At 41.7% G+C, this 72,089-nt stretch overlaps 2 protein-coding genes and 1 non-coding gene across 3 annotated transcripts; 2 read left to right on the top strand and 1 right to left on the bottom strand.

The window, feature by feature from the left end:
• The first annotated feature begins 4,462 nt into the window (after positions 1 to 4,462).
• LOC122690942 lies at positions 4,463 to 4,569 on the top strand. The gene has a single exon (XR_006340196.1). It is a non-coding gene; the product is annotated as a U6 spliceosomal RNA (small nuclear RNA).
• Positions 4,570 to 24,705: 20,136 nt separating this feature from the next.
• LOC122690723 (synaptonemal complex protein 3-like) lies at positions 24,706 to 37,773 on the bottom strand. Its single transcript, XM_043897635.1, has 9 exons — positions 37,638 to 37,773; positions 36,615 to 36,781; positions 36,006 to 36,075; positions 35,799 to 35,833; positions 31,131 to 31,248; positions 30,205 to 30,304; positions 27,497 to 27,595; positions 25,140 to 25,244; positions 24,706 to 25,007 (listed from the first exon to the last, which is right to left on the bottom strand). Exons 2-9 carry the CDS (start codon positions 36,739 to 36,741, stop codon positions 24,927 to 24,929), a joined length of 735 nt encoding a protein of 244 aa, XP_043753570.1. The 5' UTR covers positions 36,742 to 36,781; positions 37,638 to 37,773; the 3' UTR covers positions 24,706 to 24,926.
• Positions 37,774 to 46,564: 8,791 nt separating this feature from the next.
• Positions 46,565 to 65,823, top strand: LOC122689426 (synaptonemal complex protein 3-like). The gene is made up of 5 exons (XM_043895835.1): positions 46,565 to 46,695; positions 47,522 to 47,621; positions 62,769 to 62,867; positions 65,255 to 65,356; positions 65,492 to 65,823. Exons 1-5 carry the CDS (start codon positions 46,565 to 46,567, stop codon positions 65,570 to 65,572), a joined length of 513 nt encoding a protein of 170 aa, XP_043751770.1. The 3' UTR covers positions 65,573 to 65,823.
• Positions 65,824 to 72,089: the final 6,266 nt, after the last annotated feature.

Here is a 72,089-nt window from a genome sequence, read left to right as displayed (position 1 = left end):
AATAAATATAATTTATACATCCAGAATCTATACACAATAAACAGATCACCAGGCAGCTCACAAAACAAGCACCTCCTCCCAATGAAACAGAGCAAATTATTCACAGCATACTTGCCTGTGATGGTGATCTCTATCAAATGGCCCCAAATGCTTTCCTAAATGTGCTGCCCTCTAACACAGATAGGGTAACTAGTATCTGACAGAACAGTATAAAACTTCCGAGTTTGGGGACCTGATTATACATCTCTCACTAGCTAGGAGAGTTGTCTCTAGTTTTCTCCAACACAGATTATAAATGGTTAAATAATGAAAATAGATTTCATTTCTGCTACTACACCAGAGAAAACAACATCAGAAAGTCATGAGAAGTAACTAAATAAAGACTATTTAAAATTGACCTGAAATTAAAAAAAAAATAAATGAAACTATACCAAGCTTCTTTTCTGATCACGATGCAGTAAGATTAGATGTCAACTACAGGAAAAACACTATTAAAAATTCTAACATATGGAGGTAAAACAACACACTTCTGAATAATGAACAAATCACAGAAGAAATCAAAAAAGAAGTCAAAATATGCATAGGAACAAATGAAAATGAAAATACAACAACCCAAAACCTATGGAACTCAGTAAAAGCACTGAAAACGGCAAGGTTCATAGAAATACAAGCTCACCTCCAGAAACAAGGAAAAAGTCAAATAAATAACCTAACTCTACAGCTAAAGCAACTAGAAAAGGAAGAAATGAAGAACCCCAGTGTTACTAGATGGAAAGAAATCATAAAAATTAGAGCAAAAATAAATGCAAAAGAAACAAAAGAGACCATAGCAGAAATCAACAAAGCCAAAAGCTGGTTCTTTGAGAAGATAAATAAAATTGACAAACCATTAGACAGACTCAACAAGAAACAAAGGGAGAGGAATTAAATCAACAAAATTAGAAATGAAAATGGAGAAATCACAGCAGACAGCACAGAAATACAAAGGATCATAAAAGACACTGTCAGCAACTTATATACCAATAAAATGGACAACGTGGAAGAAATGGAGAAATTCTTAGAAAAGTATAACTTTCCAAAACTAAACCAGGAAGAAATAGAAACTCTTAACAGACCCATCACAAGCACTGAAATTGAAACTGTAATCAGAAATCTTCCAGCAAACAAAAACCCAGGACCAGACGGCTTCACAGCTGAATTCTACAAAAAATTGAGAGAACAGCTAACACCGATCCTACTCAAACTCTTGCAGAAAATTGCAGAAGATGGTAAACTGCCAAACTCAGGCCCTATAGGGGCCCCCATCTATAGGCCCCCATCACCCTAATACCAAAACCAAACGAAGATGCCACAAAAAAAGAAAACTACAGGCCAATACCACTGATGAACATAGATTCAAAAATCCTTAAAAAAATCCTAGCAAAAAGAATCCAACAATATATTAAAAACATCACATATAATGACCAAGTGGGCTTTATTCCACGGATGCAAGAATTCTTCAATATCTGCAAATGAATCAAGGTAATACACCACATCAACAAATTGAAAGGTAAAAACCATATGATTATCTCAATAGATGCAGAGAAAGCCTTTGACAAAAGTCAACATCCATTTATGATAAAATCCCTCCAGAAAGCAGGAACAGAAAGAATATACCTCAACATAATAAAAGCTATATGTGACAAATCCACAGCAAACATTATCCTCAATGGTGAAAAATTGAAAGCATTTCCCCTAAAGTCAGGAACAAGACAAGGGTTCCCACTCTCACCACTACTATTCAACATAGTTTTAGAAGTTTTAGCCACATCAATCAGAGAAGAAAAAGAAAGAAAAGGAATCCACACTGGAAAAGAAGAAAATTCTCACTTTTTGCAGATGACATGATCCTCGACATAGAAAATCCTGAAGACTCCACCAGAAAATTACTAGAACTAATCAATGAATATAGTAAAGTTGCAGGATATAAAATTAACACACAGAAATCCCTTGCATTCCTATACATTAACAATGAGAAAACAGAAGGAGAAACTAAGGAAACAATTCCATTCACCATTGCAATAAAAAGAATAAAATATTTAGGAATAATTCTACCTAAAGAAACAAAAGACCTATATATAGAAAACTATAAAACACTGATGAAAGAAATCAAAGAGGACACAGATGGAGAAATATACCATGTTCATGGATTAGAAGAATGAATATTGTCAAAATAGCTATACTACCCAAAGCAATCTATAGGTTCAATGCAATCCCTATCAAGCTACTAACAGTATTCTTCACAGAACTAGAACAAATAATTTCACAATTTGTATGGAAATACAAAAAACCTCGAATAGCCAAAGCAATCTTGAGAAAGAAGAATGGAACTGGAGGAATCAATCTGCCTGACTTCAGACTCTACTACAAAGCCACAGTCATCAAGACAGTATGGTACTGGCACAAAGAAAGAAATATAGATCAATGGAACAGAATAGAAAGCCCAGAGATAAACCCACGAACCTATGGACACCTTATCTTCAACAAAGGAAACAAGAATATACAATAGAGAAAAGACAATCTCTTTAACAAGTGGTGCTGGGAAAATTTGTCAACCACTTGTAAAATAATGAAACTAGAACACTTTCTAACACCACACACAAAAATAAACTCAAAGTGGATTAAAGATCTAAATATAAGACCAGAAACTATAAAACTCCTAGAGGAGAACATAGGCAAAACACCTTATGACATAAATCACAGCAGGATCCTCTATGACCCACCTCCCAGAGTAATGGAAATAAAAGCAAACATAAACAAATGGTACCTAATTAAACTTAAAACCTTTTCCACAACGAAAAAGACTATAAGTAAGGTGAAAAGACAGCCTTTTTAATGGGAGAAAATAATAAAAAAAGAAGCAACAGACAAAGAATTAATCTCAAAAATATACAAGCAGCTCCTGCGGCTCAATTCCAGAAAAATAAACGACCCAATCAAAAAATGGGCCAAAGAACTAAACAGACATTTCTCCAAAGAAGACATACAGATGGCTAACAAACACATGAAAAGATGCTCAACATCACTCATTAGCAGAGAAATGCAAATCAAAACCACAATAAGGTACCATCTCATGACAGTCAGAATGGCTGCTCTCCTAAAGTCTAGAAACAATAAATGCTGGAGAGGGTGTGGAGAAAAGGGAACCCTCTTACACTGTTGGTGGGAATGCAAACTAGTACAACCCCTATGGAGAACAGTGGGGAGATTCCTTAAAAAACTGGGAATAGAACTACCATATGACACAGCACTCCCACTGCTGGGCATACAAACTGAGGAAACCAGAACTGAAAGAGACACATGTACCCCGATGTTCATCGCAGCACTGTTTATAGTAGCCAGGACATGGAAGCAAGCTAGATGTCCATCAGGAGGCAAATGGATAAGAAAGCTGTGGTACACAGCACAATGGAATATTACTCAGTCATTAAAAAGAATACATTTGAATCAGTTCTAATGAAGTCGATGAAACTGGAGCCCATTATACAGAGTGAAGTAAGCCAAAAAGATAAAGACCAATATAGTATAATAACACATATATATGGAATTTTAAAAGATGGTAATGATGACCTTATATGCAAGACAGCAAAAGAGGCACAGATGTATAGAACAGACTTTTGGACTCTGTGGGAGAAGGTGAGGGTGGGATGATTGGAGAGAATAGCATTGAAACATGTATATTATCAAGTGTGGAACAGATCACCAGCCCAGGTTGGATGCATGAGACAGGGTGCTCAGGGCTGGTGCACTGAGATGACCCTGAGGGATGGGATATGGAGGGAGGTGGGGGGGATTCAGGATGGGTAACAGATGTACACCCATGGCTGATACATGTCCATGTATTGCAAACTCCTCTACAATACTGTAAAGTAATTAGCCTCCAATTAAAATATATAAATTTTTAAAAAAATAATAAAATTGACCTGAAAAACTGAAATGTCCCTTTAGGTGTGCACACCAAAGGAGGTACAAACTATCTCATCCATTTCCTTACATGTTCCATTCAGGGTACACATGCACAAAATAAAAGCATCATTCTTGGTTCATCAACGATGTTAGTACCATTTTCACTTTCCACAAAATGTACAAAACCTATAAATCAAATCACACTGAATACTTGCATAAAATCCTGTATCTAAGAAGTCTTATAATCCACCGATTTAACATCTAAATTTATAAAAGGTTTAAAACAATTTTCATTAATTATAAATATCACTCAAACATACCTCTAAATTCTTCCAGCATCTTCTGTATTTCATTCCTGTGAAGAAGTTACATCAAAATTTATTCAGTAAAGATAACCTAAAAGACCATACTTGTTATGAAAGAAATCCCCCACTCAAGGATTTCACAGACAATACTTGTTACATGAGCTAAGCTGACTTTACCTAGCAGGTAAAAATTGCTATAAAACATTACTGCAGTGCTCGCTTCGGCAGCACATATACTAAAATTGGAACGATACAGAGAAGATTAGCATGGCCCCTGCGCAAGGATGACATGCAAATTCGTGAAGCATTCCATATTTTTAGAAACTATAAAACTCCTAGAGTAGAACATAGGCAAAACACTCTCCGACATAAATCACAGCAGGATCCTCTATGACCCACCTCCCAGAATATTGGAAATAAAAGCAAAAATACACAAATGGGACCTAATGAAACTTAAAAGCTTTTGCAAAACAAAGGAAACTATAAGCAAGGTGAAAAGACAGCCCTCTGATTGGGAGAAAATAATAGCAAATGAAGCAACAGACAAAGGATTAATCTCAAAAATATACAAGCAGCTCCTGAAGCTCAATTCCAGAAAAATAATCGACCCAATCAAAAAATGGGCCAAAGAACTAAACAGACATTTCTCCAAAGAAGACATACAGATGGCTAACAAACACATGATAAGATGCTCAACATCACTCATTAGCAGAGAAATGCAAATCAAAACCACAATGAGGTACCATTACACGCCAGTCAGGATGGCTGCTATCCAAAAGTCTACAAGCAATAAATGCTGGAGAGGGTGTGGAGAAAAGGGAACCCTCTTACACTGTTGGTGGCAATGCAAACTAGTACAGCCCCTATGGAGAACAGTGTTCAGATTCCTTAAAAAACTGGAAATAGAACTGCCATATGACCCAGCAATACCACTTCTGGGCATACACACTGAGGAAACCAGATCTGAAAGACACACGTGCACCCCAATGTTCATCACAGCACTGTTTATAATAGCCAGGACATGGAAGCAACCTAGATGCCCATCAGCAGACGAATGGATAAGGAAGCTGTGGTACATATACACAATGGAATGTTACTCAGCCGTTAGGAAGAATTCATTTGAATCAGTTCTAATGAGATGGATGAAACTGGAGCCCATTATACAGAGTGAAGTAAGCCAGAAAGATAAAGAACATTACAGCATACTAACACATATATATGGAATTTAGAAAGATGGTAATGATTACCCTATATGCAAAACAGAAAAAGAGACACAGATGTACGGAACAGACTTTTGGACTCTGTGGGAGAAGGTGAGGGTGGGATGTTTCGAGAGAACAGCATGTATATTATCTATAGTGAAACAGACCACCAGCCCAGGTGGGATGCATGAGACAAGTGCTCAGGGCCGGTGCACTGGGAAGACCCAGAGGAATCGGGTGGAGAGGGAGGTGGGAAGGGGGATCGGGATGGGGAATACATGTAACTCCATGGCTGATTCATGTCAATGTATGACAAAACCCACTACAATATTGTAAAGTAATTAGCCTCCAACTAATAAAAATAAATGAAAAAAAAGTTTACCTATCCTGCTGCAAATAAAATAAATAAAATGCATCAAGTTAAAAAAAAAAAAAAAACATTACCGCAAATCTTCCTGAAATGTTTCTGCAGAGGGCTGTTTCCCTCCGAGGGTTTCAATCACTGAGCTGTTTTCTGCACAGAAATAAAAATGGAAAACATTTATAACTGATGTATGACATTTTGGTCAAGTTTCCCAAAGAAACAGCCTCACTGTGTAAGGTTCCAGGATTTGCATCACCAAAAGCTTCTTATAGCAGACATCTCGAGGAATCATGTATGCGCAGGTCAGATGAAGTTAGGTCAGGGACCAGGACCACTTTTTGGAGACAGAATTACAAGCCTTTCAGGGTTTACCATTAGGGGAAAAAAAGAAAAAAAAACATGTAGCACCCCAGGAAATGATTTGGAAAGAAGGACGTGCAAGCAGTTATGAAGGAGAGCTGCTAGGAAGCTTACAGGGCAGTCCATCTGGGATATGAGGCTGAACTGGGCAGCCTTCGGTACATGACACAGCTTGGCACACACATGGCTTTCCCTGCTTACTATGTGGAGGACTGGGAAGCAGTGACCCAAGGGACAGGGTTACTGCCCGACCCCATACCCCCACCCTCGCCCATGCGCTGTGATCTGCAAAGATTTTGGACAGACCATACCTTGGCAAAAACTCTCTGGCTCACTCAACTCTCTTCTCTCCTGACTCCCAGAGTCACAGGCTGCCATAGCCTGAGCCTCCATCAGGGCATCCTCAGCCCTCCAGAGACGCTTCCTCCCACGCGTCTCCATCCACTCGTGTCTTCCAAGGTACAGACAATACACCTGCACCCTGCAAGCACAAACGTAAAGACACAGATGGCCCCAGGATCAAGGAGCGATGCCAGAACAGGGTGTGTACATTCTCCTGTCTCCTGTTGGACCAGGAGCTGTTGAACCATGTAGTGATCGTGACCCCTTCCCCCCAGCAATGCGATGGAGGACAGGCCGCTGCACTGCCCCTCCCAGCCCCGTGCTGCCCACGGACATCTCAGTGTCACGACCCTCTGGGGACAGAGTGTCAGGACCCCACGTGGGGACAGAGGCTGACCCCTGTGCCTCGTGTCACCAGGGATCCTGTGCCCGGCGGGGAGGCCCAACAACATGTAGGACGAAGCTGAGTATACCTCCATAGGGGTGGGGAATAAACCGTTCAGCACCTGTCCAGGCACAGTCGGGTTGGGGGCCTTCCCAACACACCATCTGGACCCCATGATGACCTCAGGGCACTGGCTCATCCTGCCCGGTGGCCGGGCAGGAAGGACAGGCCCGGGTGGATGATGCCTGCCCACCTTCTGAGACTCTCCTGGGTTGTGGGGACCGACAGCTCTCCCCAAACCCCGCCTGCTGGCCAGCCCTCAGGGTCCTCCTTCTGCCCGGCTGGAGGCCGAGGGGAAGCCTTGGGGACATCGCCTCAGAGGCCAGCCTGGCTGCCACAGCCCCACACTCTGGTTCCTTCAAGTCTGAGAAGATGGCGCCGCCCCTCCCCCAGCCCTGCTCACGGTCATGTGGTGCCGCCAGCCTCCCTGAGGGTCCCTCTGTCCCCCTCTTGGATCCCTCTGCCTGTCCCTCTCTCCCTCCATCCTTCATCCACACAGGGTGAGCTCCTCACCACAATCTCCAAACTGCGAACCTCACACCGCACACGGGACGCTCCTCTCAGGACCTCGGGACAGCACGGAAGTAACCGGCCTCTCCTGAGAGGGAGCAGCGCCGATTGGCTGGCACAGTGCGCATGCGGGAGGCGGGGCCTGGGCCGCACCCCGCCCCTTACAGAACAGCCCTCCGGGGGGGGGTGGGGGGTGCTCAGGCTGGGGACCCACGCTGCGGCTCTCCATGTTCTGTCTGCAGAGGACACTGCCCTTGCGGGCCATTTTCCTGGGAAATCACAGAAGGCCAGGGGAGTGAGGAACAGGTGCCCCAGCCTCCACCCGCCTGATGAAGGAGCATTTACCAACCCCTAGTCACTCTCCTCCTGATTTCCGTTCCACTCACTCCCTTCCGCTTGCAGATGAAGAGCCATCCTCCAGGGTGTCTTGTACAAACCACACCCCCCCATTTTCAGATTTGGATTTTCCTTTTTTTTTTTTTAAGTCAGTGTTACCTAATCCTTAAATAGCCTTGCTTACTTATGTTGTCTGCAAATCACCGTCAATTGTATCAGGTTCTCTGTGGTCTTCCGCCACTTCCTCTTTGCATCACTCGACATTGTGGCAGTATCAACCAGTATCTACAGTGTGACCTGTCTCCACCGGGCTTTCTCTTTCCCTGCCCTGTCATGTACCCTTGTGGAGCCACACCTCCCTTTGTCCCTCCATTTTTCTTCTTGTCCCTGGACATCTGCATGCTTTCCACTTGAGAGCCCTTCAGAGCACCGATGCAAGCAGTGTTCTGATGTCTAGCCCATGTGCAATACTCATTTCAGTGTTTAAGGGAGTGGGATGGCTAGGTCATAGGCTCACTGAGTGCAGGGAAACTGTCTCCATCTTTTGCCTCCACCAGCGGGTTGAGTCCCATTGTTTCGTATCCTCACTTGCTGGAATAGGGTTTCTTGCCTGTTGCCACTCTGCTGCTGCTGCTGCTAAGTCACTTCAGTCGTGTCCGACCTAGTGGGTATAAAATTACATCGTGGAGAATTACTCTTTTGCGTATCTCCAGTCACTCATAAGGTTGAGCTCCATTTTTATGCTAATTGGTCATTTCAAATTATTCTCCATGAAAAGTGTCACTGGGGGAGTTTTTTCAAGTTTTCCCTTTGGTAGAAGGTTTAGTTATAAATTCATAGAAGTTGCTGGTATGTTGGGATATTAGTCTTTATATGTGTGTTTTCCTGTGCCTATTAAAAGAACTTTATCTTTACTCTGGAGTCATAAAATCTTTCTCCTTTATTTTTTTATGTTTTTAAGGTTTACTTTTCATTTTTGAATCAGTGTTCCTGTGGAAACTGGTGTTTTCTGCTGACATTATGTAGAGATCCAACTGCTTTATTTCCCTTTATGTAGACATTCAAATTTGACGTATTCATTATTCAAATAGTATATAATTTCCTCAAAATCATATCATAAAGAAAAATATTCATCTTTGCCCACACTGATTGAAATACCACTTTATTCATACCATAAATTTCTGCATGTTATTTGGTCTAGTCTGTACTTTCTATTATGTTCCATTCGACAGTCTGTCTACTTGTGGTCCAAGACCACACTGTTTTAATTATAGAGCCTTTGGACTATCCTGTAATATCTAGTTGGCCAGTTCTCATGTAAAGCTCTTCCCTTTGGTTGTTTTTGAAGTTTTCTTGCTTTTTTTTCTATTCTATCATCTTGATATCTCTGGGAGGGGAGGGAAGAACTTGTCGGCATTTGTATGGGATTGCATTAAATCTGTAAGTTATCTCAGGGAGAACTAACATCTGGATGATGCTGAAAGGTCCTAAAAAGTGACAAGATGATACACAGCTAACCAATACTTTAACAAGTGTTCAATATAACAATCAAACTCATAATTTGCAAAGTTAATCTTCAAAGAAGACCTCTGAATCAGCCTTCCCATCTGTCTGTCTGTCAGTCACCTGTGTTCACTCACTCAGCACTTTGGAACTTGTTCTCACCCCAATTTCCGTGCATATTCTCTGGTGTCTTGGTTCCTTAAATGTCCTCATCTAAAATGACCTGCTCCTGCACTCTGTTTAAACTACATCAACTTCGAGGGCCTCACCTGAAGTTGCTCTGTCTTAAAAATCTGCCCTTCTTATATCGTGCACTTGAACCACTGTCTCCTATCCTTCAAGTTCCCCCACCGCATCCATTTACCAGCCTCATCAGAACACCCACTCCACTGGCACTTTTTCTTTCCTATGTCCACGAATCCTCCTAGCTTCTCATGAGTGAAGGTCCAGCATGTCAGTCAGTTCCTTCCCTAGAACCTCCTGGGATGCCCCTGTCTTTGTCGGGTGAAGTCCTATTTTTCTGAAAACCCAGCTCTCTTTCCTTTTGCTGGCCCCTGCCACAGTGGAGAAAATTACCTAAGATGGCCAAGAATTAGCACCTTGGATTGATGACTGACAGCCTCAACCAGGCCCACAAATTCCTCCCCACTTATCCCATTTGCATCTGGTCAACCCACTTTCTCCACTTGCCATTTTCGACGTTTTCCACTCTGCTCCACCTTTAATCCTGCTCCTTCCCCTCACAACTCCCCTGCCATGCTCAGCAACTCACTCTCTCCATATTTTTCTGAGAAAAAATGGTTCAGATGGAAACCCAGGCACCTATTGCCCTCAAACCTACAGGCCACCTGCACCTGTCCCAAACTGTCCCCTTGTCTGAGGAGAGAGGGCCTCACCCCTCTGTTCTAGGGCACATGGCCTCCTGTCTTCCAGGAACCTTGCAGTATCCACTCTTGTCCACGGTGTCTCTCCATCCTCTATCTCGAGCCTCTCTTTCTCTTTCCCACCACTCCCACTAACCTTTGCACGTATTCAAATCTCCTTCAACTCAAAGGAGAATCTCTTGGCTCTATTTTCAATCAACCCATCCCACCCCCACTCTCCTCTTAGCAGTCAAAGGTCTATCAAGACTTGTGTATGCTTGTTGCCTCAATTTCCTCCCCTCCCATGTGCTCTGTGAGCTACTGTAAGCCAGCACAACATGAACTCCCACAACTCTTCAAATGGCACTCACCTGAAAGCTGCCAGTGACCTCTGTGTGGCCAAATCGAGTGGATTTGGTCCTCATCTCTTTTGATTTGCAGCAGCATTCATCACCACAAACTGCCTCTTGCTTTTCTTTGCCCTCTTCCTGTGTTCCTTTGGCTTCCATAAGTACATATTCTCTGGTTATCCTCTTGTCCATCTGGCCACTTCTCAGTAACTTTGCTACCTCTGCCTTCCCTGACACTAGTGGGAAGTTACATGGTGGGCCTCTCCAGAACTTGCCCTCACTCTGCTCCCTTCTCGACTTATACCCTTTCTCTTAACATTTTCATACATGCCCACCCAGGGTACAATTACCATTTACATCAGAGTTTCTCAAGGTGTGGAGCATGCACCAGCCTGTCTCAGGATCACAGGTTAGTGGGTGTGTTAAAATCCAAACTCCCAGGGACTTCCCTGGTGGTCCAGTGGCTAAGACTCTAGGCTCCTAATGCAGCAGGCCCAGGTTCAATCCCTAATCAGGGAACTAGTTCTCATATGTCACAACTGAGAGCTCACATGCCCCAGTTAAGGATTTCACATGCCTCAAGGAATATTGCTGTAACAGAGGCCCGGCACAGTCAAATAAATAATCCAGTCTCCTTGGCCTAATGCAAGGCCCACAGAAACAACTCCGTGGGTGGGCACTGGGAAGCTACATTTTTTTATCATTCATTTTTATTAGTTGGAGGCTAATTACTTTACAATATTGTAGTGGTTTTTGCCATACATTGACATGAATCAGCCATGGAGTTACATGTGTTCCGAATCCCAATACCCCCTCCCGCCTCCCTCCCCATCCCATCCCTCTGGGTCTTCCCAGTGCACCGGCCCTGAGCACTTGTCTCATGCATCCCACCTGGGCTGGTGGTCTGTTTCACTATAGATAATATACATGCTGTTCTCTCGAAACATCCCACCCTCACCTTCTCCCACAGAGTCCAAAAGTCTGTTCCGTACATCTGTGTCTCTTTTTCTGTTTTGCATATAGGGTAATCATTACCATCTTTCTAAATTCCATATATATGTGTTAGTATGCTGTAATGTTCTTTATCTTTCTGGCTTACTTCACTCTGTATAATGGGCTCCAGTTTCATCCATCTCATTAGAACTGATTCAAATGAATTCTTCCTAACGGCTGAGTAACATTCCATTGTGTATATGTACCACAGCTTCCTTATCCATTCGTCTGCTGATGGGCATCTAGGTTGCTTCCATGTCCTGGCTATTATAAACAGTGCTGTGATGAACATTGGGGTGCACGTGTGTCTTTCAGATCTGGTTTCCTCAGTGTGTATGCCCAGAAGTGGTATTGCTGGGTCATATGGCAGTTCTATTTCCAGTTTTTTAAGGAATCTGAACACTGTTCTCCATAGGGGCTGTACTAGTTTGCATTGCCACCAACAGTGTAAGAGGGTTCCCTTTTCTCCACACCCTCTCCAGCATTTATTGCTTGTAGACTTTTGGATAGCAGCCATCCTGACTGGCGTGTAATGGTACCTCATTGTGGTTTTGATTTGCATTTCTCTGCTAATGAGTGATGTTGAGCATCTTATCATGTGTTTGTTAGCCATCTGTATGTCTTCTTTGGAGAAATGTCTGTTTAGTTCTTTGGCCCATTTTTTGATTGGGTCGATTATTTTTCTGGAATTGAGCTTCAGGAGCTGCTTGTATATTTTTGAGATTAATCCTTTGTCTGTTGCTTCATTTGCTATTATTTTCTCCCAATCAGAGGGCTGTCTTTTCACCTTGCTTATAGTTTCCTTTGTTTTGCAAAAGCTTTTAAGTTTCATTAGGTTCCATTTGTGTATTTTTGCTTTTATTTCCAATATTCTGGGAGGTGGGTCATAGAGGATCCTGCTGTGATTTATGTCGGAGAGTGTTTTGCCTATGTTCTCCTCTAGGAGTTTTATAGTTTCTGGTCTTACATTTAGATCTTTAATCCATTTTGAGTTTATTTTTGTGTATGGTGTTAGAAGGTGCTCTAGTTTCATTCTTTTACAAGTGGTTGACCAGTTTTCCCAGCACCACTTGTTAAAGAGGTTGTCTTTTTTCCATTGTATATCCTTGCCTCTTTTGTCGAAGATAAGGTGTCCACAGGTACGTGGATTTATCTCTGGGCTTTCTAGTTTGTTCCATTGATCTATATTTCTGTCTTTGTGCCAGTACCATACTGTCTTGATGACTGTGGCTTTGTAATAGAGCCTGAAGTCAGGCAGGTTGATTCCTCCAGTTCCATTCTTCTTTCTCAAGATTGCTTTGGCTATTTGAGGTTTTTGTATTTCCATACAAATTGTGGAATTATTTGTTCCAGTTCTGTGAAGAATACTGTTAGTAGCTTGATAGGGATTGCATTGAACCTATAGATTGCTTTGGGTAGAATAGCCATTTTGACAATATTGAGTCCTCCAATCCATGAACACAGTATATTTCTCCATCTATTTGTGTCCTCTTTGATTTCTTTCATCAGTGTTTTATAGTTTTCTATATATAGGTCTTTCGTTTCTTTAGGTAGATATACTCCTAAGTATTTTATTCTTTTTGTTGCAATGGTGAATCGTATTATTTCCTTAATTTCTCTTTCTGTTTTCTCATTGTTAGTGTATAGGAATGCAAGAGATTTCTGTGTGTTAATTTTATATCCTGCAACATTACTGTATTCATTGATTAGCTCTAGTAATTTTCTGGTAGAGTCTTTAGGGTTTTCTATGTAGAGGATCATGTCATCTGAAAACAGTGAGAGTTTTACTTCTTCTTTTCCTATCTGGATTCCTTTTATTTCTTTTTCTGCTCTGATTGCTGTGGCCAACACTTCCAAAACTATGTTGAATAGTAGTGGTGAGAGTGTACACCCTTGTCTTGTTCCTGACTTTAAGGGAAATGCTTTCAATTTTTTACCATTGAGGATAATGTTTGCTGTGGGTTTGTCATATATAGCTTTTATTATGTTGAGGTATGTTCCTTCTATGCCTGCTTTCTGGAGAGTTTTTATCATAAATGGATGTTGAATTTTGTCAAAGGCTTTCTCTTCATCTACTGAGGTAATCATATGGTTTTTATATTTCAAATTGTTAATGTGATGTATTACATTGATTGATTTGTGGATATTAAAGAATCCTTGCATTCCTGGGATAAAGCCCACTTGGTCATGATGTATGATCTTTTTAATATGTTGTTGGATTCTGTTTGCTAGAATTTTGTTAAGGATTTTTGCATCTATGTTCATCAGTGATATTGGCCTGTAGTTTTCTTTTTTTGTGGCATCCTTGTCTGGTTTTGGTATTAGAGTAATGGTGGCCTCATAGAATGAGTTTGGAAGTTTGCCTTCTTCTGCAATTTCCTGGAAGAGTTTGAGTAAGATAGGTGTTAGCTCTTCTCTAAATTTTTGGTAGAATTCAGCTGTGAAGCCATCTAGTCCTGGGCTTTTGTTTGCTGGAAGATTTCTGATTACAGTTTCTATTTCCAGGCTTGTGATGTGTCTGTTAAGATCTTCTATTTCTTCCTGGTTCAGTTATGGAAAGTTATACTTTTTTAAGAATTTGTCCATTTCTTCCAAGTTGTCCATTTTATTGGCATAGAGCTGCTGGTAGTAGTCTCTTATGATCCTTTGTATTTCAGTGTTGTCTGTTGTGATCTCTCCATTTTCATTTCTAATTTTGTTGATTTGGTTCTTCTCCCTTTGTTTCTTGATGAGTCTGGCTAACGGCTTGTCAATTTTATTTACCTTTTCAAAAACCCAACTTTTAGCTTTGTTGATTTTTGCTATGGTCTCTTTTGTTTCTTTTGCATTTATTTCTGCCCTAATTTTTAAGATTTCTTTCCTTCTACTAACCCTGGGGTTCTTCATTTCTTCCTTCTCTAGTTGCTTTAGGTGTAGAGTTAGGTTATTTATTTGACTTTTTTCTTGTTTCTTGAAGTAAGCCTGTATTGCTATGAACCTTCCCCTTAGCACTGCTTTTACAGTGTCCCATAGGTTTTGGGTTGTTGTGTTTTCATTTTCATTCATTTCTATGCATATTTTGATTTCTTTTTTTATTTCTTCTATGATTTGTTCGTTATTCAGAAGTGTGTTATTTAGCCTCCATATGTTGGAATTTTTAATAGTTTTTTTTTTTTTTTTGCTGTAATTGAGATCTAATCTTACTGCCTTGTGGTCAGAAAAGATGACTGGAATGATTTTAATTTTTTGAATTTACCAAGGCTAGATTTATAGCCCAGGATGTGATCTATTCTGGAGAAGTTTCCGTGTGCACTTGAGAAAAAGGTGAAGTTGATTGTTTTGGGGTGAAATGTCCTATAGATATCAATTAGGTCTAGCTGGTCCATTGTGTCATTTAAAGTTTGTGTTTCCTTGTTAATTTTCTGTTTAGTTGATCTATCTATAGGTGTGAGTGGGGTATTAAAGTCTCTCACTATTATTGTGTTATTGTTAATTTCCCCTTCATTCTTCAACAAATGCTAAAGGATCTTCTCTAGACAGGAAACACAGAAAGAGTGTATGAACATGAACCCAAAACAACAAAGCAAATGGCAACGGGACCATTCTTATCAATAATTACCTTAAATGTAAATGGGTTGAATGCCCCAACCAAAAGACAAAGACTGGCTGAATGGATACAAAAGCAAGACCCCTATATATGCTGTCTACAAGAGACCCACCTCAAAGCAAGGGACACATACAGACTGAAAGTGAAGGGCTGGAAAAATATATTTCATGCAAACGGAGACCAAAAGAAAGCAGGAGTCGCAATACTTATATCAGATAAAATAGACGTCAAACTAAAAGCTATGAAAAGAGACAAAGAAGGACACTACATAATGATCAAAGGATCAATCCAAGAAGAAGATATAGCAATTATAAATATATATGCACCCAACATAGGAGCACCACAATATGTAAGGAAGCTACAATTTTAATGCATTCTCCAGGTTGCTCTCAACCCCACTAAAGTTGGAACCACTGTATTTGTGAAGGAGGGTCTGGCTGACATTCACAAAGGCAGCTCAACATCTCCACCTGCTGGCTCCCTGACACTAGTGTCTTAGTTTCCCAATTAGAGTTCACGGATGCTAAGAAAGGATCAAAAACGAGGGAAAAAGAAAAGCACACACACACACACACACACAAAGGAAACAAAGAACAACGGATAAGAATGGAGTATCTGCCCGACCAATAACCAAGATTGAGTTATATCCTCTTCTGACTTTCCTAGCTCCAAATTAGAGCCTTCTGTGCCAAAGGTTTAGGGGTGAATTTCATTGACGCCTTTCATTTCTCATCCAACAACATGAGAATTCAGGCGTTGGGTGAATCTTTTTATCTATAGACCATCACACCAACTTTCTTACTTCTTACAATGTACCGACAACACTTATCGAATGTTCAAAGGTAGCCTTCCAGAAGTTAGCTAAGGAGAAGCATTCTACTTCCCCCTGATAATCTATGATGGGGTACTCTAATTTAACCTAACTTCTAATGTGAAGCCTTTGGTCCAATTGTAGAAATAATAAATCTTGAGTGTAATAAAATTGATAACAAATATGATTTATGAAGGAAATGGAATTCACCCCTAAGTCCACTACTCAGGCATAATATGCCATTTCACATTGGCAGTATTATTTGCTTTCATCCTTCTCTCTGCGTATGGAGACAGATAGACAGGTGTCTACACAGAGGTGCAGATGTAAATAGAAAGACAGTTATAAGGATACTGTTACAGATAGAGATACAGAGTCTCCCTACATCAATTTAACTTTTCTACCTCCCTCAGTTATCTGCTTGCTCATGCATTTTCCTTCTTTCATCAAAGATGAAAATCTATAGGGAATGTGGAACAGATGCACCACCATTTCACAATTTGTTGCAGGGTTAGTCCTTAGGAGGTCATATTGTTGATACTTGTCCTTAGAGAGTCTTGTCCATTTTCTCCCTCTAATTCTCTGTATCCATGACAAAACACTTGCTTTCTTTTTTGGCAGTCTGGGATGCAGAATCTTATCGAGGCCGTTGGACAGCCTAAATATTACATGCTTTGTTTCCTCACCACAGCCTCAAAGAACTCAAGACCAGAGGCCAACTCTTAGAGAATTTCTCAGTGCGTGAAATGTTGGCGATGGATCCTGACATATCAGTAGAAGTTTCACAGGTGAATGAGGAGGGGGAAAGATAGTCCAAGCAATAAGAGGGGCATCTGCAAGAGTATCAAGGCAGAGAAGTGCATGGCACTTGTGGGAAATGTGATGTGGCTGACAAAGGGTGTGGCTAGAGCTGGGGCCCGCAGTGGAGGATGAGCAGCTATAAGACCACGAATATAACCTGAGGGCCACTGGTGAACCATGATCACTGCCAGTGTTGGAGAACTTTACTATAGAGTTGCCACCAGACTAAGTGCTTGGCAGACCTTTCTTTGGAGCCTCTGAATAATGAAATCCGTCCAATTACAAAAGTTTCATGTAAAAACAGAGCCACAGGTTCATCATATTCATGTCAAATACATTCATTCTGATAACATTCTGCAGTTGCTTTCAAGTGTGGCAGCATGCCAATTTCAGTAATTACTTACTTCAGAGCTTTGGTTTCCCATGGGCACTTAATGGGTTTTCTGTAAATCTAGAGTGGAGTGTCTTGTCAACCCAGCACCCCTACCCACTTCTGCTGAAAAGTCTCCTTCTCTGGCCCCCTGCCAGAGGCAGATTTGGGCATAGTCCCAGCCTGAGCCTGTCGCGGTACCTCACCCCACTGGAATGTTCTAGATTGGAGCCAGAGGGGAAGCTTCTTCCTCTCTGGGGGATGTGAGCCAGGGCCCATCCCCACCCCCAGCATGGAGACAACACTGACAAATGGAGAGGGGAAAGTGGGCGGGGGGCCTTGTTTAGCGAGAGACCTGGTTAGGGTATCTGTCTCCTGTGCCTCATCTTTACATCTATTTTTTTTTCCCTGTCTTTAAGAGACTGTGTTCGGCTTCTCCCAAGTGCGTCTTAGTGACTGAGACTGAATTTTGGAGAGAGCTGGGTGAACATTCTGACCCTGCCACTTGAGAATTGTGAGTTTCGGCACATGTCTTAGACATGTTTAGACTTAGTTGCTTAGATGCTATGACCCTCAGTGCTTCAGCGAGCAACGGTGAGGAAGAAATGAGCCTTTGGACAAAGGGGGCTTTTTGGATGGAATGCACTCGACAGCATGTAACTGCTGTAAGGGCAGTTGGGAGCAGGGGTAAATTGGACTGACAGCTCCTTCTGTCCCCTTAACTTTCAGAGGTCCTGACCCTCCTTCCCTTAACAGATTATATTTCTGTGTATGACGTCACTGATGCTATTGGTGTTCTCTACCAGCCTGACTCTCCCACCTTCACTAATCTCTCTCCTTTGCCCTACAATCTTGCTCAGAGATTGTTCACTTTGAATAACTCTAAACTCTAACATTCCCACAAACCTCCACTAAAAACCAAACTGAATAGAAACGAGCAGCTTCCGTCAGCCTTTGTGTCCCCTCAAGTAAATACTGGTATCCTCCTAAAGGCATTTACAAAAACTCATGTGCCAACTGTGTACTAGGGCCAGGATATGCAAAAGCAAAAGTTGTAGGAGCCCCTGCCTTCATGGAGCTCACAGTCCCCTGGGACCAACACGCATAAAGGAAATGTTGTGCAAACCATCTTATTACAGCTAGAAGCACAGGGACTTATGGGAGAATAGAGCAGGTGCTCCTAACCCAATGTGGAATGACAGCCTCTGAGTCATACAAACTACTGTCTCCCAGCCTAGCTTAGGGGCCAGCACACAGTAAGTACATGAGCAACAACTCTTGAATAAACAACAAATGGAGAACAATGTTTTAACTGATTCGCACCAGGTATTTGGCAACTTGGGGTGGGGGTGTGTGTGAAGAAAGAGAAGAAACAGAAATGAGAAGGGAAGAGAATTTAAGAGTCTTGAATTTACTCTAAAATATATCAACAAAGGAAAATGGAATGAAACAACAGTACCTTAATCATTATTCAGTGGGAATTCACTGTGCTATTCTCCCGGATTTTTTGTATGTTTGAAAAATGTCATTAAAATCTTTGCTGAAGAAGCAGAGATCTATTGAGATGATCATGCTGTTCCTATTTCTGGTCCTGCTGAAATGGTGAAGAGCACTGATTTCCCACTGTTGGGCCAACGTTACCTTTCTGGAGAGGGTCCAGCTTCATTGTCAAGGGTTAGGTTTTTCAGGAGATCCCTTGACTCGGGGTGCTAGTGTTGTGTTTGGGATTTTCATGGAGGAGATTGACCTGTGGTTTTCTTTCTTGTGATGACTGAGCCAAGCTTCAGTGGCGTCACTGTCTTGATCACCTGGGATGAGTTAGACCCTGTTCCTCTGCTTTCGCTGCTCTCTGAGGAGGTGTGTGGTATTGGTGCTATTTCTTTCTTAAATGCTTTTGGCTGAGTACTGTTTAAACATTACTTTCGAATTTTTGACCTGATAGTCATGATTTGTATACTTTATGGCATGTTTTAAAATAATTTTAAAGTACACACTTTAAAAGAAAATGAGTAAGCAAAGATCAATGTTAACTTAGAAACTGTGTCCCTTGTCAGCTAAGGGCAATGCATTCATCTGACCCTAATGACTGGGCCAGAAATCCCACCCTGGCCTGGATAAAAATCCTTCACACAAACTTGCATTGACACTGTCATGATCACTGACACTTACTGGGTGGGACTATATGGCAGGCAGAGTGCTAGATGCCTTGCCAGTGTTGTTTCCTTTCCTTTCCTCATCACTGTTAGCCTATGCCAGCATTGCTTCCAGACATTCCCAAAGAGAAAGCAGAAGAATACCAAGTGATGTCCAGGATCCAGGACTCAAATTACATGCAGACTCCGTTAGGTTCTAACCACAGAAATCTCCATTACACCCAAATGGTCATTTCTTGAAAACCTTTTCTAAACTGTAAATTTCTCACTTCTAAAATGATGCCCACATTCCCCCCCTAAATTCCTACCATACGGTAAATCCCCTTTAGATCCCATTTTTCCCCGTAAAAAATAAACAGCATTTTCCAGCATGGGATATTACTAAACTATCCCTCCATGGCTTTTCAGTTAATTTTAGCAGACCTCACTACAGACTAGTACATTGTCTTGAACCTGACTCACTGTAGTGTCAACAAGTGACTACTGGATTTGCAAAACAATAAACTCATAAACTACAGTGGATCATCAATATGATTAACAGCTAACTTCTCTTCACAAACCATGGAGGCCAGAGAGCAGTGAATGAATGACTGATATACCTTGAAAGATGAAGGTAAAAAGAAAACCTGCCAGCCAGGGTTTCTATTAAATATGTCTAGGGAAATCAAGACACATCCACATTCAAACAAAGCAAAACAGATAAACAAAAACCCACAAACACACAAAAAAACTGACAGACTTCATAACTATTAAAACTACCATACCAGAGAGACTGAAGGGCTAAAATGAACTTCAAGTTAAAATAAGAAACACTAGACAGAACTCAAAATCATATGAAGAAATAAAGAATAACAGAAAAGTTAACCACATAGGTAGGTAAAGATAAAATCCTTTAGAAGACTCAGCAGTGGCCACAGGACTGGAAAAGGTCAGTTTTCATTCCAATACCAAAGAAAGGCAATGTCAAACAATGTTCCAACTATCATACAGTTGCACACATTTCACATGCTAGTAAAGCAACACCAAAATCCTTCAAGCTAGGTTCAACCATCCGTCACCCCAAAACTTCCAGATGTGCAAGTTAGATTTAGACAAGGCAGAGGAACCAGAGGAAAAATTGCCAACATCCGTTGGATCACAGAAAAAGCAAGGGAATTAAAAAAAAAATCTACTTCTGCTTCAATGATTACACTAAAGCTTTTGACTGTGTGGATCATAACAAACTGTGGAAAATTCGTTAAGAGATAGGAATACCAGACCACCTTACCTGTCTCCTGAGAAACCTTGTATGCAGTAGAAGAAGCAAAAGTTAGAACCAGACATGGAACAACAGATTGCTTCAAAAATGGTTAACAAGTATCACAAAGCTGCATATTGTCCCGCTGCTTATTTAAATTATATGCAGAGTACATCATGTGAAATGCTGGGCTGGATGACACACAAGCTGGAATCAAGATTGCAGGGAGAAATATCAACAACCTCAGGTATGCAGATGATATTACCTTAATGACAAAAAGCAAGAGGAACTAAGAGACTAAGAGACTCTTGATGAGGGTGAAAGAAGAGAGTGAAAGAGCTGGCTTGAAACTCAACATTAAAAAAAAAAAAAAAAAAAACCGATCATGGCATCTCGTCCTATCACTTCATGGCAAATAGATGGGGAAAGGTTGGAAACAGTGATAGATTTTATTTTCTTGGGCTCCAAAATCACCATGGACAGTTACTGTAGTCATGACTAAGAGACGCTTGCTCATTGGAAGGAAACCTAAAACAAACCTAGACGGCATATATAAAAGGCAGAGATATCATTTTGCTGACCAAGGTTCATATTGTCAAAGCTATGGTTAACCCAATAGTCACATACGGATGTGAGATTTGGGCCATAATGAAGGCTAAGGGCCAAAGAATTGATGCTTTCAAACTATGGCACTAGAGAAGACTCTTGAGAGTCCCTTGGACTGCAAGGAGATCAAACCAGTCAATCCTAAAGGATATCAACCCTGAATATTCATTGGAAGGACTGATGCTGAAGCTGAAACTCCAATACTTTGGCCACCTAATACAAAGAACTGACTCATTGGAAAAGATCCTGATGCTGGGCAAGATTGAGGGCAAGAGGAGAAAGGCGTGACAGAGGATGAGATAAATGGATGGCATCACTGACTCAATGGACAGGAGTTTGAGCAAACTGCGGTAGATAGTGGAGGACAGGGAAGCCTGGGTTGCTGCAGTCCATAGGGTCGCACATAGTCGAGCATGACTTAGTGACTGAACAACAAGGATGTCTAAAATTTAGACACAGGAAAATAACAAGTGTTGTTGAGAATCTGGAGAAACTGGAAGCCTTATGCACCATTGTTTTCGCTGTTGTTCAGTCTTTAAGTCATGTCCGACTCTGCAACCCCATGGACTGTAGCATCCCAGGCTCCTCTGTCCTCCAGTAGCTCCCGCAGTTTGCTCAAATTCAGGTCCACTGAGTTGGTGATGCTACACTGGGGGAATTTAAAATCAAACAGTGGATGTTGAAAATCGTCTGGAGCTTCCTCCAAAGCTTCAACATAGGATTACTACCAGATGTAGTGATTCCACTCTTAGAAATAAAACACCCTCCCCCCACAAAAAAGAAAAAAAAAAAAACTTTTAAAGCAGGCATTAGGAAAACCCAGGGACTATGTATTCATAGTAGCATTATTCAAAACAGCCAAAGAGGGAAACAACCCAATTTTCAGGGGACAGAAGGGATAAATGTAAGGTGAACTCTCCATGAAATTGAAGAATATGCAGACAAGGAAAGGAATGTTACAACATGAATCAGTTGGGAAATCACCATTGAAGTGAAATGAGCCACACACAAAAGGACATATATGGTGTGATTCCATTGAAAGGAGATGTCCCAAAAAAGCCAGTCCATCAAGACTGAAAGCCAATTAGTCCTTGCCAGGAGATGAGGGTGGGGATGGAGGAGGTGGGAATCAGGAGTGACTTCTTAATGGGTAAAAGATGTCCTTTACGACTTATGGGAACATGTCATAAGAAGATACAGTGGGTGGCTTCCCAAGCTTGTGAATTGGCTTAATGTCACTGAGTGGAACTACGATCATGTCATCCAATCCCATCACTTTTGGCAAATAAATGAGGGGGAAAAAATGGAAACAGTGACAGACTTTAGTTTATTTGGCTCCAAAATCACTGCAGACAGTGACTGCAGTCATGAAATTAAAAGACACTTGCTCCTTGGAAGGAAAGCTATGACCAACCTAGATGACATATTAAAAAGCAGAGACATCACTTTGCCAACAAAGGTCCATCTAGTCAAAGCTATGATTTCTCCAGGAGTCATGTACAAATGTGAGAGTTGGACCATAAAGAGGGATGAGCACCAAAGAATTGATGCTTTTGAATTTCAGTGCTGGAGAAGACTCTTTAGAGTCCCTTGGACAGCTAGGAGATCAACCCAGTCAATCCTAAAGGAAATCAACCCTGAATAGTCATTGGAAGAACTGATGCTGAAGCTGAAGCTCCAATACTTTGGCCACCTAATGCGAAGAGTCAATTCACTGGAAAAGACCCTGCTGCTCGGAAAGATCGAGGGCAGGAGGAGAAGAGGGTGACAGAGGATGAGCTGGTAGGATGGTATCATCGACTCAGTGGGCATGAGTTTCAGCAAACTCTGGGAGACAGTGAAGGACAGGGAAGACTGGCATGCTTCAGTTCATGGGGTTGCAAAGAGTTGAACATGACTGATAGACTGAACGACAAGAATTGAGCAAAAATCTTTATAAATTGGCAAGTTATGTAGTCTGAGAATATCATTAATTTTTTTTTTGGTTGAACTATAACACTTTTCACACCACGGTAATAAAATCCTTAAGTATTTTGGGGAATGGGAATAAGAAATCCACTGTATAACGTATGCACTGAAGTAAAAAAGCAATATTAACCTTATTGTGATGCACATGTTATACAGGAAAAATAGTGCACTTTTTAAAAGTAAAAAAAAAATAGAATTGAAAAGCATGGCATTGTCTTACATTTTTGAAAATGTATTTTATGTGTACCTAAAGAGGAAAAGGTTGAGTTTTCTTTCCCGAATTTCGTCCCACCTGTAACAATCTGTTGTTTCTGTGGAAGGGAACCAAGTGAACTGGGTACACGGATACTGAGTAGGGAAATGGAAGACCTCAATGGTCCCCAATCAAGTTGTCAGGGACCGTTCTGCCTCTCCCACCTCTCTATCTCAGCTCAGGGTTCCCAAAATGACCACTGGCAAGTGCTTAAGTCCAGTATTCTTTCAGCATGTTTAATCATCCCCTTGAGAGCAGAAACACTGCTAATTGATCTGAACTGCCCCCAGCACCCACAAACGGCCAAAAAAAATGGAGTGTTGTAGGGAGCAGACAATTTAGGACACAAGTTGAGAGTCACATAACTGAGAAGTGCCCAAGCTGAGACTCAAACCCATACCTGTCTTTCAGAAAGTCTCTCTGACTTGAAACCACCAGCCAGCAGTGCAACCTGCTACTAGTGAAGGATGGGGTAGCCTGGAGTGCTGCAGTCCATGGGGTTGCAAAGAGTCAGACGAGACTTAGCAACTGAACAACAACATAAATAGTCTGGATGGCAGGTCCTGGTTAAGTCCTTCCCCTTTCTCCACACTAAGAAGCTGCCGAAAGCCTTCATCTGGTTGGTACACAGTGATACAAAAGTCGGTTGGCTCTCCTCTTGTGAGTGGCATGTGGAGCAGCATGGCTTTGTCTTACTCTAGGGTCCCGGGATCAGAGCTGTCCAGGGGCTGTCGCTAACTAAGGGTCACCTCAGAAGAGATGAGTTGGAGCATCCCTGTTTCTTACTCGCCTCCCCCTGACATCCAGGTGTGTTATCCTCACACTTTTCCCCCATGCGTGTCTTTTCCAGTTGACCCTGAGTCCTTGGATCACACTTGCACAAACATCCCTGGCCTCGTGTATCATGGTTCATTGAAAGGAGTATTAATATAAAATGTGTTTGGATTCATGCTAAGGGCAGGTGTCATTTAATAGTGTACCAGCAACAATTAAATGACATTTTAATGTCTTTGTGGAAATGGCAATTCACGAGCCCATATCTCAGCATGGATATTTATATACCTAGGCCTGTCCTCTTAATGATTTTTAGCAGCTCAGTTTATTCACAAACAGAATCTCAAGTGCTTTTAATAATTTTTCTAAGGCAATGGAGTAGATTTTCATTTGAAATCATTTTCCCCCACTGGAACTGGCTCTGTAAACCAATGAGTAAATACAAAGGGGATTTACAGTTGAAATAGATTTTATGTTCTTCAGTTTTTCTTTTCCTTAAGGATGAACACTATAACTCTCCACACTGGTGCTTTCCGTTTTCTAGGACTGGTACAGAACTGCTGAGGCCAAAACTTAAAATGAAGTAGATTTATTGCTAAAAGTTAATTGACAGTGTTAGGGAGAAAACATCTCCATTTGCTACCCAAAGGGTGGAAAGCTTGATCCTTGTACCTGTGAAATTGTTGCTACCCACATAACTGTTTAGGATTCATTTAGTGGTTAACAGAAAAGGATTCTTACACTTAACAAACAAATGATAAACAAGATGTGCTGACTGCAACTAGAAAATTTTAGCCTATGGCAATGTATAGGTTTGATGGAGCTAATATTACGTTACTATCATATAACTTAGGTTCCAGTTCTGTCTTCAGCATCGTCAGAGAGCAGGTATTGAAGAGACTTCCGAATATTTGCCAGCTCTTGCTGTTGCTGATTCCAAAAAGGAAAGAAATATTAAAACAGTTGAATATTATTTAGATAATTGTTACATACAGTTCATAAAAAAATACCCCAATGTTCACGTCCCTCCATAGTTCTCAGTATTAAACATGCACTACTTACAGCATCCATCACAATTTTGTTTTGCAGCATGGCCATTTCTCGTCTAACTTCACTTTGTTCATCAGTCAGAAGATGTTCATGATCCTTCTGAAACTCCTCCATACTCTAAAACAGAAGGCCTAGTCCAGTGATAAAGCACCACTTTTCATTTCACTTTCTAAACACATACAATTAAATTTCAAAGTAACAACATTTAACAGTCAAAGGATGCTCATTATTTATTTCAAAAATATTGTAACTAAAACATGGAGATTGAAACACCCACTTAAGAAATCCTTCAAATGTTGTATCTGAGTCAAAGATCATTATCATCACACTTTGCTCAAAACAATGAGTTCCTGAACAGCTAAGGTCAAGGTGGACCAAAAAGAAGGAGGAGGCAAAGGAGGAGGAAGGAGAAGAGGAGGAGGAAGAAAGGAAATCACTGACAGTCTCATATCATGAATGCCATAGTTTAAAAATTCTCTGACAAGCTTTCTAAACACCAGGTAACAATTGCACCTATAATGACCAATAATCAATGCAGCATGGTTCCATTAGAGGGAAAAGATGATCTGTCATAGGAACTCATTAAGGTATGGAAAACAAACATGTTCTAAACTTTTACTATTCATTCAGCAAATAGGAATCTGGTGCATCCTATATAAAAAGCATTCTGTTAAGTGCCCTGGAGGAATTAGAAAATGAGTACATAATCTCTTCCTTATTCCAGTGAGAATTAAAAACATGTAAACAGAAAGCAACACAAAAACAGTATAACAATTCAGGAAGCACATTTTGCTGTGGCTGTGTAGTGGAAAATAGGATGGTTTCTGATTTTGTTGGCAAAAGAATAAGATGTCAATAGGTAAAAGAAGGGAATCAAGCCTACTGCCAGGGAGGAGAATATGCAAAGCAAGGAGGTAATGGTGACTTAGTGCAGAGAAAGCAACCAATCTGGACAGGTGGGAGGAGACAAAGAATGTATGGAGGAAATCACAAAGAGAGGGGGATCTTGATATGGGGTACACATTGAACGCCTGAGACTTCAAACTGGGAAGATATTATGATGAGTTTTCAGGAGAGAAGGGATACTATTTGGAGGATCGTATTACAGAAGTGTGAAGGATGGATTGGAGAGGAGAGAAGTCAGGCAAGAGTTTAATAGAACAAGCAAGGGACAATGAGGCCCTGAACCAGGTAGGACAGCAGCAGTGGGAATTCAAAGGAAGAAATTAAAGTACAGTTGCAGAGGTGAAAATTGCAGGGCCAAGTAATAGCTGGGTGGGAAGGACAAGGTACTTAGGGGAGTCAAAGACAACACTGAAGTCACCAACCTGATATCTTCTTTGGTACTTTATCAAACCTTCACATCAATTAATAGTCAATTATCAGGGAGCATTAGAATAACACATTTGTTCCCTTGGAGACACTTCTACAATAACGCTTTTGCACTAAATGATTCTAAAGTTCTTTAAGGGATATTTATTTTAAAATTCTTTTACTAGTTGAGTGACATATTAATATGTATTTGAGCAAGGTAATGAAATGGAACATCCCATCAAAATAAGAAGGGGTGTATATCTGGGATTCCATTGCCTCCTGAATAAGTATGCATCTGTATGAAGCAGAGAACAGCGTCATGAAGGCAATCTGCTAGTGGGAGAATGGCATGGTAGATGATTCTCAATTCATAAGCTTTTTCCCCTCCTCTGGCTTTTTCACACTGCTATGCATTCCAGGCTTCCTCCTGTGACTACTCATTTGCATATAAAGGCATTTTTAGTCACTGTAGCAATTCTGCATTGTCAAGTAATTATCTTCCAATTAAAATAAATACATTAAAAACTAAAAGCAAATATGCCAAAGAACACTCACATAATATATTTGAAAATAAAAGATATATTCAGAAAGTACAATTGCTACTTACTATTTTACACACACCACTGAAGTAAACAGAAGTAAAAGACATTAGGACTTAATCGCTGACTTCCTACTTTCCTGATAGTTGTCACTGATCTCCCAAAAAACTGACTGCTGAATATAAAATTAGGATTAAAGTATCGATTTTAATCACGATTTTAATCACGTCTCTTTCTAGGTAATATTCCCAATGTATCATTTCCTATTTTAAGTAATATCACAAAGCTAATAATAAATCCTAAAAATAAAAATTAATTAATTAAAAACAAATAAAAATAGAAATAAATTTAGCATTCATGTTCACCCAAAATCAATTCCTCCAAATGGAAAATGCAGAAGAATTTAAAACGTTATCGCCAAAATACTGTTACCAAAACTACAAAAGAATCTAACTTCTACTTCAAAATAGACATTATGTTTTATAAGAATGAATTGCATTAACAAAAACAACAGACCTTTAAGAACTGGTCGTATAAGTTAAAAAATTTTTTCAGCCTCTGTCTCTGAACAATTCTTGCTGCTTGAAAAATCTTTTGCTGCTCACGAAACAAATTCTACAAGTAGGAAAGAAAAGACGTTGAGATAAAATGCAGTTAATTTAATATTTAGCAACGTGTAATTCTACAGGACATTAAAAGGATTATTCTTTAAATCAATTTTTTAACATTTTCTGTGCTAAATTTTAAAACAAAGCTTAGATGTTTGTGCTTCCACCAATATACAAACAAATGAAATGATACTATTCATCGATCACTGAGAAGGCACTTTCTTTCTTGTTTAACGTATTTTGTTGAGGTAAAATTGGTTTATAGCATTGAAGGTAATCATTTGTATGGTGATAGATGGGAAAAAAATCTTTCCTGGTGAGGATGCTGTGGTGCATAAGGAAGCAGAAATACAATGCTCTACACAGGAAATGTCCTTCTTTGCCCATATTCAAAACATCCATCTTAATTCTTGGTAGCTACAAAATTTACAAACAGTTTTCACCACCATCTCTTTATCAAAAATAAATGAAATCTATGCAATTATCCTATTTAACAGCAATTAAGAGAAAAATTCTTTCCTAACAACATTGAAACATGTAGTAATTCTTGGCCATTCAATATACAAGATGAACCTTTCAATAATGCAAAACTTTGAGTTCTTTGACCTGATCTCCAGAAACAATTCTGTCCTCTCCCCTAGTTTAGCCATTCACTTACATTTCCTTACCCTAGATTCTGTCACCAACAACTGCAAAATCTATATAAGAGGAAGAACCGCAAACTCATACAGGAACTATCTGTCAGGCCCTGCTCTGAAAGACGTTAAGTGAACTTAACACTTAGGAACTCATTGGTGAAGGGGAGGACTGGAGGGGAGAAAGCGGGGTTGGGGGGCGGGGAAGGCTGCACTGAGTGGATTGTGGGATCTCAGTTTCCCAACCAGGGATTGAACCCTGGCCAAGGCAGTGAAAGCCCTGAATCCTAACCACTAGACCACCAGGGAACTCCCTTAGGAACTCATCCTCAAGGCAAACCTATGATGTAGGTACTCTTATTACACCCCATTCATACATGAGGACACTGAGACCTGTCAGAGATACATAATCTGCCCATGGCTCCATAGCCAGTAATTGGACAAATCAGAATTGGATCCCAACATTATGACTCCAGAGCCCAGGGTCTTGACCACTGTACTATATACTGTTTGCCCATTTTTCCCATCAGGTAACCTCTACCTCCTTATGTTGGCAGCTCACTCCCCTCTGTACTGTGTCTCAGTACCCTACCAGGACCTGATATCTACATTTGAATTGAACATTTTTCACTGCCCCCTTTCTCCACCCCCTGCCCTGTATCCTCCTTCTGAGTTAAGGCCATGGTCATTCACTATACCTACACCCTTGCACTTACACCTTACCCCCTTTTCACTCTGTCAACATGCTTAGCTCACCCTAACCCTGGAAAATCCAACTCTCCAGCTGCTCAGCCACAACCACACAGACAGGTCTTATTTTAGATTCGTGATCGCTATGATGCTCATCTAAGTTGGACTGTACTGCAGCTTGGCAATGGTATTTCCGTGGTCCATCCACTGACCCACTGTGAGGAAACAATTCCAGGTTTTCTCCTCTGCCCTCAAAAGGCAACACCTCCTCCACCATCCTTACCCCTAACTGTGACAGAGGTCAGTCCGGTAAGAGTAAACCATGCCCTGACTGCAATGGCTGGTTATGGAATAGGCAAATGATCCAAACTAGATGAGTGATAGTCTTCCGAAAGAACTTCCTGCCAAGCCACAGAACAAGATTTTCTCGGTCCACTGGGGTTTGGGCTTCCCTGGAGGCTCAGATGGTAAAGAATCTGCCTGCAGTGTGGGAAACCTGGGCTCGATCCCTGGGTTGGGAAGATTCCCTGGAGGAGGGCATGGCAATCCACTCCAGTATTCTTGCCTAGAGAATCCCCATGGACAGAAGAGCCTGGCAGACTGCAGTCCATGGGGTCACAAAGAAGTCAGACACGACTGAGAGACTAAGCACAGCACACTGGAGTTTACTAAACTGAGAGCACGTTTAGGATTGCAAGACTCTACCTTACAGACCTCATGGAAAAATCCTACTAGGAGATAGAGACAGAGCCCAAATGACCCTGCCTGAGAAACTTTCGATAAGGCCTGAAACTCTGCTTTTGTACTCTGGTAAATTTCAGACACTTGGAACTGCAAGAATCCAAACCAAGAGAGGGAGTAAAGACCAGGGGCTTTTGTGAGTGTGGTGTGTGCCTGTACTTCTCTGATTTTCTGTGATCCGGGTCCAACCACATAGGCAGCAGTGGGGCCCTGGTTCAGGTCTATGGGTCTAAGACATGACCAGGCTCTCCATTAAACTTGAGACTTGGTTACAAAGCATGCGTGCATGCTAAGTCGCTTCTGTCGTGTTCAACTCTTTGCAACCCTATGGGCTGTAGCCCGCCAGGCTCCTCTGTACATGGGATTCTCCAGGCAAGGATACTGGAGCGGGTTGCCATGACCTCCTCCAGGGAATCTTCCCGACCCAGGGATTGAACTCGTCCCTCTTAGGTCTCCTGCATTGGCAGGCAGGTTCTTTGCCACGAGCGCCACCTCTTGAGAAGCCTCTTGGTTACAACAGATTAATTAGAAAGTTAAGCCTGATACCAACAGCTAGTTTTTCTTCTTCCTCCTTGGTTTCCTGCACGCTTATATCCCACTCCAGAAACAAAGTCAGAAACTGCTGAGAATATTCACGATAAAGCTTCTGCCTGTAAAACGTAATAATGAGCAATGTCATACTTCATATTGCTAAGAAAAAAGTAAACACATTCAAAACGAAACTGATTTGACACAAATTATACTATAAAGGGAGAAGGGAATAATTGCAGCTGAAAATTTCCGATGGGAAATGGCAAAACAAAATGGATGATTTACTCTCATTCCCTCAGTACTTGTCCCCAACTGTCTAAGAGGGATGCGATCTCACATGCCTTAGCTCTTGAGAACTAAGGAAGATTTAATGCAGTATAAACTTCCCCCCAAATGCATTTTATCTATAAGTTTTTTTTTCATTTTCACTTATTGAATGATAAAGAGATTCAATGAAGATATCATATAAGTTTTCTAAACAGGAATATTTCACTTCCCCCGCCCTCACCCTGTCACAATAAAGATTTTGCACAAAAGAAAAGTGGACCCGATGATGATAAATTTTGAAGTTATTCAAATATAAGATTAACTCTTTCCACACAATTGAATACAGCTAAATATCACAAGACACTTCTCTTTTATTCATCTAGCATATTCCAAGAACGAATATAATTTTTTCTTAAATACTAACAAAATTCAGCTATAATTTTAAAGCAGAAAATAGGTTACCATTATCGACCTTTAGTAATACCTCTCTTTTCAATTAAGGTGTAAGGTTATAGGACTAAAGGAAGTATTGACGTCAATAAAAATCAAACTGCATATATTTCTCAACAGAGACACCAATTAATAGAGGATAACAGCATTATTTTAATTAAGCTGGACTCACAAACACTAAGATATGACACCCAGGTCCTGGCTCTAAAAACCAACAATGTTTGTTACCTTTGCTCCTCCTGGGTTTTCCAAACATGCTCAATTATCAGGTTAATGCTTTGGATAGAAGCATTGGTATTCATTATAAATCTTTTTCTCTTTGCATGAAGAAGCTTCTTAATATCATCTATATCAAACATATATATTTCCACTTAGTATTGATTCAGTAGTATTGGAAATACAATCACCATTTTAAAAAGGCATATGTCAAAACTCAAGTATGCATTTCCCTTTTTTCTGTATAATATTTCAGTTACTAGCACCTCAATTCTAATCTTTATAACTGGGGGTGGTCTTAAGATGGTGGAGGAATAGGATGGGAAGACCACTTTCTCCTCCACAAATTCATTGAAAGATCATTTGAACTCTGAGCAAATTTCACAAAACAACTTCTGAACGCCGGCAGAGGACACCAGGCACCCAGAAAGGCAGCCCACTGTCTTCAAAAGGAGGTAGGACAAAATATAAAAGATAAAAAGAGAGGCAAAAGAGTTAGGGATGGAGTGCCATCCCAGAGAGAGAGTCATAAAAGAGAAGTTTCCAAACACCAGGAAACCCTCTCACCAGCGAGTCTGTGGGGCATTTTGGAATCTCAGAGGGCAACATAACTGGGAGGAAAAATAAATAAATAAATAAATAAAACCCACAGATTACGTGCCTACTGGCAACTTCCAGTGGAGAAGTAGCCCAGTCGCTCACATCTGACACCAGCAAGTGGGGGCTGAACAGGGAGGCACGGGCTGCATTGCTTAGGGTAGGGACCAGGCCTGAATGACCTGAGGACAATCTGAGGAAGCTAAAGTGAGATAGCAACCCAAACAGAGGAATAGCCAGAGAAAGAGAAAAGGAGAGAGAGAGAGAACTTTCCCGTGAAAAGCTCTAACCTAAGGCACTGCTGGGCCCACTCACAGAACAAAGGACTGAGCGAATACCAGAGGAAAGCTAGCCGGCTGCGGACCAGCCAGAGCCAGAAAGGGGCAATCTTGGCCCCAGAGATGACATCCTCTACCAAACTGTGAGCAGGCTCCCAGTTGCTAACCAAGTCTTCCTGGGATCCTAGAAGGTTGACATCCTATGGGAAGGTCACAGCCAGAGATCAGCTCCCCAGAAGAGACACACAGCACAGCTGAGATGGTGCTCCCACTGTGCACCCAGGAAACCAAGCAGCTGGGACAGGAGAGGTGATAAGACGTCCCACCCAGCTGGGGAGAGTGCACTCGCCAAGCACCTGGTCGCCTGTGCTGCTCAGACCTGGGAAGGGCACAAAACGCATGCCCAACGGAGTCTGCGCCTTTTTGGAGTACTTGAGAACCTGAACCTGAACAGCTTAGACCTGGGAAGTGCACACAACCCAGGGCCCACTTTAGACAGTTCCCCTGCAGAGCAACCTGGAACCTCAGCAGTGTAGACTGGGAAAGCACACACGCCGTGAGCAGGGGCAAACCCAGTGCGGCTGAGACCCTGCAAGTGCTCCCCACACACGCCAGTGATATTTGTTTGCAGTGTTCCTCCCTCCCTACAGCACGACTCAATAAGTGAGCCTAAATAAGTGACCACCACCGCCCCCTTGTGTCAGGGCAGAAATTAGACACTGAAGAGACTTGCAAACAAAAGAAGCCAAAATAAACAGAGGGAACCGCTTTAGAAGTGACAGGTGGAACAGATTAAAACCCTGTAGTTAGCACTGACTACATTGGAAGGGGCCTATAGAACTTGAGAAGTATAAGCTGAAACAAGGAACTATCTGAAACTGAAGTGACCCCCACACTGCCCACAACAGCTCCAGAGAAATTCCTAGATATATTTTTACTATTGTCATTTGTTTTATTTTTAATTTTTTTAAATTTTGAAGTCCTTTATTACTCCCTTAATTTTCATTTTTGTAACCTACTATTACCTTGCAAAAAAGACCCCATTTTTAAAGCAAATTTCATATATATTATTTTTATAATTTTTGTGATTTTATTTTGTTTTTTTAATATCGCATTTTTGAAAGTCTAACTTCTACTCTAGATTTTTAATCTTTGCTTTTTGGTATTTGTTATCAATTTTGTACCTTTAAGAATCCAATCTCCAGTACCATTTTTACTTAGGAGTGTGATTACTGGCTTGATTGCCCTCTCCCCCTTTTGACTCCCCCTTTTCTCCCCTAGGTCATCTCTATCTCCTCCCTCCCCCATCTCATCTCTACTAAACTCTGTGAACCTCTTAGGGTATTGAGGGCTGTGGAGAACACTTAGTGAACTGATTACTCGCTAGATCTGTCTCTCTCCTTCTGAGCCCCCCCTTCTTCTCCTGGTGACCTCTATCTCCTTCCTCCTTCTTCTCTTCTCTTTGTAACTCCGTGAACCTCTCTGGATATTCCAGGCTGTGAAGAGCACATAGGGATTTAATTACAGGCTAGATTGCTCTCTCCCCTTGTGATTCCCCCTCTCCTCGTCCTGGTCAACTTTATCTCCCTCCTCCCTCTACTCTTCTCTATGTAATTCTGTGAACCTCTCTCAGTGTTTCAGACTGTGGAGAATCTTTTCTCCATTAACCTAGATGTTTAATCATCAGTGCTGTATGGATGGAGAAGTCTTGAGGCTACTGTAAGAATAAGACTGAAAACCAGAGGCAAGAGGCTTAAATCCAAAACCTGAGAACACCAGAGAACTCCTGACTCCAGGGAATATTAATCGATAAGAGCTCATCCAAAAGCCTCCATACCTACACTGAACCCAAGCTCCACCCAAGAGCCAAGAAGTTCCAGAGCAAAACATACTACCCAAATTCTCCAGCAACACAGGAACATAACCATGAGCTTTAACATACAGGCGGACCAAAAGAAAGCAAACCGATAAACATCTCAAAACTCACTACTGGACACTTCATTGCACTCCAGAGAGAAGAAATCTAGCTACACCCACCAGAACACCGACGCAAGCTTCCCTAATGAAGAAACTTTGACAAGCCACCCATCCAATCCCACCCACAGTGAGGAACCTCCACAATAAAAAGGAACCACAAACTGCCAGAATACAGATAGGACACCCAAAACACAGCAATCTAAACAAGATGAAAAGGCAGAGAAATACTCAGCAGGTAAAGGAACATGATAAAAGCACACCAAACCAAACAAAAGAGGAGGAGATATGGAGTCTACCTGAAAAAGAATTCAGAATAATGATAGTAAGAATGATCGAAAATCTTGAAAACAAAATGGAGTTACAGATAAACAGCCTGGAGACAAGGATTGAGAAGATGCAGGAAATGTTTAACAAGGACCTAGAATAAATAAAAAAGAGTCAATCAATAATGAATAATGCAATAATTGAGATGAAAAACACTCTGGAGGGAACCAACAGTAGAATAACTGTGGCAGAAGATAGGATAAATGAGATGGAAGATAGACTGGTGTAAATAAATGAAGCATAGAGGAAAAAAGAAAAAAAGAATTAAAAGAAATGAGGACAAACTCACAGACCTCTGGGACAATGCCAAACGCCCCAACATTTGAATCTTAGGAGACCCAGAAGAAGAAGACAAAAAGAAAACAAACAAAACACTCATAACAAAACACTTATAAAAGCTGGGTTTGGGTAAATTTATAAAATATCCTCCATATCAAAGGACACATTCTGATGTATTCTTGTTACAACTCAATAGGTAAATCACACATCATCATTCTATTTTTGAAGTGTCCAAAAGAGAAAAAAAAAAATAAACGCAAAGGCAAGAAAACGATTTTTTAAATTCAGTCAATGAGGATTTTAGGTATTTTTGAGTTAAAGACAAAGATCATGAAGAATTTAAGGAAATAAAGGAATTTATTCAAAAACACTTTCTAAATCCATTCATAAGGGAAAAATGGGGAGTCTGTCTTACATCAGTTTTAAAAAGAAGGTTTGCAGTTTGCAAAATGTTCAATATTTATAAAAATGCTTTCCTAAACATTTGATTGTATGTTATTGATCTACCATGAATTGTTACTTTCCAGAGATTGTGACAAGCTACACAATTTTATACATCCAGTTTATCTTGCATAATAATCAGTTTATGAGACAGCTCCCACTCAAACATCTTGCTTGTATGAAGGATCCATTTAGAGGACTCAGAAACTGACATAGGCTCTTTGTTAAGAGTCTCTTCCTGTAACCCAGTTAATGTAATTGATATCTAAAAGAACAATTTTAAACTTTTAAGTTTATGGTTCTGATCTTACATCACCAGCATGCTAGCAAAGTTCCTTTTAGTTCTCCACTGCACAGTTAATGTAAATATAACAATAGAGACGTATTTTACAGGATTAAATATAAAATTCTGTATGCACCAAAGAAAAGAAAAAGGAATGTCACACAAAATAGGTAGAGGAAATTAAAAATTGATATTAAAGAAGGATATATTCCTTACTCTGAGATACAAGTAGGAAAAACATTGTTTCATTCACATTCTTCTAATATCCCACAGTCCATCAAATGCACCCATGTATAAAATAAAAGCATTGCTCTGACCTCACCACTGGTAGCACCATTCTCTCCACATCCACAGTAAAAAGGGAAACTAAAGAAACCTATGAAGCCAAATCACACTAAACACGTAGGGAAGATCCTAAATCTGAGAACAAGGTATTAACATTTCCTATGATATAGAGTTTTAAAGCAATTTACTTTCACTACAGTATCTCCTAAAGCATACCTTCAAATTTTTTCAGCATATCCTGTAATTCATTCCTGTAAAGAAATCACATGAACTTTTAAATTAAGGGTACCTAAAACACCATACTGGTTTTGGAAGAAACGTGTCACGCCAAGTGTTTTACATACAATACTTGCTACAAGAGCCCACCTTTACTTTTCTTAAAGTACCTTATAAGGCAAGCCCAAATTCCTTTAAACATGTTACCTCACATCTTCCATAAATGCTGCTTGCAAAGGACTTTCTTCTTCATGGATATCAATCACTGACCTGTTTGCTGCATGGAAATAAAATGGGAAAAGGTTTAAGGCTGACATATGGCATTTTGGTCAGGTTTCCTGAAGAAACAGCTGCACTGTGGAAGGGTCCAGGATTTGCAACAACGAAAGCATCTTAAAGCAGACATCTCAGAGGAATCGTGTATGTGAAGGTCAGATGAAGTTAGATCAGGGGCCAGGACCACTTTTTGGAGACAGCGTTACAAGCCTTTCAGGGTTTACCAGCAGCGGGAAAAAAACATGTAGCACTCAGGGAAATGATTCGGAAAGAAGGACATGCAAGCTGTTATGAAGGAGAGCTGCTAGGAAGCTTACAGGGCAGTCCCAGTTTGGGATATGAGGCTGAACTGGGCAGCCTCCGGTACATGACACAGCTTGGCACACACATGGCTTTCCCTGCTTACTATGTGGAGGACTGGGAAGCAATGACCCAAGGGACACTGCCCATCCCCCCCCCCATTACTCTGCCCTCGCCCATGTGCTGTGATCTGCAAAGGTTTCCGACAGACCATCCCTTGGCAAACACTCTCTGGCTCACTCAGCTCTCTTCTCTCCTGACTCCCAGAGTCACAGGCTGCCATATCATGAGCCTCCATCGGGGCATCCTGAGTCTCCTTCGAGGCATCCTTAACCCTCCTGAGACGCTTCCTCTGAGGCCTCTCCATCTACTCGAGTCTTCCGAGGTATAGACAGCACGCCTGCACCCTGGGAGCACAAACATAAAGACACAGATGGCCCCAGGGTCAACGAGCAATGGCCGGCACGGGTCCTCCGCGGCAGATCAGGGTGTGTGCTTCCTCCTGTCCCTTGTTGGACCAGGAGCTGATGAAGCACGCAGTGATTGTGACCCCCTCCCCTCAGCACTGCAATGGAGGACTGGCTCCTGCACCGCCCCTCACAGCCCCGTGCTGCCCACAGACATCTGAGTGTCAAGACCCTCTGGGGACAGAGTGTCAGGACCCCACGTGGGGACAGAGGCTGACCCCTGTGCCTTGCATCCCCACGGATCCGGTGCCAGGGGGGGTAGGCCTGGCCACAGGCAGGACAAACCTGAGTGTCCCTCCATAGGGGTGGGGAACAAACCGTTCAGCACCTGTCCAGGCACAGTCGGGTTGGGGGCCTTCCCGACACGCCATCTGAACCCCAGATGACCTCAGGGCACTGGCCCATCCTTTCTGCCCGGTCACTGGGCAGGAAGGACAGACCTGGGTGGATGACGCCTGCCCACCCTCTGAGACTCTCCTGGGTTGTGGGGACCGTTGTGGGGACCGACACCTCTCCCCAAACCCTGCCTGCTGGCCCAGCCCTTGGGGTCCTCCTTCTGCCCGGCTGGAGGCCGAGGGGAAGCCTTGGGGACATCGCCTCAGAGGCCAGCCTGGCTGCCACAGCCCCACACTCTGATTCCTTCAAGTCTGAGAAGATGGCGCCGCCCCTCCCCCAGCCCTGCTCACGGTCATGTGGTGCCGCCGGCCTCCCTGAGGGTCCCTCTGTCCCCCTCTTGGATCCCTCTGCCTGTCCCTCCCTCCCTCCATCCTTCATCCACACAGGGTGAGCTCCTCACCACAATCTCCAAACTGCGAACCTCACACCGCACACGGGACGCTCCTCTCAGGACCTCGGGACAGCACGGAAGCAACCGGCCTCTCCTGAGAGGGAGCAGCGCCGATTGGCCGGCACAGTGCGCATGCGGGAGGCGGGGCCTGGGCCTCACCCCGCCCCTTACAGAACAGCCCTCCGGGGGGGTGGGGGGTGCTCAGGCTGGGGACCCACGCTGCGGCTCTCCATGTTCTGTCTGCAGAGGACACTGCCCTTGCGGGCCGTTTTCCTGGGAAATCACAGAAGGCCAGGGGAGTGAGGAACAGGTGCTCCAGCCTCCGCCTGCCTGATGAAGGAGCATTTACCAACCCCTAGTCACTCTCCTCCTGATTTCCGTTCCACTCACTCCCTTCCGCTTGCAGACGAAGAGCCATCCTCCAGGGTGTCTTGTATAAACCACAACCCTCCATTTTCAGGTTTGGATTTTCCTTTCTTTCTTTTTTTTTTTTTTAAAGACACTGTTACCTAATCCTTAAATAGCCTTGCTTACTTATGTTGTCTGCAAATCACCGTCAATTGTATCAGGTTCTCTGTGGTCTTCCGCCACTTCCTCTTTGCATCACTCGACATTGTGGCAGTATCAACCAGTATCTACAGTGTGACCTGTCTCCACCGGGCTTTCTCTTTCCCTGCCCTGTCATGTACCCTTGTGGAGCCACGCCTCCCTTTGTCCCTCCATTTTTCTTCTTGTCCCTGGACATCTGCATGCTTTCCACTTGAAAGCCCTTCAGAGCACCGATGCAAGCAGTGTTCTGGTGTCTAGCCCATGTGCAATACTCATTTCAGTGTTTAAGGGAGTGGGATGGCTAGGTCATAGGCTCACTGAGTGCAGGGAAACTGTCTCCATCTTCTGCCTCCACCAGTGGGTTTAGTCTATTGTTCTGTGATCTCACCAAATACTTGATGGAGTCAGGTTTCTTGCCTGTTGCCACTAGTGGGTGTAAAATTACATCTGGAAATATCTTCCTTTACATGTCTGCAGTCGCTCATAAAGTGGAGCTCCCATGTGTGTGTCTCTGTGTGTGCATGTGGGTGTGCTTATTGGTCATTTCACTTTCCTTTTCTGTGACAGATCTCCTGGCATCATGACCTTTAATCATTTGGATCAGATGACTTCATTACAGATACACGTAGAAGCTTTTCACATATTCCAGATTTCAGTTTTGTGACATTGCCTTTTGATTGTAATAAAACATAAATAGTTCACGTTTTACTTTGTTAGCCATTTTTAGGTATAGCGTTCAGTGTCATGAAGTGACACCACCACTTCTGCCTTTAGGATTTGTTTCTTTCCAAACTGAAACTCTGTACACATTAAACACTTATTGTCAAACCCCTCCTCCTCCCAAGCCCTGGCAACCACCATTTTACTTTCTGTCTCTGTAAATGTGCCTACTCTGGATACTTCATATATGCACTATTTATATTTTATGGCCAGGATATCTCACTGAGCATATCTTTGATTTCATCCATATTGTAATGCATGTCAGAATTCCTTTCCTTTTTAATGGCAAAGAACAATCATTGTTGGTGTATATCACATGGTTTCCTCATTCATCTGTTGATGGACAAATACTAATGCTGTACAAGCACAGGCATACAAGTATCTCTTTGAGTCTCTCATTTCACTTTTTTTGGGTGTACACCCAGAAGTGGTATTTCTGGATCAGATGGTCATTATAGTATCAATTTTTTGAGTAACTGCATGCTGTTTTCCATAAGGGCCACACCATTTTACATTTCGAACAGTGAAGCACAAAGTTTCCAACTTCTCCACAGCCATGCCAACAGCTGTTATTCTGTGGATTTCTGGTAACAGGCATCCTGATGAATGTGAAGTGTGATTTTGAATTGCGTTTCCCTAATCATTAGCCATATTGAGCATCTTTTCATGGGCTTATTGGTCATTTGCACATTTTCTTAAGAGAAATGTCTACTGAAGTCACTTGCCAATTTTTTATTCATGTTGTGTTGTTGCCATGGTGGTGGTAGTAGTTGAGTTGTGGGAGCTCTTTATGTATTTTGGATTTGAATCTCTTATCAGATAGATTTTGGGCAATTATTTTCTTCCATTCCATGAGTTGCCTGGTCTCTCTTGATAATGTCCTTTGATGTGCAAAAGCTTTGAATTTTGGTATAGTCCAATTTATCAATTTTTTTCCTTTTCCTGACTCCTGGGTCTTTTGAAATAAAATACTCTTAACCCTAAAATCATCAAAGTGTTCTCCTATATTTAATTAGACTCATTTTAAGACAGTGCTTTGCCTTTTTAAGTCTTTGTTTGTGTAGACTTGATTTGAGGGCTGGTGTCAGAGATCTGATTGCTTGCTTTTTTTCCTCCCATGGAAAAATGATGGTACCATCCTCATTTATTGAGTGGTGTACACTTTCCCCACTATTAGCAATGCTATGTCTGTCATATGTCCAGTTTCTCTATGTTCCTGCTTCTGCTTCTCTAGCCCTTTGCACCAGCCAGTTTATTTATCACGTGCCAAAACCACAGCTAGTAATAAAACGAAGATTCCAAGTTGGATCTGTCAAACTCTGAATCCTCAGGTATTAGCTACACTCCGATGCCTAAGACTCTTCAGTGATTCCTCCAACCCTCCACGAGAGGGTCTACCCTACATATGAGAACCCTTGACATCTTATCTCATTTAACTCACCTTTTGTCATCTCCAAATACAACTTCCTGCAGTTTCCTCAGGCACATCTTTGCTGTTTTGTGTCACTGGGCCTTTGAAGGTGCTCAGCCAACTCCTCTGTGGAATCTTGGTTGGCACTCCTTCCTTTGCCTACCACTGTGGCTTACAGCCTCTTTCCTCTCATTACACTGTAGACCAGTCAACTGTGTGCTGCAGAAACTGTACTGTTTTGCCTCACTTTGACCATTAGGCTGGAAACCTGCCTAATTCCAGCAAGCAGATTTAGAATTTGTAATTTAAATAGACCAGTGTTTACCCATAAATAAAACCAACATTTCTGTAAGCTTTACTGCCTTTTGAAAGTATACAAACTCATGATTCATTTAATTATATTAATAATCCTCTGGAAGATGAATTAGTGTAAGCTCACTTTATAATTTGGGATACTGAGGATCAAAGAGTAGAAATATTTACCCAAGTTCATAGAGCTGCACTGTAGAGCTAGACTGTAGAGTGTGACTATAGACATGGAAGTCCTTTATCAAGTTATCATTTTCAGTGTAAATTTCAAAACAAATTGGTCAAGGAAGGGTGCTGTCCTTGACACTTTGAAGTACAAGTAAAAGTTGTGAAATGATAAACCTAATGAAGAGTTCATGCAGATCAGATCAGGTGAAAGAAAAGAGTTGGTTCTTGATAGAACTTAGGTCAATGGTCCAGGAACCTGAAAGTAGAGTGCATTCAAATTTTCAGGGAGATTCTGATTCCTTGTGTCTGGCACAAGGACAGGAATCTGGATTTGTAAGAAGCTCCTACAAGTGGTTGCTCTCCAGTGGACCACATTTTTTTATCTCCTGGAGAAGGAAATGGCAACCCACTCCAGTATTTTTCCCTGGAAAATCCCACAGATGGAGGAACCTGGTAGGCTACAGTCCACGGGGTCACAAAGAGTCGGACATGACTGAGCGACTTCACTCACTCACTCCCACAAGGAATTGGATAATTAATAAGGATGATGTAAGGTAAGTGCTATGTCAGGTCCCGTATCTATCTCAGCATTCTATCCTTCATCCTTTCATATTTACTAACAGAACTTTGACACCTTTGCATCTAGATGTGGGCACATGACCCAGTTCAGTTCCTGGGCTGACCGTGACACATGTCCCAGGCATCTGTGATGGAACTTCTTGGAAAGATTCATGGATTGGACTGATGCAGTTGGCGTCCCCCCTTGATATTTTCCCTTTGTCCTGGCAGGTATATAGATAAAATGCTTGTGACTTTGAGACAGAAGCCAAATAAAGGATGACGGGTTTCCTTGAGCTGTAGCATCAGACCTGAGTTGCCTCTTCTTACTACATGTTAACTGGGATATGTGAACCCCTATTTAGCCAGTCCACTATCTAAAATGAAGTCAAATGCAAACAATAATGACAGAGCAGTACATAAATGAAATTTAGTTTTACTCAACTTGCATCCGTTGAAGCATCAAAAAAGCAAGAAGTTCCAGAAAAACATCTTCTTCATTGACTACGCCAAAATCTTTGACTGTGTGGATCACAAGAAACTGTTGAAAATTCTGAAAAAGATGGGAATACCAGACCACCTCACCTGCCTCCTGAGAAATCTGTATGCAGGTCAGGAAGCAATAGTTAGAACTGGACATGCAACAACAGACTGGTTCCAAATGGGAAAAGGAGTATGCCAAAGCTGTATATTGTCACCCTGCTTATTTAACTTATATATGCAGAGTACATCATGAGAAATGCCGGGCTGGATGAAGCACAAACCGGAATCAAGATTGCTGGGAGAAATATCAATAACCTCAGATATACAGATGACACCACCCTTATGGCAGAATGAGAAGAAGAACTAAAGAGCCTCTTGATGAAAGTGAAAGAATTCAGAAAACTAAGATCATGGCATCCACTCCCATCACTTCATGGCAAATAGATGGGGAAACAATGGAAACAGTGACAGACTTTATTTTTGGGGCCCCCAAATCACTGCAGATGCTGCTTGTAGCCATGAAAATAAAAGACACTTACTCCTTCGAAGAAAAGATATGACCAAACTAGACAGCATATTAAAAAGCAGAGACATTACTTTGCTGACAAAGGTCTGTCTGGTCAAGGCTATGGTTTTTCCAATAGTCATGTCTGGATGTGAGTGTTGGACTATAAAGAAAGCTGAGCGCTGAAGAGTGGATGCTTTTGAACTGTGGTGTTGGAGAAGACTCTTGAGAGTCCCTTGGAATGCAAGGAGATCCAACCAGTCCATCCTAAAGGAAGTCAGTCCTGAATATTCACTGGAAGGACTGATGCTGAAGCTGAAACTCCAATACTTTGGCCACCTGATGCGAAGAACTGACTCACTGGAAAAGATCCTGATTCTGGGAAATATTGAAGGCAGGAGGAGAGGGGGACGACAGAGGATGAGATGGTTGGATGGCATCACTGACTTGATGGACTCATGTTTGAGTAAACTCCGGGAGCTGGTGATGGACAGGAAGGCCTGGAATGCTGCAGTTCATGGGGTCGCAAAGAGTCGGACACGACTGAGTGATGAACTTAACTGATTGATTCAGTATTATTGGAAATACAATTACCATTTTTAAAAAGGCATCATGTCAAAAATCAAGTGTTTGCTTCCTTTTTTTTCTTCATAATCTTTCAGTTGCTAGCACCTCAATTCTAATTTTTAAAACTGCACATGTTTTAGAAAAATCTGTAATGGAAAAAAAAAGAGCTAAGAAACTAAAGTTACTCTTTTCCAAAATGCATTAAAGGCTCCCAAAGACAGTTTTTCATGTTCTCAATGAGAAAATACTTATAAAAGTTGGTTTGGGGTAAATTTATAAACATGTGACTGTGATCTAAGGAATGGGATGTCAGTGAGAATGACGTGTGTCACTGCCTGGCCTAGCATATAAAAACCTCAATCTGGTACATCTCCATGCTCTTTTCCCCTTCTTGCAAACTGCAAAGGAAGCCACCCCTGGGGAACTTGTGGATGCCACATGTTGAAGGTGCCAGAGTTTCCAGTGGTCTGAGTCCCTGTAAGAAGTGCATGAATAAAACTCTGGAGGAGGATGTATTCACTTTCCCAGTAATGTTACAGGAGCAGTAAACAAACTACTTTAAATGTTACAGTAATAGTCTGCCATCCCTAATGCAATTTCCGTCAGTCAGTTCAGTCGCTCAGTCGTGTCTGACTCTTTGCGACCCCATGGACCGCAGCATTCCAGGCTTCCCTGTCCATCACCAGCTCCCAGAGCTTACTCAAACATGAGTCCATCAAGTCAGTGATGCCATCCAACCATCTCATCCTCTGTCGTCCCCCTCTCCTCCTGCCTTCAATATTTCCCAGAATCAGGATCTTTTCCAGTGAGTCAGTTCTTCGCATCAGGTGGCCAAAGTATTGGAGTTTCAGCTTCAGCATCAGTCCTTCCAGTGAATATTCAGGACTGACTTCCTTTAGGATGGACTGGTTGGATCTCCTTGCATTCCAAGGGACTCTCAAGAGTCTTCTCCAACACCACAGTTCAAAAGCATCCACTCTTCAGCGCTCAGCTTTCTTTATAGTCCAACACTCACATCCAGACATGACTACTGGAAAAACCATAGCCTTGACCAGACAGACCTTTGTCAGCAAAGTAATGTCTCTGCTTTTTAATATGCTGTCTAGTTTGGTCATATCTTTTCTTCGAAGGAGTAAGTGTCTTTTATTTTCATGGCTACAAGCAGCATCTGCAGTGATTTGGGGGCCCCAAAAATAAAGTCTGTCACTGTTTCCATTGTTTCCCCATCTATTTGCCATGAAGTGATGGGAGTGGATGCCATGATCTTAGTTTTCTGAATTCTTTCACTTTCATCAAGAGGCTCTTTAGTTCTTCTTCTCATTCTGCCATAAGGGTGGTGTCATCTGTATATCTGAGGTTATTGATATTTCTCCCAGCAATCTTGATTCCAGCTTGTGCTTCATCCAGCCCGGCATTTCTCATGATGTACTCTGCATATATAAGTTAAATAAGCAGGGTGACAATATACAGCTTTGGCATACTCCTTTTCCCATTTGGAACCAGTCTGTTGTTGCATGTCCAGTTCTAACTATTGCTTCCTGACCTGCATACAGATTTCTCAGGAGGCAGGTGAGGTGGTCTGGTATTCCCATCTTTTTCAGAATTTTCAACAGTTTCTTGTGATCCACACAGTCAAAGGCTTTGGCATAGTCAATAAAGCAGAAATAGATGTTTCTCTGGAACTATCTTGCTTTTTTCATGATCCAGCAGATGTTGGCAATTTGATCTCTGGTTCCTCTGACTTTTCTAAAACAAATTTGAACATCTGGAAGTTCATGGTTCATGTACTGTTGAAGCCTGACTTGGAGAATTTTGAGCATTACTTTGCTAGGGTGTGAGATGAATGCAATTGTGTGGTAGTTTGAGCATTCTTTGGGATTGCTTTTCTTTGGGATTGGAATGAAAACTGACCTTTTCCAGTCCTGTGGCCACTGCTGAGTTTTCCAAATTTGCTGGCATATTGAGTGCAGCACTTGCACAACATCATCTTTTTTTTTTTTTTTTTTTTTTTACTGGAAAACAATTGGCAATTTTCAGTTATCAAAATTGTGGATTCTGCATTTTGTATCCTTTTCTCAATCAAGAAAAAAATTCTTTTTGAATGTTATATAACATACATATAAAACAAGATAGAAAAATACATTATAAACTTGTAACAATGGCTGTAAATACATTATCTTACATGTTTCTCATAGGCAATAGGTTGGTTATGGTACATACATAGCATGAAACTACTGAGATAATAAAGAATAGACAAAAATACATGTCAGCCGTACGGTAACATACAAGCGACACTCCCATCTACCCGCGCTAAAAAATTACATAATACTGTCAGAAAAAAAGTCTTAAAAACTACATATTTTAATAAGAAAGAAATTCAATAAAGAATGATAATACTGAGAACCAAGGCATTCAGAGATTTCAAAAGTCATGCTTTTTTTCAGTTGATCCAAAATTTTATCAACTAAGTTTTCAAACGTTTGTTCAGAGCCAACATTACTCATCAATGTCACGCATTTATTTCATACATTTACTTTCTTCCCCATAAAAGACCTTTGATAAACATCTAAAATGTCCAGGTATAACACAGTTGAGATGAAACTGGATCAAATACTGGTATCGTTTTTAAACTATCACCTCAAGTGTTTGAGTGTCGCAAATTTATTCAACCAACATCTTTTAGGATTTGAAATAGCTCAACTGGAATTCCATCACCTCCACTAGCTTTGTTCATAGTGATGCTTCCTAAGGTCCTCTTGACTTCACAATGCAAGATGTCTGGCTCTAGGTGAGTGATTACACCATCATGGTTATCTGGGTCATTAAGATCTTTCTGTATAGTTCTTCTGTGTATTCTCACCACTTCTTCTTAATATCTTTTGCTGCTGTTAGGTCCATACAGTTTCTGTCCTTTATCCTGCCCATCTTTGCATGAAATGTTCCCTTGGTATCTCTGATTTTCTTGAAGAGATCTCTAGTCTTTCCCATTCTATTGTTTTCCTCTGGTTCTTTGCACTGATCACTAACGAAAGCTTTCTTATCTCTCCTTGCTATTCTTTAGAACTCTGCATTCAAATGGGTATATCTTCCCTTTTCTCCTTTACTTTTGGCTTCTCTTCTTTTCACAGCTATTTGTAAGGCCTCCTCAGACAGCCATTTTGCTTTTTCGCATTTCTGTTTCTTGGGGATGCTCTTGATCCCTGTCTCCTGTACAGTGTCACAAATCTCTGTCCATAGTTCTTCAGGCACTCTATCTATCAGATATAATCCCTTGAATCTATTTGTCACTTTCTCCGTATAATTGTAAGGGATTTGATTTAGGTCATACCTGAGTGGTCTAGTGGTTTTCCCTATTTCTTCAATTTAAGTCTGAATTTGGCAATAAGGACTTCATAATCTGAGCCACAGTCAGCTCCCAGTCTTATTTTTACTGACTATATAGAGCTTCTCCATCTTTGGCTGAAAAGAATATAATCAATCTGATTTTGGTACTGACCATCTGGTGATGTCCATGTGTAGAGTCTTCTCTTGTGTTGTTGGAAGAGGGTGTTTGCTATGACCAGTGCATTCTCTTGACAGAACTCTATTAGCCTTTGCCCTGCTTCATTCTGTGCTCCAAGGCCAAATTTGCCTGTTACTCTGAATCAATACTAAGTGGAAATATATATGCTTAATATAGATGATATTAAGAAGCTTCTTCATGCAAAGAGAAAAAGATTTATAATGAATACCAATGCTTCTATCCAAAGCATTAACCTGATAATTGAGCATGTTTGGAAAACCCAGGAGGAGCAAAGGTAACAAACATTGTTGGTTTTTAGAGCCAGGACCTGGGTGTCATATCTTAGTGTTTGTGAGTCCAGCTTAATTAAAATAATGCTGTTATCCTCTATTAATTGGTGTCTCTGTTGAGAAATATATGCAGTTTGATTTTTATTGACGTCAATACTTCCTTTAGTCCTATAACCTTACACCTTAATTGAAAAGAGAGGTATTACTAAAGGTCAATAATGGTAACCTATTTTCTGCTTTAAAATTATAGCTGAATTTTGTTAGTATTTAAGAAAAAATTATATTCATTCTTGGAATATGCTAGATGAATAAAAGAGAAGTGTCTTGTGATATTTAGCTGTATTCAATTGTGTGGAAAGAGTTAATCTTATATTTGAATAACTTCAAAATTTATCATCATCGGGTCCACTTTTCTTTTGTGCAAAATCTTTATTGTGACAGGGTGAGGGCGGGGGAAGTGAAATATTCCTGTTTAGAAAACTTATATGATATCTTCATTGAATCTCTTTATCATTCAATAAGTGAAAATGAAAAAAAAACTTATAGATAAAATGCATTTGGGGGGAAGTTTATACTGCATTAAATCTTCCTTAGTTCTCAAGAGCTAAGGCATGTGAGATCGCATCCCTCTTAGACAGTTGGGGACAAGTACTGAGGGAATGAGAGTAAATCATCCATTTTGTTTTGCCATTTCCCATCGGAAATTTTCAGCTGCAATTATTCCCTTCTCCCTTTATAGTATAATTTGTGTCAAATCAGTTTCGTTTTGAATGTGTTTACTTTTTTCTTAGCAATATGAAGTATGACATTGCTCATTATTACGTTTTACAGGCAGAAGCTTTATCGTGAATATTCTCAGCAGTTTCTGACTTTGTTTCTGGAGTGGGATATAAGCGTGCAGGAAACCAAGGAGGAAGAAGAAAAACTAGCTGTTGGTATCAGGCTTAACTTTCTAATTAATCTGTTGTAACCAAGAGGCTTCTCAAGAGGTGGCGCTCGTGGCAAAGAACCTGCCTGCCAATGCAGGAGACCTAAGAGGGACGAGTTCAATCCCTGGGTCGGGAAGATTCCCTGGAGGAGGTCATGGCAACCCGCTCCAGTATCCTTGCCTGGAGAATCCCATGTACAGAGGAGCCTGGCGGGCTACAGCCCATAGGGTTGCAAAGAGTTGAACACGACAGAAGCGACTTAGCATGCACGCATGCTTTGTAACCAAGTCTCAAGTTTAATGGAGAGCCTGGTCATGTCTTAGACCCATAGACCTGAACCAGGGCCCCACTGCTGCCTATGTGGTTGGACCCGGATCACAGAAAATCAGAGAAGTACAGGCACACACCACACTCACAAAAGCCCCTGGTCTTTACTCCCTCTCTTGGTTTGGATTCTTGCAGTTCCAAGTGTCTGAAATTTACCAGAGTACAAAAGCAGAGTTTCAGGCCTTATCGAAAGTTTCTCAGGCAGGGTCATTTGGGCTCTGTCTCTATCTCCTAGTAGGATTTTTCCATGAGGTCTGTAAGGTAGAGTCTTGCAATCCTAAACGTGCTCTCAGTTTAGTAAACTCCAGTGTGCTGTGCTTAGTCTCTCAGTCGTGTCTGACTTCTTTGTGACCCCATGGACTGCAGTCTGCCAGGCTCTTCTGTCCATGGGGATTCTCTAGGCAAGAATACTGGAGTGGATTGCCATGCCCTCCTCCAGGGAATCTTCCCAACCCAGGGATCGAGCCCAGGTTTCCCACACTGCAGGCAGATTCTTTACCATCTGAGCCTCCAGGGAAGCCCAAACCCCAGTGGACCGAGAAAATCTTGTTCTGTGGCTTGGCAGGAAGTTCTTTCGGAAGACTATCACTCATCTAGTTTGGATCATTTGCCTATTCCATAACCAGCCATTGCAGTCAGGGCATGGTTTACTCTTACCGGACTGACCTCTGTCACAGTTAGGGGTAAGGATGGTGGAGGAGGTGTTGCCTTTTGAGGGCAGAGGAGAAAACCTGGAATTGTTTCCTCACAGTGGGTCAGTGGATGGACCACGGAAATACCATTGCCAAGCTGCAGTACAGTCCAACTTAGATGAGCATCATAGCGATCACGAATCTAAAATAAGACCTGTCTGTGTGGTTGTGGCTGAGCAGCTGGAGAGTTGGATTTTCCAGGGTTAGGGTGAGCTAAGCATGTTGACAGAGTGAAAAGGGGGTAAGGTGTAAGTGCAAGGGTGTAGGTATAGTGAATGACCATGGCCTTAACTCAGAAGGAGGATACAGGGCAGGGGGTGGAGAAAGGGGGCAGTGAAAAATGTTCAATTCAAATGTAGATATCAGGTCCTGGTAGGGTACTGAGACACAGTACAGAGGGGAGTGAGCTGCCAACATAAGGAGGTAGAGGTTACCTGATGGGAAAAATGGGCAAACAGTATATAGTACAGTGGTCAAGACCCTGGGCTCTGGAGTCATAATGTTGGGATCCAATTCTGATTTGTCCAATTACTGGCTATGGAGCCATGGGCAGATTATGTATCTCTGACAGGTCTCAGTGTCCTCATGTATGAATGGGGTGTAATAAGAGTACCTACATCATAGGTTTGCCTTGAGGATGAGTTCCTAAGGGAGTTCCCTGGTGGTCTAGTGGTTAGGATTCAGGGCTTTCACTGCCTTGGCCAGGGTTCAATCCCTGGTTGGGAAACTGAGATCCCACAATCCACTCAGTGCAGCCTTCCCCGCCCCCCAACCCCGCTTTCTCCCCTCCAGTCCTCCCCTTCACCAATGAGTTCCTAAGTGTTAAGTTCACTTAACGTCTTTCAGAGCAGGGCCTGACAGATAGTTCCTGTATGAGTTTGCGGTTCTTCCTCTTATATAGATTTTGCAGTTGTTGGTGACAGAATCTAGGGTAAGGAAATGTAAGTGAATGGCTAAACTAGGGGAGAGGACAGAATTGTTTCTGGAGATCAGGTCAAAGAACTCAAAGTTTTGCATTATTGAAAGGTTCATCTTGTATATTGAATGGCCAAGAATTACTACATGTTTCAATGTTGTTAGGAAAGAATTTTTCTCTTAATTGCTGTTAAATAGGATAATTGCATAGATTTCATTTATTTTTGATAAAGAGATGGCGGTGAAAACTGTTTGTAAATTTTGTAGCTACCAAGAATTAAGATGGATGTTTTGAATATGGGCAAAGAAGGACATTTCCTGTGTAGAGCATTGTATTTCTGCTTCCTTATGCACCACAGCATCCTCACCAGGAAAGATTTCATTTCCATCCATCACCATACTAATAGGGCCCACATGGGATCTCATTGATAAGATGGCTCGTTATGTCCACCTCACAAACAAAGAATAAATCGCAGTGATCTATGAGTCTGACCAAATTTCCCAAATGGCCTCCTGTTATCTCACTGGCGCCTATCTTCTCAAAGCTGGGAGACCACCAAATTCCAGACCTCCAGCTACGTGATCCCTTCAGAGAATTTTTCTTTGGTGGAGTATAAGGAGGACTCCATCTGAAAGGGAGAATGCTGGTTCTCCTTAAGAGCCAGTCACCCTCTCTTTTCCCTCTAATTAATTTCCTTTTCTTGCCTGACTGCATGGCTTGCTCTCTTTTTCTCTGCACTAGCCTTACATTCTGGTCCCAAAACCCATGAGGAAAGATCCATCGCAACTGGGTGGGCTCCTCTCACGAGCCCACTTCCAGTGGTCCCCTCCCTTGGACCTTTCCAAGAAACTGAGACGAGCTCCGGGATGGGACTCTCCACTTGCCTTGCTGGACTGACATCCACACACCAGCCCACATTTCATCCATTGGTTACAAGGGTAAGTGAAATCCCATTCTCTCGGATCCTTTTTCTCTCCCCTTGTTTCCAAGTCCTAGCACTAGGCAGGAGGATCCCCAGGGCCCTCTGGCCCTTGACTTTGAAATAGGGGACGCCCATTTCAAAGCAGACTGTTATTACTCTCTGAAAAAGTCCTGAGAACGGGAACGCCTTTTCTCTCAGACCTTTCTCCTCGCTTTCTCTCTCCCTTGTCTAACCTCTCTTTTCGGCTGCAATGGGAAATTCTCAATCCTAGCCTTCAAAATCTACTCCTCTAGGATGCCTTCTTTGAAACCTAAAAGCTTTACAGACTTGATAACAGGTCCTGATGGCCAGAAAACAGAACTCTTGATTATAACACTCTACCGCCTCAATGGCAAGTGGTTAGAAATCCCTTATGTTCAGGCTTTCTTTGCTCTTCTCTCTCGACCCTCTCTCTGTGAATCCTATTCTAATTCTCAAATACTCTTAGGCAACTCAGGGTCACATCCTCCCAATACAATGTCTCTCAATCCCTCTTCAGACTTTTCTTATTCTTCCTTCGACCCTTCCGACCGCAGCCCACCCCCTATCGCTCCCAATTTCCTTGCAGCCGCTCCAGATCCAGATCCACAACCTCCCCTTTACGTCCCCTCCTCCCTCCCTCCTTCTCAAGCACAGGCCTCCCAACCCCCAACCCCCCTCCCTAGCCTGTGCCTGAGATATGCTCTGAGACTTCAGCCCCACCCTCTACCCCGAGAGTCTCAAGGCTTTACCACAACTTCTCTACATCCCCTCCCTGTACCCGGTCCCAAACAACTTTATTTTTTTTTTCTTTTTTTTTTCTTTTTTTATTAGTTGGAGGCTAATTACTTCACAACATTTCAGTGGGTTTTGTCATACATTGATATGAATCAGCCATAGAGTTACACGTATTCCCCATCCCGATCCCCCCTCCCACCTCCCTCTCCACCCGATTCCTCTGGGTCTTCCCAGTGCACCAGGCCGGAGCACTTGTCTCATGCATCCCACCTGGGCTGGTGATCTGTTTCACCATAGATAGTATACATGCTGTTCTTTTGAAATATCCCACCCTCACATTCTCCCACAGAGTTCAAAAGTCTGTTCTGTATTTCTGTGTCTCTTTTTCTGTTTTGCATATAGGGTTATCGTTACCATCTTTCTAAATTCCATATATATGTGTTAGTATGCTGTAATGTTCTTTATCTTTCTGGCTTACTTCACTCTGTATAATGGGCTCCAGTTTCATCCATCTCATTAGGACTGGTTCAAATGAATTCTTTTTAACAGCTGAGTAATATTCCATGGTGTATATGTACCACAGCTTCCTTATCCAATCATCTGCTGATGGGCATCTAGGTTGCTTCCATGTCCTGGCTATTATAAACAGTGCTGTGATGAACATTGGGGTGCACGTGTCTCTTTCAGATCTGGTTTCCTCAGTGTGTATGCCCAGAAGTGGGATTGCTGGGTCATATGGCAGGTCTATTTCCAGTTTTTTAAGAAATCTCCACACTGTTTTCCATAGTGGCTGTACTAGTTTGCATTCCCACCAACAGTGTAAGAGGGTTCCCTTTTCTCCACACCCTCTCCAGCATTTATTGCTTGTAGACTTTTGGATAGCAGCCATCCTGACTGGCGTGTAATGGTACCTCATTGTGGTTTTGATTTGCATTTCTCTGGTAATGAGTGATGTGGAGCATCTTTTCATGTGTTTGTTAGCCATCTGTATGTCTTCCTTGGAAAAATGTCTGTTTAGTTCTTTGGCCCATTTTTTGATTGGGTCATTTATTTTTCTGGAATTGAGCTGCAGGAGTTGCTTGTATATTTTTGAGATTAATCCTTTGTCTGTTGCTTCATTTGCTATTATTTTCTCCCAATCTGAGGGCTGTCTTTTCACCTTACTTATAGTTTCCTTTGTAGTGCAAAAGCTTTTAAGTTTCATTAGGTTCCATTTGTTTATTTTTGCTTTTATTTCCAATATTCTGGGAGGCGGGTCATAGAGGATCTTGCTGTGATTTATGTCGGAGAGTGTTTTGCCTATGTTCTCCTCTAGGAGTTTTATAGTTTCTGGTCTTACATTTAGATCTTTAATCCATTTTGAGTTTATTTTTGTGTATGGTGTTAGAAAGTGTTCTAGTTTCATTCTTTTACAAGTGGTTGACCAGTTTTCCCAGCACCACTTGTTAAAGAGGTTGTCTTTTTTCCATTGTATATCCTTGCCTCCTTTGTCAAAGATAAGGTGTCCATAGGTTCGTGGATTTATCTCTGGGCTTTCTATTCTGTTCCATTGATCTATATTTCTGTCTTTGTGCCAGTACCATACTGTCTTGATGACTGTGGCTTTGTAGTAGAGTCTGAAGTCAGGTAGGTTGATTCCTCCAGTTCCATTCTTCTTTCTCAAGATTGCTTTGGCTATTCGAGGTTTTTTGTATTTCCATACAAATTGTGAAATTCTTTGGTCTAGTTCTGTGAAAAATACCGTTGGTAGCTTGATAGGGATTGCATTGAATCTATAGATTGCTTTGGGTAGAATCCAAACAACTTTAAAACAGGAAACTTCACTGCAGGACTTCACCCGCTCCTTCCCCTGTTCCACTGCTCCCTTTATGGGAAGTAGCTGGAGCAGAAGGCATTGTTCGGGTTCACATCCCATTCTCCCTCACCGATCTATCTCAGATTGAAAAGCATCTTGGCTCCTTCTCCTCGGACCCTGATAATTATCTAAAAGAATTCAAGTATCTTACCCAGTCTTACAACTTACCCAGTCTTACAACTTAACCTGGCAGGATATTTACATCATACTTTCAGAACAAATGAGTTTGGCAAGCCTCTCAGGTGCATGCTGATGAGATACACAGGACAGACAACACTATGCCCATAGGGGCAACGGCTGTCCCCCAAGAAGATCCCAACTGGGATTATCAGGCAGGGAGACCTGGACGAGCAGCCCATAATCACATTGTTGCTTGCCTCATTGTGGGCCTTCAAAAGGCAGGGCATAAAGCTGTCAGCTTTGGTAAGCTCTGGGAAATAACTCAAGGGCTAGATGAAAACCCAGCACAATTTCTAGCCAGGGTAATGGAAGCACTACAAAAATATACAAAATTAGACCCTACTTCAGCAGAGGGCACCATTGTCCTTAACACCCATTTTAGCTCCCAGTCATCCCCAGATATTGGAAAGAAACTAAAAAAAAGCAGAAGGCCCTCAAACCCCTCAATGAGACCTTTTATTTATTTATTTATTTATTGGAAGTTACATTGATTTTTTTTCCCATTTATTTTTATTAGTTGGAGGCTAATTACTTTACAATATTGTAGTGGTTTTTTTCATACATTGACATGAATCATCCATGGATTTACATGTATTCGCCGTCCCGATCCCCCCTCCCACCTCGCTCTCTACCCGATCCCTCTGGGTCTTCCCAGTGCACCAGGCCCGAGCACTTGTCTCATGCATCCAACCTGGGCTGGTGATCTGTTTCACCCTAGATAATATACAGAGTGAAGTAAGCCAGAAAGATAAAGACCAATACAGTATACTAACACAAATATATGGAATTTAGAAAGGTGGTAATGATAACCCTATATGCAAAACAGAAAAAGAGACACAGATGTGCAGATCAATGAGACCTTTTAAATTTAGCCTTTAAGATTTTTCAATAACCGGGAAGAACAGGCAATGCTAGAGAAGGCCCAACAAGATCAAGCCAAATGCCACCTTTTAACCACTGCCCTACATGGCTCCAAGCCTCCATCAACCAACAAACACAGGAAGCCACCTGGGTCCTGCTTCAAATGTGGCAAAGAATGCCACTGGGTCTGTTCATGCCTAAATCCAAGGCCCTCTCCAGGTCCATGTCCCAGCTGTGGCATAAAGGGACATTGGAAGGTCAACTGCCCAAATCCCCCTCCAGGGATCCGAACATCCCCTCCTGGTCCCGAGCAGGAGTCCACTGACCCAGCTCTGCCCAGCCTCCTCGGACTCGCTGCTAAAGACTGAAGGTTGCCAAGGGCCCCAGGCCCCGACTCTCATCACCTCTATGGAGCCCAGGGTAACTCTTACAGTGGCAGGTAAGCTGATCTTCTTTCTCATTGACACAGAGGCCACTTACTCTGCTATGCCTGCCTACTCCGGAAAAACCAAGGTCTCTCAGATCTCTGTTATGGGGGTTAATGATTTAATATCTACACCACGAATAACTGAGTCTCTACCTTGCACACTTCAAGATACCCCTTTTCCCATTCTTTTCTCATGCTCCCAACATGCCCCACTCCTATTCTTGGGAGAGATCTTCTCTCAAAATTCAAAGCCTCTATTACTATCCCAAGCCCATGCTCTGATCTAGCCTGGCTACTGCTCCTCAACCCCACCTCCTCTTTCCCCGCCCCATTGCCCTCCTCGTCTGTAAACCCCATAGTTTGAGATACAGACAACCCATCTGTTGCCTCAAACCATGCTCCAATTCATATCCATCTCAAAGAACCCTCTAAATTCCCCTATCAACCACAATACCCCATCTCCCAAAAACATCAAGGGTTAACGCCTATCGCCACTGAACTACATCAGGGCCTCTTGTGCCCAGCTCACTCTCCGTATAACACCCCTATCCTACCTGTCGAAAAGCCAAATGGCTCCTATCACTTGGTCCAGGACCCAAGACTTATCAATGTGGCTGTTATCCCCATACACGCAGTAGTTCCAAATCCCTATATTTGTCTATCTCTCTCATTCCCTCTTCCACTACCCACTTCACTGTTCTAGACCTCAAAGGTGCCTTTTTTTTTTTTTTTTTTTTTTTTACTATTCCTTTATACCCAGACTCTCCAGACCTTTTGCCTTTACCTGGACTGATCCAAACAATCATCGCCCCCAACAGCTGACATGGACAGTCCTCCCACAAGGCTTTTGTGATAGCGCTCATTGATTTGGCCAAGCTCTAGCATCAGACCTAACCTCTCTTGACCTTACTCCAAGTACTCTTCTCCAATACGTGATCTCCTCCTTTGTAGTCCTTCGCTTACACACTCTCAACAACACACTATACAACTCCTCAATTTTCTAGCTGATTGAGGCTATTGAGTATCTCCCACCAAGGTTCAGCTCTCTCTTCCTGGAGTCACCTATCTCCGAGTCCTTTTAACACCAACAAAAAGATCTATTACTACTGATAGAAAGTCCCTTATATCCACCCTACCACTCCCTACATCAAAAACAGAGATTCAGTCCTTCTTGGGGTTAGCTGGATATCTACGCCTCTGGATTCCTAATTTTGCCCTCTTGGCACAACCCCTATAGCAAGCCACCCAAGGAGATCTTTCAGAATCCCTAGAGCTAAAATCAAATATCCATTCAGCCTTTAGCACCCTTAAGCAAGCCATTCTTTCAGCCCCAGCTCTCACACTTTCTGACATTTCTCGCCCCTTTATACTCTATGCTGCTGAGAGACACAAAATTGCCCTAGAAGTTTTGGGACAAAATCAGCGCCCCTCCTACACCCCTGTTGCTTATATATAAAAGCAATTAAAAACCACAAATCAAGGATGGCCAGCCTGCCTATGTGCTCTTGCAGCAGCTGCCTTCCTCGCTCAGGAAAGTAAAAAACTCACTTCAGGAGCACCCACTGTCATTTGCTTACCACATGATTTTAAGGACTTACTTTTTCACAAATCCATGACCCTCCTATCTCCTTCATGCATTCAACTAGTTCATATCACCCTTCTTGAATCTCCCGAGTTCTCCTTTGAACACTGTCCTACTCTCAACCCTGCCACACTTATCCCAAACTCTTCTGAGTCCCTCATTCATACTTGCAAAGAGGCATTAGAAGACCTGATGCCCTGTTTCTCCCACATTTCCTCAATTCCTTTAAATAACGCTGACTTTACTTGGTGTATTGATGGCAGCTCCTCTACAACATCAGAAGAAAAAAAAAAGTAGCTGGATATGCAATTGTCTCCGTCACTGAAATTATTGAATCCCAACTACCCACCTCAGGGACCTCTTTCCAAAAGGCAGAACTTATTGCACTAACTAGATCTCTTACCCTCACAGCTAACAAGAGAGCAAATGTATACACTGACTCTAAACATGCTTTCCACATCATACACTCACATGCTGCCATTTGGAAGGACCAAGGGCTCCTATCTACTAAAGGCTTTCCCATAACTAACGCCCCGCTTACACTCCAACGTTTAAAAGCAGCTAACATGCCAACTGAAGTAGGCATCATACATTGCCGAGGTCACCAGGTAGCCTCAGACTCCATTTCACGGGGCAACAATGCCACAGACAGAAAAGCAAAAGAAGCCTCACTCCAATCACCAGCTCAACAAGTTATAGTAATCCCCAACATAAAGCCCCTTTACCGCCCCGAAGAAAAAACATGATTATTACAAGAGGGAGCACAACCACAAGAAGACTGGTTGCAAAAACAGGGCCGCTATGTCCTTCCTCAATCTCAGGCCATACAGATTCTTACTGACATCCATCAGGCCCTACATGTAGGCACTAAACCTCATTATCATCTCTTAAGACCTCTTATCACCTCAGTTCAGTTCAGTTCAGTCACTCAGTCATGTCCGACTCTTTGCGACCCCATGAATCACAGCATGCCAGGCCTCCCTGTTCATCACCAACTCCTGGAGTTTACTCAAACTCATGTCCATAGAGTTGGTGATGCCATCCAACCATCTCATCCTCTGTCGTCCCCTTCTCCTTCTGCCCCCAATCCCTCCAAGCATCAGGGTCTTTTCCAATGAGTCAACTCTTCCCATGAGGTGGCCAAAGTACTGGAGTTTCAGCGTCAGCATCAGTCCTTCCAGTGAACACCCAGGACTGATCTCCTTCAGGATGGACTGGTTGGATCTCCTTGCAGTCCAAGGGACTCTCAAGAGTCTTCACCAACACCATAGTTCAAAAGCATCAATTCATTATACAGAGTGAAGTAAGCCAGAAAGATAAAGACCATTACAGTATACTAACGCATATATATGGAATTTAGAAAGATGGTAATGATAACCCTATATGCAAAACAGAAAAAGAGACACAGATGTACAGAACAGACTTTTGGACTCTGTGGAAGAAGGCGAGGGTGGGACGTTTCAAGAGAACAGCATTGAAACATGTTTATTATCTAGGGTGAAACAGATCACCAGCCCAGGTTGGATGCATGAGACAAGTGCTCGGGCCTGGTGCACTGGGAAGACCCAGAGGGATCGGGTAGAAAGGGAGGTGAGAAGGGGGATCGGGATGGGGAATACATGTAAAGCCATGGCTAATTCATGTCAATGTATGAAAAAAACCACTACAATATTGTAAAGTAATTAGCCTCCAACTAATAAAAATAAATGAAAAAAAACAAAAACAAAAGCATCAATTCTTCTGCATTCAGCTTTCTTTATAGTCCAGCTCTCACATCCATACATGACCACTGGAAAAACCATAGCCTTGACCAGACGGACCTTTGTTGGCCAAGTAATATCTCTGCTTTTTAATATACTATCTAGGTTGGTCATAACCTTCCTTTCAAGGAGTAAGCATCTTTTAATTTCATGGCTGCAGTCACCATCTGCAGTGATTTTGGAGCTCAAAAAATAAAGTCTGACACTGCTTCCACTGTCTCCCCATCTATTTCCCATGAAGTGTTGGGACCAGATGCCATGATCTTAGTTTTCTGAATGTTGAGCTTTAAGCCAACTTTTTCACTCTCCTCTTTCACTTTCATCAAGAGGCTTTTTAGTTCCTCTTCACTTTCTGCCATAAGGGTGGTGTCATCTGTATATCTGAGGTTATTGATATTTCTCCTGGCAAGCTTGATTCCAGCTTGTGCTTCCTCCAGCCCAGCATTTCTCATGATGTACTCTGCATATATAAGTTAAATAAGCAGGGTGACAATATACAGCCTTGACATATTCCTTTCCCTATTTGGAACCAGTCTTTTGTTCCATGTCCAGTTCTAACTGTTGCTTCCTGACCTGCATATAGGTTTCTCAAGAGGCAGGTCAGGTGGTCTGGTATTCCCATCTCTTTCAGAATTTTCCACAGTTTCTTGTGATCCACACAGCCAAAGGCTTTGGCATAGTCAATAAAGCAGGAATAGATGTTTTTCTGGAACTCTCTTGCTTTTTCGATGATCCAGCGGATGTTGGCAATTTGACCTCTGGTTCCTCTGCCTTTTCTAAAACCAGCTTGAACATCTGGAAGTTCATGGTTCACATATTGCTGAAGCCTGGCTTGGAGAATTTTGAGCATTACTTTACTAGTGTGTGAGATGAGTGCAATTGTGTGGTAGTTTGAGCATTCTTTGGGATTGCCTTTCTTTGGGATTGGAATGAAAACTGACCTTTTCCAGTCCTGAGTTTTCCAAATTTGCTGGCATATTGAGTGCAGCACTTTCACAGCATCATCTTTTAGGATTTGAAATAGCTCAACTGGAATTCCATCACATCCACTAGCTTTGTTCATGGTGATGCTTTCTAAGGCCCACCTGACTTCACATTCCAGGATGTCTGGCTCTAGGTGAGTGATAACACCATTGTGATTATCTGGATCATGAAGATCTTTTTTGTACAGTTCTTCTGTGTATTCTTGCCACCTCTTCTTAATATCTTCTGCTTCTGTTAGGTCCATACCATTTCTGTCCTTTATCTTATCACCTAGCCTAACCTTTTTTCACTCCTACAACAAATCACTCAGTCGTGCATTATCTGCTCCTCAGTCTCACCCAGGGAGCCTTAAAGCCTATTCCCTCATTCCCAAAACATCAGGCATATCCCGAGAGAGGACTGGGAAATTGACTTAACTCACATGCCTCCAACATGAAAAATAAAACTCATGCTCACTCTAGTAGACACTTTTTCAGAGTGGATTGAGGCTTTTCCTACGAGATCAGAAACTACCTCAGAGGTAACACAGTTTCTCATACAAGAAATCATCCCTCGCTTTGGCCTCCCACTCTCTCTCCAATCTGATTATGGGCCAGCTTTTATCTCCCAAATCACTCAACAGGTAGCCCAGTCCCTTGACATAACCTGGAAATTACATATTCCTTACAGACCCCAATCCTCGGGAAAAGTAGAAAAGGTAAATTCTATTCTCAAAATGCACCTAACCAAACTCTCTCTAGAATAACAAAGGCCATGGACCGAAGCCCTCCCCATGGCTTTGGCTGGAATTAGGGCTACTCCATGGGCCCCATCTTTCCTCAGTCCTTTTGAGCTCATGTTTGGACACCCTTTTCTCTTAGGTCAGTTCCCTCCTGAGAGCCCCTTGTGGAAGATTATCTTCCCACTCTCAACTTTATTAGACACCTCATGAGAGAACATGCTGATAACACTGTCCCAAAGCCTCATCAAACGAATTCAGCTGACTTAACACTCATACCTGGGGATTGAGTCCTGCTTAAAACCTTACACCATAAGGATCTCCAGCCTCGATGGACTGGTCCATCTGATGTCATTCTAACCATACCAACAGCTGCTAAACTAGCAAGTCATTCCTCTCGGTTTCATATCTCTAAATTAAAGCAGCCCCAGGAGCCTCCCCATCTCTGCCAAGAAACATTCCCAGCTCAGATGCTTCTCGCTACACCAGCACTGTTCTGGGACCCACCAGGCTTCGACTGGATCGAATTTCAGAAGAAACAGAACAGCCAGAAACAAATATCAATAAGTAAAACAGAAACAGATGTATTGGTTACTAATTGGACTAGGATTTCCCCTACTTACCCTATTCACAATAGGACTTTACTCTGTGTCTCCCTCTGAATGGACTATCATTCAAAAGCTTTCCCTCTGTTTTACCTACTTCTCCATAGTTCTTGTTTTTTGGGGCATGGCCCTCCTCTTACTGTGATCAGCCTAGATGAATTCATTATCCACTTTGCTTCACATAGTAACACAAGCCCTTACCTTTCCTGGAAACACCACTGTTACTGATCTCCCCTTACTTCCTGACTTTATAACTCATCTTTGGCTCCAGGGAGATTATTTCATAGAGTTCACACCAACCCAAATTGATGTCTATACCTGGATTCTTATTTTTATCATTTACTCCCCTTAGACATGAGACATCACATCATGATTTTACTCTTACTCTCTCTTCTTTTACAGTCCAAACTTCACACTAATATCCTGCCTATAACTCACCCTGCCCCAAAGCTTGCCTACCTATTCAGGACTCTAAATCTGACCCATCATTTACTCAATACCTCAAACCCAACTCTGGCCAGTGATTGCTGGATTTGCTTATCCATCTCCTCCCCCTGAGGGTCTGCATTCCCCATTTCCACAGATAAATGGACTCATTTAAACACTTCTCTTTATCACACATACAGAGAAGAATCTCTCTTTTTATCATACATACGTTATTTATATTCAATTGATCAAATTCACAATCCTAACAAGACACTGATCTCCCTCCTTAAAGATCTCACTTCTACTCATAAAGGACCAGCTATAGGAGGACCCACCAGCTCTAATGTTCATCTACAATGACAGGCTCCATTTTGTTTTTCCAGACAAAACTCTATGAACAATTCTTACCCCCAACTAGGAACTATACCACCACACCTCTGTAATCACACTTCACATCTCTCCTTCCCTTCAGGCAGATCTGTCTATCATGTCTCAGGAACTGCAGGACATTCTCTTATTTCTCAAGGAGACTCCCTTCTGCATATGGTGTGAATTCTCCTCTTGTAGGGGCTACACTGGTGAGTTCACTGTCAGTTTCAGAGACTACTAACAAGTTCCCAGAATGACTCCTATTTGCTATCGATTTCTGCTGTTGTCTTCTTACTCCTGGAATAGTTTTCTTATGTGGAACCACTACTTATTTATGTCTTCCCACTAATTGGACAGGAACGTGCACTCTGGTACATCTAGCCCCAGATATTTCTATTGCTCCTAACAATCAGACCCTTACTATCCCACTAACTCATAACCGATCCAGATGGGCAATTTAATTCCTTCCTCTATTAATCAGTTTAGGAATATCTGTTGGGATTGGGACAGGGACCGCAGGACTCACAACTTCTTTAAATTACCATCAAAGCCTTTCTAAAGATCTCACTGACAGTCTAGAAGAAATAGCTAACAGCCTTATCACTATCCAAAACCAGCTAGATTCCCTGGCAGCCATGGTCCTCAAAAACAGAAGAGGATTAGACCTCCTCACAGCAGAAAACAGAGGCCTATGCCTATTTTTGGAGGAAGCCTGCTGTTTCTTTGCCAATAAATCAGGTGTTGTAAAGGAAGCAGCAAGAAATCTGACAAACAGGGTCTCTAGAATATGCCAACACCTCAGTAATTCATGGGAAAACTGGTTAAAGGATTGGAATTGGATGCCCTGGGTCCTACCTTTTCTAGGCCCTCTCCTTCTACTTACCCTTATTCTAACTTTCAGCCCATGTTTAATGCATCTTTTTTCAAAACTTCTTCAGGACTGCTTACAAGCCTTCACCAACTGAACTATCCACGAACTACTCCTAACTCACTCAGATTATCAAAAACTTCGATCCCACACAAATCCCCTTGACCCGCATTCCAGCCTTTTCTTGTCTTACCCCCGTGACACCCCTGTCCCACAGGAAGCAGTTACAGAAGACTGACCTTCAGCCCTTATCCTAAATCAAAAAGGCTGGAATGACAGGGCCCACATGGAGTCTCATTGATAAGATGGCTCATATGTCCACCTCACAAACAAAGAATAAATCACAGTGATCTGTGAGACTGACCAAATTGTCCAAATGGCATCCTGTTATCTCACTGGTGCCTACCTTCTCAAAGCTGCGAGACCACCAGATTCCAGACCTCCGGCTACATGATCCCTTCAGAGAATTTTTCATTGGTGGGGTATAAGAAGGACTCTGGCAGAAACGGAGAATGCTGGTTCTCCTTAAGAGACAGTCACCCTCTCTTTTCCCTCTAATAAATTTCCTTTTCTTGCCTGACTGCCCGGGTTGCTCTCTTTTTCTCTGCACTCGCCTTATGCATATGGTTGATTCCCTTCAATGCTATAAACCAATTTTACCTCAACAAAAAGTAAATTAAACAAGAAAGAGCCTTCTCAATGATCAATTGATAGTATCATTACATTTGTTTGTATATTGGTGGTAAACACAAACATCTAAGCTTTATTATAAAATTTAGCACTGAAAATGTTAAAAATATTGGTTTAAAGAATAATCCTTTTAACGTCATGTAGAATTACATGTCGCTAAATATTAAATTAGCTACATTTTATCTCAACTTCTTCTCTTTTCTACTTATAGAATTTGTTTCATGAGCAACAAAAGATTTTTCAAGCAGAAAGAATTGTTCAGAGCCAGAGACTGAAAAAAATTGTAAACTTATACGACCAGATTTTAAAGGTCTGTTGTATTTGTTAATGTAATTCATTCTTATAAAACATAATGTCTATTTTGAAGTAGAAGTTAGATTCTTTCATAGTTTTGGTAACAGTATTTTGGTGATAACATTTTAAATTCTTCGGCATTTTCCATTTGGAGCAGTTGATTCTGGCTGAACATGAATGCTAAATTTATTTTTATTCTTAGGATTTATTATTAGCTTTGTGATGTTATTTAAAACAGGAAATGGTACATTGGAAATATTGCCTAGGAAGAGACATATCGTGATTAAAATCGATACTTTAATCTTAATTTTATATTCAGCAGTCGGTTTTTTGGGAGATCAGTGACAACTATCACAGAAAGTAGGAAGTCTGTGATTAGGTCCTAATGTGTTTTACTTCTGTTTACTTCAGTAGTGTATGTGAAATAGTAAGTAGCAATTGTACTTCCTGAATATCTCTTTTATTTTCAAATATATTATGTGAGTGGTTTGTGGCATATTTGCTCTTAGTTTTTAAATGTCTTTTAATTGGAAGATAATTACTTGACAAAGCAGAATTGCTACAGTGACTAAAAATGAACGGCTTTATATGCAAATGCGTAGTCACAGGAGGAAGCCTGGAATGCATAGCAGTGTGAAAAAGCCACAGGAAGACAAAAAGCTTGTGAATTGAGAATCATCTACCATCCCACTCTCCCACTAGCAGATTGACTTCATGACACTGTCCTCTGCTTCAAACAGATGCATACTTATGCAGGGGGCAATGGACTCCCAGATATACACCCCTTCTTATTTTGATGGGATGTTCCATTTCATTACCTTGCTCAAATACATATTAATATGTCACTCTTCTAAACTACTTAAGATAGTTTAAGTAAACTAGTAAAAGAGTTTTAAAATAACTATCCTTTAAAGAACTTTAGAATCATTTAGTGCAAAAGCGTTATTGTAGAAGTGTTTCCAAGTGGACAAATGTGTTATTCTAATGCTCCCTGGTAACTATTAATTGATGTGAAGATTTGATAAAGTACCAAAAACGATATCGGGCTGGTGACTTGAGTGTTGTCTTTGACTCCCCAAAGTTCCTTGTTCTTCCCACCCATCTATTACTCGGCCCTGCAGTTTTCACCTCTGCAACTGTACTTTAATTTCTTCCTTTGAATTCCCACTGCTGCTGCCTTACCTGGTTTAGGGCCTCATTGTCCCTTGCTTGTTCTATTAAACTCTTGCCTGACTTCTCTCCTCTCCAATCCATCCTTCACACTTCTGCAATATGATCCTCCAAAAAGTATCCCTTCCCTCCTGAAAACTTATCATAATATCTTCCCAGTTTGAAGTCTCAGGTGTTCAAAGTATCCTCCATAACAAGACCCCCCTCTTTATTGTCTCCCACGTACATTCTTTGTCTCCTCCCACCCGTCCAGATTGGTTCCTTTGTCTGCACTAAGTCACCATTACCTCCTTGCTTTGCGTATGCTCCTCGCCTACAGTAGGCTTGATTCCCTTATTCTTTTACCTGCTGCTGCTGCTGCCAAGTCCCTTCAGTCGTGTTCGACTCTGTGCGACCCCATAGATGGCAGCACACCAGGCTCCTCTGTCCCTGGGATTCTCCAGGCAAGAATACTGGATGGGTTGCCATTTCCTTCTCCTCTTGTTTTACCTATTGACATCTTATTCTTTTGCCAACAAAATCAGAAACCATCCTATTTTCCACTACATAGCAACGGCAAAATGTGCTTCCTGAATTGTTATACTGTTTTTGTGTTGCTTTCTGTTTACATGTTTTTAATTCTCACTGGAGTAAGGAAGAGATTATGTACTCATTTTCTAATTCTTCCAGGGCACTTAACAGAATGCTTTTTTATATAGGATGCACCAGATTCCTATTTGCTGAATGAATAGTAAAAGTTGAGAACATGTTTGTTTTTCATACCTTAATGAGTTCCTATGACAGATCATCTTTTCCCTCTAATAGAACCATGCTGCATTGATTATTAGTCATTATAGGTGTATTGTTACCTGGTGTTTAGAAAGCTTGTCAGAGAATTTTTAAACTATGGCATTCATGATATGAGACTGTCAGTGATTTCCTTTCTTCCTCCTCCTTTTCTCCTTCTCCTTCCTCCTCCTTTGCCTCCTCCTTCTTCTTTTTGGTCCACTTTGACCTTAGCTGTTCACAAACCCATTGTTTTGAGCAAAGTGTGGTGATAATGATCTTTGACTCAGATACAACATTTGAAATATTTCTTAAGTGGGTGTTTCAATCTCCATGTTTTAGTTACAATATTTTTGAAATAAATAATGAGCATCCTTTGAGAGTTGTTACTTTGAAATTTAATTGTATGTGTTTAGAAAGTGAAATGAAAAGTGGTGCTTTATCACTGGACTAGGCCTTCTGTTTTAGAGTATGGAGGAGTTTCAGAAGGATCATGAACATCTTCTGACTGATGAACAAAGTGAAGTTAGACGAGAAATGGCCATGCTGCAAAACAAAATTGTGACGGATGCTATAAGTAGTGCATGTTTAATACTGAGAACTATGGAGGGACGTGAGCATTGGAGTACTTTTTTTATAAACTGTATGTAACAATTACCTACACAATATGCAAATGTTTAATATTTCTTTCCTTTCCGGAAACAGCAACAGCAAGATCTGGCAACTATTCGGAAATCTCTTCAATACCTGCTCTCTGATGATGCTGAAGAAAGAACTGGAACCTAAGTTATATGATAGAAACATAATATTAGCTCCATCAAACCTATACATTGCCATAGGCTAAAATTTTCTAGTTGCAGTCAGCACATCTTGTTTATCATTTGTTTGTTAAGTGTAAGAATCCTTTTCTGTTAACCACTAAATGAATCCTAAACAGTTATATAGGTAGCAGCAATTTCATAGGTACAGGGATCAAACTTTCCACCCTTTGGGTAGCAAATGGAGATGTTTTCTCCCTAACACTGTCAATTAACTTTTAGCAATAAATCTACTTCATTTTAAGTTTTGGCCTCAGCAGTTCTGTACCAGTCCTAGAAAACGGAAAGCACCAGTGTGGAAAGTATAGTGTTCATCCTTAAGGAAAAGAAAAACTGAAGAACATAAAATCTATTTCAACTGTAAATCCCCTTTGTATTTACTCATTGGTTTACAGAGCCAATTCCAGTGGGGGAAAATGATTTCAAATGAAAATCTACTCCATTGCCTTAGAAAAATTATTAAAAGCACTTGAGATTCTGTTTGTGAATAAACTGAGCTGCTAAAAATCATTAAGAGGACAGGCCTAGGTATATAAATATCCATGCTGAGATATGGGCTCGTGAATTGCCATTTCCACAAAGACATTAAAATGTCATTTAATTGTTGCTGGTACACTATTAAATGACACCTGCCCTTACCATTGATCAAAATGTATTTTATATTTATATTCCTTTCAATGAACCACGAGGCCAGGGATGTTTGTGCAAGTATGATCCAAGGACTTGGGGTCAGCTGGAAAAGATCCACATAGGGGGAAATGTATGAGGATAACACACCTGGATGCCAGGGGGAGGCAAGCAAGAAACAGGGATGCCCCAAGTCAGCTCTCCTGAGGTGACCCTTAGTTAGCAACAGCCCCGGGACAGCTCTGGACCTGGGACCCCTAGAGTTAGACAAAGCCATGCTGCTCCACATGCAACTCACTAGAGGAGAGCCAGCCGACTTTCATATCACTGTGTACCAACCAGATGAAGGCTTCTTAGTGTGGAGGAAGGGGAAGGACCTACCAGGACCTGCCATCCAAACTATTTATGTCGTTGTTTAGTTGCTAAGTTGCATCTGACTCTTTGCAACCCCATGGACTGCAGCACTCCAGGCTACCCCGTCCTTCACTAGTAGCAGGTTGCGTTGCTGGCTGGCAGTTTCAAGTCAGAGAGACTTTCTGAAAGACAGGTATGGGTTTGAGTCTCAGCTTGGGCACTTCTCAGTTATGTGACTCTCAACTTGTGTCCTAAATTGTCTATTCCCTACAACACTCCTTTTTTTGGTGGTTGGCAGGGGTGGAGGGCGGTTCAGATCAATTAGCAGTGTTTCTGCTCTCGAGGGGATGATTAAACATCATGAAAGAAAACTTAAGCCCTTCCCATGGTCATTTCAGGAACCCTGAGCTGAGACAGAGAGATGGGAGAGGCAGAGTAGTCCCTGAGAACTTGATCGGGGACCATTGAGGTCTTCCATTTCCCTACTCAGTATCCATGTACCCAGTTCACTTAGTTCCCCTCCACAGAAACAAAGAGATTGTTACAGGTGGAATGAAGACACAGGAAAGAAAATGCAGCCTTTTCCTCTTTAGGTACACATAAAATACATTTTTGAAAATGTAAGACAATGCCATGCTTTTCAATTCTATTTTTTTCTTTTTAAAAATCCACTATTTTTTCCTGTATAACATGTTCACATGCACATCACGATAAAGTTAATATACTTTTTTACTTCAGTGCGTGAATTATAGAGTGGATTTCTTATTCCCATCCCCCCAAAATACTTGAGGATTTTATTACAGTGGTATGAAGAGTGTTATAATTCAACTAAAAAAATTAATGATATTCTCAGACTACATAACTTGCCAATTTATAAAGATTTTTGCTCAGTTCTTGTCGTTCAGTCTATCAGTCAGGTTCAACTCTTTGCAACCCCATGAACTGAAGCATGCCAGTCTTCCCTGTCCTTCACTGTCTCCCGGAGTTTGCTCAATCTCATGCCCATTGAGTCGATGATACCATCCAACCATCTCATCCTCTGTCACCCTCTTCTCCTCATGCCCTCGATCTTTCCGAGCAGCAGGGTCTTTTCCAGTGAATTGACTCTTTGCATTAGGTGGCCAAAGTATTGGAGCTTCAGCTTCAGCATCAGTTCTTCCAATGACTATTCAGGGTTGATTTCCTTTAGGATTGACTGGGTTGATCTCCTAGCTGTCCAAGGGACTCTAAAGAGTCTTCTCCAGCACTGAAATTCAAAACCATCAATTCTTTGGTGCTCATCCCTCTTTATGGTCCAACTCTCACATTGGACATGACTCCTGGAGAAATCATAGCTTTGACTAGATGGGCCTTTGTTGGCAAAGTGATGTCTCTGCTTTTTAATATGTTATCTAGGTTGGTCATAGCTTTTCTTCCAAGGAGCAAGTGTCTTTTAATTTCATGGCTGCAGTCACTGTCTGCAGTGATTTTGGAGCCAAATAAACTAAAGTCTGTCACTGTTTCCATTTTTTCCCCCTCATTTATTTGCCAAAAGTGATGGGATTGGATGACATGATTGTAGTTCCACTCAGTGACGTTAAGCCAATTCACAAGCTTGGGAAGCCACCCACTGTATCTTCTTATGACATGTTCCCATAAGTCGTAAAGGACATCTTTTACCCATTAAGAAGTCACTCCTGATTCCCACCTCCTCCATCCCCACCCTCATCTCCTGTCAAGGACTAATTGGCTTTCAGTCTTGATGGACTGGCTTTTTCAGGACATATCCTTTCAATAGAATCACACCATATCTGTCCTTTTGTGTGTGGTTGATTTAATTTCAATGGTGATTTCCCAACTGATTCATGTTGTAACATTCTTTTTCTTGTCTGCAGATTCTTCCATTTCATGGAGAGTTCACCTTGTATTTATCCCTTCTTCTGTTCCTTGAAAATTGGGTTGTTTCCCCCCTTTGGCTGTTTTGAATAATGCTACTATGAACATATAATCGGAGAAGGCAAAGAGGCACCCCACTCCAGTACTCTTGCCTGGAGAATCCCATGGACAGAGGAGCCTGGTAGGCTGCAGTCCATGGAATCGCTAAGAGTCGGACACGACTGAGTGACTTCACTTTCATTTTTCACTTTCATGCATTGGAGAAGGAAATGGCAACCCACTCCAGTATTCTTGCCTGGAGAATCCCAGGGATGGGGGAGCCTGGTGGGCTGCTATCTATGGGGTCACACAGAGTCGGACACAACTGAAGCGACTTAACAACAGCAGCAGCAGAACATATAATCATTGGTTTTTTTTTTTTAATGCCAGTTTTAAAAGTTGGTTTTTATTTTGGGGGGATGTTTTATTTCTAAGAGTGTAATCACTACGTCTCACAGTAATCCTATGTTGAATCTTTGGAGGAAGCTCCAGACCATTTTCAACATCCACTGTTTGATTTTAAATCCCCCCAGTGTAGCATCACCAACTAGGTGGACCTGAATTTGAGCAAACTGCAGGAGATAGTGGAGGACAGAGGAGCCTGGCGCGCTGCCATCCATGGGGTTGCAAAGAGCTGGTCATGACTTAAAAACCGAACAACAGCAACAACAATGGTGCATAAGGCTTCCAGTTTCTCCAGATTCTCAACAACACTTGTTATTTTCCTGTGTCTAAATTTTAAACATCTTTGTTGTTGCTCAGTCACTAAGTCATGCTCGACTGTGTGCGACCCTATGGACTGCAGCAACCCAGGCTTCCCTGTCCTCCACTATCTCCCGCAGTTTGCTCAAACTCCTGTCTTTTGAGTCAGTGATGCCATCCATCTATCCCATCCTCTGTCACGCCCTTCTACTCCTGCCCTCAATCTTGCCCAGCATCAAGATCTTTTCCAGTGAGTCAGCTCTTTGCATTAGGTGGTCAAAGTATTGGAGTTTCAGCCTCAGCACCAGTCCTTCCAATAAATATTCAGGATTGATATCCTTTAGGATTGACTGGTTTGATCTCCTTGCAGTCCAAGGGACTCTCAAGAGTCTTCTCTAGTGCCATAGTTTGAAAGCATCAGTTCTTTGGCCCTCAGTCTTCATTATGGTCCAACTCTCACATCCATATGTGACTACTGGGCAAACCATAGCTTTGACAATATGAACCTTGGTCAGCAAAATGATATCTCTGCCTTTTATATATGCTGTTTAGGTTTGTTTTAGTTTTCCTTCCAATGAGCAAGCGTCTCTTAGTCATGACTGCAGTAACTGTCCATGGTGATTTTGGAGCCCAAGAAAATAAAATCTATCACTGTTTCCAACTTTTCCCCATCTATTTGCCATGAAGTGATAGGACCAGATGCCATGATCAGTTTTTTTTTTTTTTTAATGTTGAGTTTCAAGCCAGCTCTTTCACTCTCTTCTTTCACCCTCATCAAGAGTCTCTTAGTTCCTCTTGCTTTTTGTCATTAAGGTAATATCATCTGCATACCTGAGGTTGTTGATATTTCTCCCTGCAATCTTGATTCCAGCTTGTGTGTCATCCAGCCCAGCATTTCGCATGATGTACTCTGCATATAATTTAAATAAGCAGCGGGACAATATGCAGCTTTGTGATACTTGTTAACCATTTTTGAAGCAATCTGTTGTTCCATGTCTGGTTCTAACTTTTGCTTCTTCTACTGCATACAAGGTTTCTCAGGAGACAGGTAAGGTGGTCTGGTATTCCTATCTCTTAACAAATTTTCCACAGTTTGTTATGATCCACACAGTCAAAAGCTTTAGTGTAATCATTGAAGCAGAAGTAGATTTTTTTTTTAATTCCCTTGCTTTTTCTGTGATCCAACGGATGTTGGCAATTTTTCCTCTGGTTCCTCTGCCTTGTCTAAATCTAACTTGCACATCTGGAAGTTTTGGGGTGACGGATGGTTGAACCTAGCTTGAAGGATTTTGGTGTTGCTTTACTAGCATGTGAAATGTGTGCAACTGTATGATAGTTGGAACATTGTTTGACATTGCCTTTCTTTGGTATTGGAATGAAAACTGACCTTTTCCAGTCCTGTGGCCACTGCTGAGTCTTCTAAAGGATTTAATCTTTACCTATGTGGTTAACTTTTCTGTTATTCTTTATTTCTTCATATGATTTTGAGATACTGTCTAGTGTCCTTTCATTTTAACTTGAAGCACATTTTAACCCTTTAGTCTCTCGGGCATGGTAGTTTTAATAGTTATGAAGTCTGTCAGGTTTTGTTTTTTGTGGGTTTTTTTTTCAGGTTTTCTGTATTTGTTTTGCTTTGTTTGAACATAGATATGTCTTGATTTCCCTAGACATATTTAATAGAAACCCTGGCTGGCAGGTTTTCTTTTTACCTTCATCATTGAAGATATGTCATTCACTCATTCAGTGCTTTCTGGCCTCCATGGTTTGTAAAGAGAAGTTGGCTGTTAATCATATTGATGATCCACTGTAATTTATGAGTTTATTGTTTTGCAGATCCAGTAGTCACTTGAGTGACACTACAATGAGTCAGGTTCAAGACAATGCACTAGTCTGTAGTGAATTCTGCTAAAATTAACTGAAAAGCCATGGAGGGATAGTTTAGTAATATCCCATGCTGGAAAATATTTATTTTTTACTAGGAAAAAATGGGATCTAAAGGGAATTTACCATATGGTAGAAATTTAGGGGGGCATGTGGGCATCATTTGAGAGGTGAAGAATTTACAGTTGAAAAGGTTTTTGAGAAATGACCATTTGGGTGTAATGGAGATTTCTGTGGTTAGAACCTAACGGAGTCTGCATGTAATTTGAGTCCTGGATCCTGGACATCACTTGGTATTCTGCTTTCTCTTCGGGAATGTCTGGAAGCAATGCTGGCATAGGCTAACAGTGATGAGGAAAGGAAAGGAAACAACACTGGCAAGGCATCTAGCACTCTGCCTGCCATATAGTCCCACCCAGTAAGTGTCAGTGATCATGACAGTGTCAATGCAAGTTTGTGTGAAGGATTTTTATCCAGGCCAGGGTGGGATTTCTGGCCCAGTCATTAGGGTCAGATGAATGCATTGCCCTTAGCTGACAAGGGACACAGTTTCTAAGTTAACATTGATCTTTGCTTACTCATTTTCTTTTAAAGTGTGTACTTTAAAATTATTTTAAAACATGCCATAAAGTATACAAATCATGACTATCAGGTCAAAAATTCGAAAGTAATGTTTAAACAGTACTCAGCCAAAAGCATTTAAGAAAGAAATAGCACCAATACCACACACCTCCTCAGAGAGCAGAGAAAGCAGAGGAACAGGGTCTAACTCATCCCAGGTGATCAAGACAGTGACGCCACTGAAGCTTGGCTCAGTCATCACAAGAAAGAAAACCACAGGTCAATCTCCTCCATGAAAATCCCAAACACAACACTAGCACCCCGAGTCAAGGGATCTCCTGAAAAACCTAACCCTTGACAATGAAGCTGGACCCTCTCCAGAAAGGTAAGGTTGGCCCAACAGTGGGAAATCAGTGCTCTTCACCATTTCAGCAGGACCAGAAATA

The sequence above is a fragment of the Cervus elaphus genome, chromosome X (genome assembly GCF_910594005.1).
Source record: "Cervus elaphus chromosome X, mCerEla1.1, whole genome shotgun sequence".
Classification (NCBI taxonomy): Eukaryota; Metazoa; Chordata; class Mammalia; order Artiodactyla; family Cervidae; genus Cervus; species Cervus elaphus.
The sequence above is the reverse complement of the archived record's forward strand: the minus strand, read 5'-3'. Positions and strand labels throughout refer to the sequence as shown.

Bases quoted from the DNA above. Each gene is read 5' to 3' on its own strand.
- LOC122690723 (XM_043897635.1), bottom strand. From the start codon at position 36,741: ATGGAGAGGCCTCAGAGGAAGCGTCTCAGGAGGGTTAAGGATGCCTCG. The intron at 36,076-36,614 runs GTGAGCCAGAGA...ATTTCCATGCAG, and splicing joins TCAGGAGAGAAGAGAGCTGA to CAAACAGGTCAGTGATTGAT. The intron at 25,008-25,139 runs GTAAGTAGTGCA...TTTTGGAATCAG, and splicing joins ACAAAATTGTGATGGATGCT to CAACAGCAAGAGCTGGCAAA.
- LOC122689426 (XM_043895835.1), top strand. From the start codon at position 46,565: ATGCTTAATATAGATGATATTAAGAAGCTTCTTCATGCAAAGAGAAAA. The intron at 46,696-47,521 runs GTAACAAACATT...TACGTTTTACAG, and splicing joins AAAACCCAGGAGGAGCAAAG to GCAGAAGCTTTATCGTGAAT. The intron at 65,357-65,491 runs GCTATAAGTAGT...TTCCGGAAACAG, and splicing joins AAAACAAAATTGTGACGGAT to CAACAGCAAGATCTGGCAAC.